The 72,089-nt window shown below is 46.6% G+C and overlaps 2 protein-coding genes across 3 annotated transcripts; one reads left to right on the forward strand and one right to left on the reverse strand.

The window, feature by feature from the left end:
* The first annotated feature begins 20,148 nt into the window (after positions 1-20,148).
* On the forward strand, positions 20,149-22,522 carry LOC109780329 (L-type lectin-domain containing receptor kinase IX.1). Its single transcript, XM_020338925.4, has one exon. The coding sequence runs from the start codon at positions 20,253-20,255 to the stop codon at positions 22,284-22,286; it is 2,034 nt and encodes a 677-aa protein (XP_020194514.1). The 5' UTR covers positions 20,149-20,252; the 3' UTR covers positions 22,287-22,522.
* A 185-nt stretch (positions 22,523-22,707) lies between these two features.
* Positions 22,708-32,941, reverse strand: LOC109780328 (helicase-like transcription factor CHR28). 2 transcript variants are annotated; one of them, XM_020338924.4, is made up of 14 exons: positions 32,540-32,941; positions 30,985-31,054; positions 30,800-30,892; positions 30,567-30,704; positions 30,272-30,481; positions 29,249-30,189; positions 28,415-28,486; positions 28,245-28,322; positions 27,290-28,169; positions 26,493-26,623; positions 25,659-25,874; positions 24,715-25,269; positions 24,422-24,631; positions 22,708-23,104 (listed from the first exon to the last, which is right to left on the reverse strand). In XM_020338924.4, the coding sequence occupies exons 1-14, from the start codon at positions 32,684-32,686 to the stop codon at positions 23,000-23,002; spliced, it is 3,846 nt and encodes a 1,281-aa protein (XP_020194513.1). In that variant the 5' UTR covers positions 32,687-32,941; the 3' UTR covers positions 22,708-22,999. The 2 variants fall into 2 exon arrangements, with proteins under 2 accessions (XP_020194513.1, XP_040260219.1); XM_040404285.3 differs by having other exon boundaries at positions 30,567-30,642; positions 32,540-32,841.
* Between the last annotated feature and the right edge of the window lie 39,148 nt (positions 32,942-72,089).

A 72,089-nucleotide genomic window follows, 5' to 3' on the forward strand; every position in this document is an offset into this window, starting at 1 on the left:
TACCGGAGTCCTTCAAAGATGTATCTCCGAGGAGGAGGGGCGACAGCTCCTGGCTGAGATTCACGCCGGTCTTGGCGGGCACCACGCTGCAGCTCGGGCCCTTGTTAGGAAGGCCTTCCGTACAGGGTTTTATTGGCCGACGGCCCGAGCAGATGCCCAGGACCTTGTCCAACGTTGCGTCGGATGCCAACTCTTCGCCAACCAAAGCCATATGCCCCCCACTGCCCTACAAACAATCCCCATCACTTGGCCTTTTGCGGTCTGGGGACTGGATATGGTTGGACCCCTTAAAGGAGGAAGCCATAAGAAAAAATATTTGTTGGTCATGGTGGATAAATTCGCTAAGTGGATAGAGGCCAAACCAGTTAAAACGGCTGAATCTAGGCCGGTGATAGAATTCATATCCGGCGTTGTACACCGTTATGGTGTTCCGCACAGTATCATCACCGATAACGGCTCCAACTTCACAGCCGACGAAGTAAAAACCTGGTGCGCCAATCTGGGCATCAAGCTCGATTACGCCTCTGTCTATCACCCACAGACAAATGGTCAAGTCGAAAGAGCCAATGGTCTCATTATGAGCGGCATTAAGCCTAGACTAGTGCGGTCTTTGAAGGAACCAGACAAGCACTGGGTTGAGGAGCTCGACTCCGTACTCTGGGGGCTGCGGACCACTCCCAATCGCACTACCGGATACACACCTTTTTTCATGGTGTACGGCGCAGAGGCGGTACTACCCTGTGACATTATTCATGACTCACCTCGAGTGTGCATGTACGAAGAGAGAGAGGCCGAGCTCGATCGGCAGGACAGCTTACATGCCCTGGAGGAGGAGCGCGATGTCACAAAAGCCCATTCCGCATTTTATCAACAGCAGGCTCACAGGTATCAAAGCAGAGAAGTGCGGGCCAAAACTTACAACGTCGGCAAACTCGTTCTACGCCTGACGGAGAAGAAAAAGGACAAACTCAAGCCCAAGTGGGAAGGTCCCTTCATCATCGACAAAGTTCTCACCGGAGGGGCGTACCGCTTGCGTGATGTGTCAGACAATCGACTAGAGCCGAACCCCTGGAATGCGGCCAGACTCCGAAGATTCTATGCCTAGCGTTGAACTCTTTGTTCGTCTCCTTCCTCTTATTGTTTTCATCATTTTTTCTCTCTTTTCGTTTTTTCTCTTTAGCCTTAAAAAGCTTCCGTGCGGTTAGACCTTGCACCCCCAACGCATACATCTTCAAGTATGTACGTCTATTATACCTGGGGGCTTCTTGGACAGAAGCTTGCTATTACTATTTTCCGAGCATCAAGCTCATCACATATGCGTTTTCTCCCATATGTACCTTTTCTTTGCCATTATATGCATCGATATGACTTAAGTTTTGGCCAAGCTGGGTTGCCTGGCTCCTGTGCTTATGCCCTACGTTCACGTTAGTTCGGCTAGGGCATAAAGGGAGCACCTCTGCGATTGTTACTGCCGGGTCATCCGGATGTGTACCTCAGACTGGGTGAAGCCGAAAGCTAGCATTCTTAAGGGAATATTCGGTCGGTGAACTAAAGATGTTTTTGCACTCGTTCCGTTGTGAACCCCCAGAAGCTATACACACTATGATTTTTTTCATCACAGTCCGGACATGCACATAGATGCATGCACACCCAGGGAAAGGAACCCTTAACGGAGCTATTCTCCCTGGAAGATGTTTCTTACAATTTTAATGTAATATAACATAACTAGCCGGATACAACTTGTCTGTTCAAGCAACTATGCCCCCTACGCCTGGTTTCCACGCATACCCCGGTTTATTTTGCCGCTCAGGTATTCGGAAACACTCCGCACCTTCGGGTCGAGAGGTCGAAGCAAAAAGGTCGGCCATGACAATCGTTTTACAATCGAGCTAGAAGGAAAGTACATAGTCACTTAGGACTTAAAAACTTCCTCCTCTATACCGTCCAACAGGCAGTCTAATTTACAATCATGTTGGGAATACCTAGCAGCCACCTCTACTTGGTCATATACTAAACTAACGGGAATTTCTTCCCCATTTGACCCTAGCGGTCTGACCCGGGCCATGTGATTCAGATCCAGCTTGGTATACCGCGTTTTTACCATGGCCCAGGCCTCTCGTGCACCCTCTCGGCAGGCCGATATCTTCCATAGTCGGATACGCCGCCGCGCTCCCTTGAACAGCTCTACAAGCTTCTCCATACTCCCTGGAGGGGAGGCGGAAGGCCATAAGGCCTTGGCTACACTCCGCATTGCCTGCCGAGCTTGCTTGTGCAACTGCGACAGCCCTTGCAGAAGATCACTTGATGATCCGGACACCTCCTCTTCGGGACGGCCCGTCAACATACCTGCAATCACAGCTATATCAGCTACTTTTATCTCCAAACTGTTATAAGGTAAATTCGGCCACATACTGAATATGCCGCCTCGCAGCTTTTTGTTCTCCTTCACGGAGTCGGCTAGCTGGGCCCGCACATCCTTCAGCTCTTCACCTAGCTGGGTGTTTGCATCTTGGAGTTTGTTTTTCTCCTGTCTGACACGGGTCAAAACCCGCTCGCCTGCGGCATGCAGTCTTTTCGACTCTTTTTCCTCCAGTTGATCCGATGATCCTATTATGAGATAAAGCCGCAGTGTTAACACGGTCGCTACACAATAACTGTTTCTCGATGGAGGGAAATATTACCGGAAGACGCCGCCTTGGATTTTTTCTAGTTCGGCGGTCACTGCGTTTAACTGCGTCCGGCACTTTTCTAGCTCTTGGGCTAGCACGTCGTTCTTCTCAGACAGAACCTGATTGTGCAGCGATCCTCAAATCAGTTGCTCCAACAACTTTAAGTCTCGGGGGCTACTGGCATACGGTTATCATACTGAGACACAGTAAACTGACCTGCACATATTTTAAATGCTGGTTTGTGGCTCTGCCAAGCCCATCTCGAGCAGCTCGGATGTATGCATCAGCCGAGCTGAAGGCATTAAACGCCTCTTCCGAAAAGCGGGGGTCTCGTAAAATGGCCCTCCGGCGCCGATAATTCATGGCGCTTTCCACTTCCGAGTTGGTGGCGGACATATTTTTCGAGCCCTCGGCCGAAGGACAGTCCGGCGTCACTCCCATATCGGCCCCCGTCCCCTCGGCTGGGGATGGATCCCAGCTGTTGGGGGTATTGTTGACCGGACCCCCGGACACAGTCCGGCGGACTCTTTTCCTGATACGGGACGAACATGAAAGTCACAGTTGGATGCGACTATTAAAAAACATATTTACAAACCCATACCTCTTTGACGAGGGCCCGACCGTGTCTTCGTTTGCCTTCCTCTTCGAAGGCTTGCCCAGTGCGGGAGCCGCTCTCTTCGGAGTCGCTCCTGAAGTAGCACGGTATGTCAAACGCCTCCCCTTCGAAGCACGAGACAGTGCGGTGGGTGAGGCGGAACGAGGGAACCCTTTCGGGGGAGATGTCTCATGACTACTTACGTGCGAAGCGGGGAGAAGACCAGGTTAATCGGTGATGATGGCCACTTCGGTGTCGTCGTAGCTCGCCTGGTAAAACACGCCATTCTCGAGCACCACGAATATATCCGGATCCTCTTCGAATCCGGGGTCAAGGTCCCGATCGTGGCCCTCGGGCTGCGGGGCGGGGCTGTGAAGCCCCTCGGAAATCTTTCGCCAGTGCTGTTACAAATGGACGGGTTAATATTCATTGAACGAAGCTCAGGGAGTGGAATGAGTAGAGCAGAAGAGTTGGGGGCTTACCCAGCTAGGAGGACTGTACATGCAATATCCTTCTTGTGCGTGATGCGCAGGAACTCCTCTTCCTCACCCTTGAACAGTTCGGCCAATATTTTGGCTAGGGCGGCAGGGGTGTCCGGACCTTTCCTGCCGCAGCGGGAGGCGTCATCTTCCTCATTGTAGTTCCACATGGGAAGTCCTCTGTATTGAAGTGGCTGGACCCCCGCACTATGGAGGTCGCCATCACTTCGACTATCGTATATCTGGACTGGGCAAGCGTCCTGATCTTGCTCAGGAGTTGGCGTACTTCCGCGCTGTCTTCCTCCTCGAGGCTCCAAGGACGCCAGCTGCGGTGTTTCTTTAGAGGAACACTTGCAAACTTGGGGAGACCCCTCCAGACTGGATCTGGAAGTACGACGTCCTTGATGTAAAACCACTCAGTGGTCCACTCTTCGGAAGCTTTCTTCGGTGTGCCGGATAGGTATCCGGTCTCAGCAATACGCCATATTTCGGCTCCGCCCACTTCAAAAATTGATCCCTCGTGGTTACGCAGGACAAGACAAAATAACCTTCTCCACAGATCAAAATGGGCCTCACAACCCAGGCATAGTTCGCATAAAGCGACATAGCCTGCGATATGCAGGACGGAGGCTGGGGTAAAGTTGTGCAGCTGGAGGCCATAATATTCCAGAAGCCCTCGGAGGAATGGGTGAATTGGAAATCCCACGCCTCTTAGCAAATAGGGGACGAAGCACACTCGTTCCCCCGCAGATGGATTGGGGAAATCCTCCGCCTGGGTTTTGCCGTTGAAGGAAGCCAACCCTGCTCGAACTGGGACCAGATCTGCAGGAGGGAGAAACCCCTACGTTTGCAACTTCTCTAGCTGACCATGGGATACGGAGCACCTCTCCCACTCGCCTTTCTCTGGGTCGGAATGAGAGGAGGAGCGGGGAATGCTAGCCATGGTGGAATGATCTTTCCTAGCAATCTCTGAGCATTTTCTCCGCGTGGTGCCGAATGGGCCTGAGATCCAATCTCTTTAAATAGACGATCTTTCTTGCGTGGCCGGGGTGTTATTCGCAAAAAATACCCTGACCATCCGCATTCGCTCGACACATGGAAGCTGAAGTCACCGATGCATAGAAGCCGAGGGGTGCGACATTGAATTAAAAGCCGAATACATTACTTGGAAGTCGTCGGAGGAGGAACCTACCTTGCAATGCCAAAGACAATCTATGCGCCGAACACCTCGTCATTGAAGACTGGTTCAGGGGCTACTGAGGGAGTCCTGGACTAAGGGGTCCTCGGGCGTCCGGCCTGTTAGCCATGGCCGGACTGATGGGCTGTGAAGATACAAAGACCGAAGACCGCACCCGTGTCCGCATGGGACTCTCCTTGGCGTGGAAGGCAAGCTTGGCGACCAAATATGTAGATTCCTTTCCTTTGTAACCGACCTTGTGTAACCCTAGATCCTCCTGGTGTCTATAAACCGGAGGACTTAGTCCGGAGGGGGGATATACTCATTACCATAGTCATACAGGCTAGACTTCTAGAGTTAACCATTACGATCTCGTGGTAGATCAACTCTTGTAATACTCATATTCATCAAGATCAATCAAGCAGGAAGTAGGGTATTACCTCCATAGAGAGGGCCCGAACCTGGGTAAACATCATGTTCCCTGTCTCCTGTTACCATTGACCTTAGACGCACAGTTCGGGACCCCCTACCCGAGATCCGCCGGTTTTGACACCGACACTAACCACTCTGCGCTCCAAAGTGGACAGAGACGATGTAATCCTCGACAAGAGGCCCAAATCCATATCTTTCAAACCAGCAGATGAAATAGTCAAATTTCAAGTGCACCTGACAGATCCAAACAAAACAGCATCCATTGGAGCACAGCTGGATCCGACGATCGACGCTAGCTACGAGCATTCCTCCGTGAAAATTGGGACATTTTTTCCTGGCATCCTTCGGACATGCCCAGAATCCCACGACGACTGGCCGAACACAGCCTCAACATAATAAAAGGGTTCAAACCAGTCAAGCACACACTACGGTGCTTTTCCCAGCCCAAACGACAAGCTATGGGCGAGGAGCTAGCCAAGCTACTTGAAGCCGGGTTCATTAGATAAATCAAGCACCCGGACTAGCCAGCCAACCTAGTCATGGTACCGAAGAAGGATAAATCCTGGCGCCTCTGTATCAATTTCAAAGACCTCAATAAGGCTTGCCCTAAGGACCCCTTCCTGCTGCCCCGCATTGACCAAATCATTGACGCAACCGCAGGACATGACTCATTGTGTTTCCTCGATGCATACTCCGGATACCATCAAATTAAGATGAAGGAGTCCGATCAGGCCGCAATGGCATTCATTACCCCTTATGGGCCTTTCTGCTTCAACACTATGCCTTTCGGGCTCAAAAACGTGGGCGCCACTTACCAACGCATGATTCAAACATGCCTGGAAAAACAAATTGGCAAGATAGTGGAGGCATACATGGATGATGTAGTCATCAAGGCTAAACATGTCAAATCATTGGTGGACGATCTACGCCTCACATTCGACAACCTCCGAACATATGACATACGGCTCAATCCGGAAAAATGTGTCTTCGGCGTTCCAGCCGGAAAACTATTCGGGTTCATTGTTTCCAATAGAGGAATCGAAGCGAACCCAGCCAAAATTTGAGCCCTGTCACAATTGGCAATGCCAACAGACCTAAAGCAGGTCCAAAAACTAGTTGGTTGTGTGGCGGCCTTAAGCCGCTTCATCTCCAGATTAGGAGAAAAGGCGCTACCACTTTATCGACTACTCCGGCGCCTCGACCACTTTGAATGGATGGATGCGGCTACAGCCGGACTGGAAGAAATAAAAGCCTTGTTAGCAGGCAACCCAACCCTAGCCGCACCAGGTGTCGGCAAGCCTATGTTGCTCTACATATCTGCGACTCACCAGGTAATAAGCTCCGTACTCGTTGTTGAACGAGAGGAAGAGGGACACAAATTCCCCATACAGAAACCGGTGTACTATGTATCGGCGGTCCTTACACCATGCAAATCTCGATACCCGCACTATTAGAATATAGTGTATGCGATCTTCATGGCATCTCGGAAGCTACGACACTACTTTCAAGAGTGCTCGATCACAGTGGCATCCGAAGTACCACTCAATGACATCATAAATAATTGGGACGCCATCGACCGCATAGCCAAATGGGCCATCGAGCTCTTACCATTTGAAATAACATACAAGCCGTGCCGAGCTATTAAATCTCAGGTGTTGGCCGACTTTGTCGCCGAGTGGACGGAAGCCAAACTCCCTAAAGAGTACAACACATACTCCAACTGGGTAATGTACTTCGACGGCTCTAAAGTGTTAGCCGGATTAGGGGCTGGTGGCATCTTGACATCCCCTACAGGGGACACAGTCTGCTACGTGTTACAAATCATGTATACGGACTCCAACAATGCGGCCGAATACGAGGCACTACTACATAGTCTCTGAATGGTTGTCTCTATGGGCATACAGCGCCTAGAGGTGCGTGGGGACTCGAACCTCGCAATATCCCAAATAAATGGAGAATTCGATGCGAAGGATCCAAAGATGGCGGCATATCGAAATGTCGTACTCAAAATATCAGCTCGGTTTGAGGGGCTCGTGTTCCATCACATTGCTCGAGACAGTAATCAGGCAGCGGGCATCCTTGCTCGAATGGCGGCTAAATGCAATCCCATCCCACCTAACACCTTTATGGAAAGGCTCTTCAAGCCATTCGTGGTATGGCAGGACGAGAGCGGAAACACTAGTCCGGAGCCAATCATACCCCCAGATGCCGAACACAATTCTGATATCATCAGGGGATCGGGCACCGAAATGACACCTTCTGCCCATGTAATCATGGCTGTCATGGCTCCATGGACCGAACCCTTCCTGGCCTACCTTAATAGGAAGGAGCTCCCTGATGACCAGAATGAGGCCCGTCGCATAGTCTGACGCTCTAAAGCCTACAAAGTTCACGAAGGTGAACTCTACAAGAAAAGTACTACTGGAGTTCTTCAAAGATGCATCTCCGAAGAGGAGGGACGGCAACTCTTGGCCGAAATACATGCTGGTCTTGGTGGCCATCACGCTGCAGCTCGGGACCTCGTAAGCATGGCCTTCCGTACAGGTTTCTTTTGGCCAACGGCCCAAGCATATGCACAGGCCCTTGTACAGCGTTGCGTAGGATGTCAGATTTTCGCCAATCAAAGTCATATGCCGCCCACTGCCTTAAGAATAGTCCCCATTACTTGGCCTTTTGCGGTCTAGGGGCTAGACATGGTCGGACCCCTTAAAGGGGGAAGCCACAAGAAGAAATATTTGCTGGTTATGGTGGATAAATTCACTAAGTGGATAGAGGCCAAACCAGTAAAAACGGCTGAAGTCGGTCCGGTGATCGACTTTATATCCAGCATGGTCCACCGTTATGGTGTCCCGCACAGCATCATTACTGACAATGGCTCTAATTTCACAGCCGATGAGGTAAAAAATTGGTGTGCTAATTTGGGCATTAAGCTCGATTACACCTCCGTATATCACCCTCAAACAAATGGTCAGGTCGAACGGGCTAATGGCCTGATAATGAGTGGTATCAAACCCAGGCTAGTGTGATCCCTACGGGAGTCATATAAACAATGGGTGAAGGAACTCGATTCCGTACTCTGGGGACTGCGGACTACGCCCAATCGTACAACCGGATACACTCCCTTTTTACGGTGTACGGCGCAGAGGCTGTCTTACCCTGCGACATTATTCATGACTCACCTCGAGTGCGCATGTATGAAGAGAGAGAGAGGCCAAGCTCGATCAGCAGGACGACCTAGATGGCCTGGAGGAGGAGCGTGACATTGCAAAGGCTCGTTCTGCATTCTATCAACAACAGGCTCGGCGATACCAAAGCAGAGAAGTGCGGGCCAAGACTTATAATGTCGACGAACTCGTTCTACGCCTCCCAGAGAAGAAGAAGGATAAGCTCAAACCAAAATGGGAGGGCCCCTTTATTATAGATGAAGTTCTCACATGAGGGGCCTATCGCCTTCGTAATGCATCGGGTAATCACCTAGAGCCGAATCCATGGAACGCTGCTTGGCTCCGAAGATTCTACCCATAAGTGTGGCCACGTTTCTTTTTCGTTTTTTCTCCTCTTCATTTCTTTTTATTTCCTCGTTTTTGTACGATTTCCAGGATATGTTCGGATAGGCCAAACACTTGAGGGGTACACATCCTAAAATGTATATACCCCAAAATGACTGGGGGCTTCTTTTACCGAAGCTTAATATCATTCAGAGCCTGGAGCTCACAATATATACGCCGTTTGCTCATATACACCTTTTTTGCCATTATATGCACCTCTATGACTTAAGTTTTGGCCAAGCTGGGTTGCCTCGCTCCTGTGTTTATGCCCTACGTTCCCGATTGTTCGGCTAGGGCGTAAAGAGAGCACCTCTGTGATTTTTACAACCGGGTAATCCGGACCTGTACCTCAGACGGGTGAAGCCGAAAGCTAGCATTCTTAAGACAATAAGTGGTCGATAATCAAACGATAGATTGTTACGTTCTTGTAACTTCTTAAATGCGGGACAGTTCTTCTGTGCTGCGGATCAAAGCCCAGGCACGCACATTTAAAGCATGCCAACCCAAGGAAAGGAACCCTTAACGGAACTATTCTCCTTGGAATATGTTTCTTACATATGTAATATAACATACACCCTGAACTCAAATTTTTTGTCTGTTAGAGCACAATGACTAGGTTGCCTGGTTTCCGGACATAGTGAATGCTTCTTTTCATTCCAAAATAGTATCCGGAAACACTCCACCATTTTGGTTTGGAGGTTAAAGCCGAAAGCCTGCGATGACAAACTTTCCACATGTTCGCATAAAGGCACAGGTTGATCATAAAGTACATTAATGCATCGAATCAAATGCCTATTCCTTATCTATTCCATCTATAAGACTGTCCAACCTACAGTCTTCCTGTGAATACTTCGCAGCCATTACTTGGTCATACACCAAATTCAATGGAATTTCTTTCCCGTCTGGTCCCTGCGGTCCCACTCAGGCCATATGATTAGGATCCAGCTTGGTGAAGCGTGTTTTCACCATCGCCCAGGCTTCTCGTGCGCCTTCACGGCAGGCAGATATCTTCCATAGCTCATAGCAGCGCCGGGCACCTCTGGACAGGTTTGCCAAGCCCTCCATACTTTCTGGAGGGGTATCGGGTGGCCATAAAGCCTTGACCATACTCCTCATGGCTTTCTGGGCCCGAGCATGTACCGCGGACAGTTCCTTCAGCACGTCGCCTTGAAATCCGGATACTTCTTCTTCCGGCCGACCAGTTAGCAGACCTGCAGCAACAGAGTCATGACATTCCGAATTATGGACTAAACATGAGCCCCTATGGTGGTTTAAAAAAAGAGGGAAGACATACCAAACATGTCGCCCTTCAACCTTTCATTTTCCTTCCGAACGGCCGATAGTTGAGCCTTCAAGCTCTCTATCTCTTCGGATTGTTTGTCTTTTTCATCCTCGTGTTTGTTCTTCTCGGACGTGCTCATTGCGGCCTTTTTCATTTCCGCCAGATCGGCAGTGACAACATTCAACTGCGTCTGGTTTGTTTTCAGCTCCTGGGATAGTGTAGTATTCTTTTTCCTTAAGAACCTGCAGGATAAATCGATTCTTAAACCGGTTATTCTCGCCGCTTCAAGTGTCGGGGGCTACTGGCATATGACTATCAAAATTGCACAAACTTTTACCTGTATGTCCTTTGAGAACAGCTGAGTGACTCCGGCAAGTCCGTATCGAGCGGCCCGGATATATGCGTCCACCGAACTAAGTGCGGTAAATTCCTGCTCGGAAAAAGCTGGAGCGCGCATGGCTTCTTTCAGTCGACGGTGATTCATTATGCTCTCCACCTCGGAATTTGTGACGGATATGTCATCCGAATCTTCATGAGGTGGGGGAATCAGCATTGCATCGGCCCTCGTCCTAGCTGAGGAGTCCGGCGCCAGATTGGCTGACATTCGGCGAATAGGGCGTTTTCCCACAGTTGCTGCGTGCTCCTCCTGAATCATGAATAAAAAGGGACTTTAGCAATCCGAACTCGTGCTCAGGCATGTATCAAGCGGACATACCTCTTGGAAGACTATGAGGCCTCTACGGTGCCCCTGGTCTCTTTTTGTTTTAAGCGATTACCCTGCACCGGGGCTGCTCTCGAAGGGGTGCGGCCCGCCGCGCGCCGATCCTATAAAAGTACGGTTGGTATAAGGGATAAAGGCGCAAGTGGGGATTTCTTTCTGAAAGATCTTAAATACTTACGATGGAGAAAGGATAGGGGCGGGGATAGTCTGCTATGGAGAGGTTGGATGCATCTTTTTATAGTAATGGCCATAACCTCAATTATCGAGAGCCCAGTATGGGCTAATAATCTGACCTTGCTGACCAGCCTTTTTATTTCTGCACTGTCCTCCTCCTTGGGACTTCGGGGACGCCAGTTGAGGCGCTTCTTTAGGGGAGCGCTGGAAAATTCGGGAAGGCCGCGCCGAACTGGGTCCGGTAGTGGGACGTCATCCATGTAAAACCACTCCGAAGACCATTGTGGATATGTCTCTTTGGGAGTTCCCACGGGGTATCCGGGTCCGGCTATACGCCATACTTCGGCACCGCCCACTTCAAATATGGAACCTCCTCGATGGCGGGGGACAAGACAAAAGAACTTTTTCCATAGTTCGAAATGGGCCTCAATGCCCAAGAACAGCTCGCAGAGGGCAACGAAACCTAAGATGTGCAGAATTGAACCTGGGGTGAGGTTGTGCAGCTGAATGTCATAAAATTCCAATAGGCCCCTGAGAAAGGGATGGATTGGAAAGCCTAAGCCCCGTAACAGAAATGGGACGAAGCACACCCTCTCCTCCTTATTGGGGTTGGGGAAATTTTCAACCATTACGTCATTGCCGATGGAGGCCAATCCCGCTCGAACGGAGACTAGATCTGCGAGGGGAAGATAGCCATGCGTCTGGAGTCGACTCAGTTGAAGATGAGGCACTGAGCAGCTTTGCCAATCGCCCTCTTGAGGGCCATGGGGACGCGAGGAAGAGCCTGGGGCGCTGGCCATGTTTGGAGGCTTTTTGTGGCTGATCTTGGTGTTTCCTCTGCTCGATGTGGATGGCACTTTGGATTTGGTCTCTTTATATAGACGCCATCCCTGCGTGGCTGGGTGTTTTATTTTTAATAAAAAAATGGTGGACCGTTCGCATTCGCTCGACATGTGGAAATCTAGGCGGCAACAGGAAGGAATCATAAAGGCAGAACACAGAGGTCAAAACCGGACTGTCGTCCATCCGAAGTATAATGAAGAACCCGCCTTGCAAAGCCGAAGATATAAGCTGGATACTACATCATCATTGAAGGCAAGTTCGGGGGCTACTGAGGGAGACCTGGATTCGGGGGTCCTCAGGTGTCTGGCCCACTCGATATGGGCCGGGCTGGTGGGCCGTGAAGATAAACTGGAAGATCATTCCCCGTGTTCGGGTAGGACTCTTGGATGCGTGGACGGAAAGATTGGAGTCCGGATGTATTGTTTCCTTCCCTTGTAAACCGATTATGTACCCCTCCGGTGTATATATAAACTGGAGGGTTAGGTCCGTAGGGATCATCAGAATTCATATAGGCTAGACATCTAGGGTTTAGCCATTACGATCCCGAGGTAGATCGACTCTTGTACCCCATATACTCATCAAATACAATCAAGCAGGATGTAGGGTTTTACCTCCATTAAGAGGGCCCGAACCTGGGTAAACATCGTGTTCCCATGTCCCTTGTTATCTTCGATCCTCAGACGCACAGTTCGGGACCCCCTACCCGAGATCGGCCGGTTTGGACACCGACGGTACTGTTGTGAACTCATTATTTATTTATATTGGTGTAATATCTACTGTATTCCAAATTTTCCATGGTTCATACCCCCCCCCCCGATACTAGCCATAGATGCATCAAAATAAGCAAACAACACGCGAAAACAGAATCTATCAAAAACAGAACAGTCTGTAGCAATCTGGATATTTCAAATACTTATGCAACTCTAAAAATCCTAAGAAAATAGGAGGTCCTAGATAATGTGTCTATTAATCTTCTGCAAAAAGAATCAACTAAAAAGCACTCTCCAGCTAAAAATAAGAATTGTTTTCGTGAGGCGCAAAAGTTTCTGTTTTTCAGCAAGATCAAATCAACTATCACCGTAGGTTATCCCATAGGTCTTACTTGGCACAAACACTAATTAAAACACAAAACCACATCTAACCAGGGGCTAGATGAAATATTTATTGCAAAACAGGACCTAAAAAGTAAGAACAAAAATAAAATTGGGTTGCCTCCCAACAAGCTCTATTGTTTAACGCCCCTAGCTAGGCATAAAAAACACGAATAGATCTAAGTGTTATCATCTTTGGCATGCAATCCATAAGTGGCTCTCATAATAGATTCATAAGGCAATTTAATTTTCTTTCCAGGGAAGTGTTACATGCCTTTCCTTAACGGAAATTGAAATCTAATGTTTCCTTCTTTCATATCAATAATTGTACCAATCGTTCTAAGGAAAGGTCTACCAAGAATAATAGGACATGTAGGATTGCAATCTATATCAAGAACAATGAAATCTACGGGCACATAATTCCTATTAGCAACAATAAGAACATCATTAATCCTTCCCATAGGTTTCTTAATAGTGGAATCCGCAAGATGCAAATTTAAAGAACAATCATCAAATTCACGGAAACCTAACACATCACATAAAGTTTTGGGAATCGTGGAAACACTAGCACCCAAATCACACAAAGCATAGCATTCATAATCTTGAATCTTAATCTTGGTAGTAGGTTCCCACTCATCATAAAGTTTTCTAGGGATAGAAACTTCCAATTCAAGCTTTTCTTCAAAAGATTGCATCATAGCATCAACGATATGTTTAGTAAAAGCTTTGTTTTGATTATAAGCATTAGGAGAATTCAACATGGATTGAAACAAGGAAATACAATCAATTAAAGAGCAATTATCATAATTAAATTCCCTGAAATCCAAAAGAGTGGGTTCATTGCTACTTAAAGTTTTGACCTCTCGAATCCCACTTTTATCAATTTTTGCATCAAGATCTAAAAACTCCGAATCATTGGGACGCCTTCTAACTAAAGTTGACTCATCTCCAGTCCCATCTTTATCAAGATTTACATTGGAAAACAAAGATTCAATAGGAGTCACATCAATTACTGTAAGATCTTCATCATTATTTTCACGGAAACTAGAAGAACACACTTTTATAAGCCAATATTTCTTAGCACGCATCTTAGCGTTCTTTCTTTGCACTCATCAATGGAAATTCTCATGGCTTTGAGAGACTCATTGATATCATGCTTGAGTGGAATAGATCTAAGTTTCAAAGAATCAACATCAAAAGAAATTCCACGTTCCTAGCCAAATCATCAATCTTAAGCAGTTTTTCTTCAATCAAAGCGTTGAAATTCTTTTGCGAACTAATAAATTATTTAACACTATTCTTAAATTCAGAGGGGATCTTATTATAATTTCCTTAAGAATTGTTGTAGGAATTACCATAATTATTAGAGGAATTACTAGGAAACGGCCTAGGATTAAAATTACCTCTATACGCGTTATTACCAAAATTGTTCCTACCAACAAAATTCACATCCATAGATTCATTATTGTTTTCAATCAAAGTAGACAAAGGCATATCATTAAGATCAATAGGAGCACTCTTATTAGCAAACAATTTCATAAGATCATCCATCTTTCCACTCAAAACATTTATTTCTTCAATCGCATGCACTTTTTTACTAGTGGAAGATCTTTCGGTATACCATTGAGAATAATTAACCATAATATTATCTAGGAGTTTAGTAGCTTCTCCTAAAGTAATTTCCATAAAAGTGCCTCCCGCGGCCGAATCTAAAATATTTCTAGAAGCAAAATTTAATCCGGCATAAAAAAATTGTATAATCATCCACAAATTCAAACCATGAATAGGGCAATTTCTAATCATCAATTTCATCCTCTCCCAAGATTGTGCAACATGTTCATGATCAAGTTGCTTAAAATTCATAATATCGTTCCTAAGGGAGATGATCTTAGCGGGAGGAAAATACTTGGAAATAAAAGCATCTTTACACTTGTTCCATGAATCAATACTATTTTTACGCAAAGATGAAAACCAAGTTTTAGCGCGATCCCTAAGCGAGAGCGGAAATAGCTTCAACTTAACAATATCATTATCCACGGTTTTTTGCATATCACACAAATCAACGAAATTATTTAGATGGGATGCGGCATCCTCATTGGTAAGGCCGGAAAATTGATCTTTCATAACAAGATTCAGCAAAGCAGTATTAATTTCACAAGATTCCGCATTAGCATCGGGAGCAATCGGAGTACTAATAAAATCATTGTTGGTGGTGTTGGAAAAGTCATACAATTTGGTATTATCTTGAGCCATCGTGACAAAGCAAGCAATCCAACACACGAGCACACAAAAAGCAAACGAAGAAGACGAACGGAAGAGGGGCAAAGAAAAAGGCGAATCTTTTCGAAAATTGTTTTAGAAGTGGGGGAGAGGAAAACGAGAGGCTAATGGTGAATAATGTAATGCGAGGGATGAGAGTTTATGATGGGTACTTGGTATGTCTTGGCTTGGCGTAGATCTCCCCGGCAACGGCGCCAGAAATCCTTCTTGCTACCTCTTGAGCTTGCGTTGGTTTTTTCCTTGAAGAGGAAAGGGTGATGCAGCAAAGTAGCGTAAGTATTTTCCTCAGTTTTGAGAACCAAGGTATCAATCCAGTAGGAGACTACGCGCAAGCCACCGAATACCTGCACAAACAAATACCAACCTTGCACCCAACGCGATAAAGGGGTTGTCAATCCCTTCACGGTTAATTGCAACGTGAGATCTGATGAAGATGGATAAACAGTAAAGTAATATTTTTGGTATTTTTAGTTTATGGAACGAAGAGTAAAAGATTACAAAGAAAGTAAATAGGAAACTAGAATTGTAGATTAGAAACTTATATGATGGAAAATAGACCCGGGGGGCATAGGTTTCACTAGAGGCTTCTCTCAAGATAGAAAATATTACGGTGGGTGAACAAATTACTGCCGAGCAATTGATAGAAAAGCACAAAGTTATGAAGATATCTAGGGCAATGATAATGAATATAGGCATCACGTCCGTGTCAAGTAGACCGAAACGATTCTGCATCTACTACTATTACTCCACACATCGACCGCTATCCAGCATGCATCTAGAGTATTAAGTTCATAAAAAACGGAGTAACGCCTTAAGAAAGATGACATGATGTAGAGGAATTAACTCAAACAATATGATGAAAACCCCATCTTTTTATCCTCGATGGCAACAATACAATATGTGTCGGTTCCCCTGTCACTAGGATCGAGCACCGCAATATTGAACCCAAAGCTAAGCACTTCTCTCATTGCAAGAAAAACGAATCTAGTTGGCCAAACCAAATCAATAGTTCGAAGAGACTTGCAGAGATATCAAATCATGCATATAAGAATTCAGAGGAGATTCAAATAATATTCATAGATAAGCTGATCATAAATCCACAATTCATAGGATCTCGGCAAACACACCGCAAAAGAGTATTACATCGAATAGATCTCCAAGAATATCGAGGAGAACTTTGTATTGAGAATCAAAGAGAGAGAGAGAAGAAGCCATCTAGCTACTAGCTATGCACCCGTAGGTCTGAGGTAAACTACTCACGCTTCATCGGAGAGGCAGTGGTGGTGATGCAGGATGCCGGAAAAGGCCCCAAGATGGGATCTCGCAGGTACAGAAGGTTGCGGCGGTGGAAAAGTGGTTTCGTGGCTCCCCTGGAAGTTTTTGGGGTATAAGAGTATATATATAGGAGGAAGACCTAGGTCAGGAGGCCACCGAGGGGCCCACAAGGTTGGGGGCGCACCCTCCACCCTTGTGGCCGCCTCGTGGCTCTTCTGACTTGCACTCCAAGTCTCCTGGGTGTTTTCTGGTCCAAGAAAAATCATCGCGAAAGTTTTATTCCGTTTCTGCGAAACTCTAAAACAAGGAAAAAACTGAAACTGGCACTGGGCTCTAGGTTAATAGGTTAGTCCCAGAAATCATATAAAATAGCATATTAATGCATATAAAACATCCAAAATAGATAATATAATAGCATGGAACAATCAAAAATTATAGATACGTTCGAGACATATCAGGGGGCGCCCCTAGCACACCCCAGACAATTGTCTAGCCGTGTGCGGCGCCCCCCTCCACCGTTTACACCCTCACTCATATTTTCATAGTGCTTAGGCCAAGCCCTGCGAGGATCACTTCACCATCACCGTCACCATGCCGTCGTGCTGACGGAACTCATCTACTACCTCAACGTCTTGTTGGATCAATAAGGCGAGGGACGTCATCGAGCTGAACGTGTGCAGAACGCGGAGGTGTCGTGCGTTTGGTACTTGATCGGTTGAAGCGCGAAGAAGTTCGACTACATCAACCGCGTTGAGATACGCTTCCGCTTACGGTCTACGAGGGTATGTAGACACACTCTCCCCCTCGTTGCTATGCATCTCCATGGATAGAACATTGCGTGTGCGTAGAAAAATTTTGGTTTTCCATGCAACAATTCCCAGCAGCTATAAAATGGTCATCTCCATAATTAAGGTCGTGAGACCGGAACAATGCATTAGGTCCTGTGGATCATCATTATCTTATATTGTCTTCGCTCCTCGTAGATATCTCCACCTGTCACCTAAAGGTCATGAATTCACTAAACAATATGTGTTACCTATGTAGGTCTTCAGGTTGCATGGGCACTTAAATTAGACAACACGCATTACTCTCACCACGGATAAAAAAACTTAGTAAATAATTATAAACTATAACGATGAATGATGATGTATAGAATAGGCATAAATGAATCTTACCAATCACCGACATCTCCCGCGCCTATGGGGAATTACTCTTGCATGGGAGAAAAATAATCAAACATCACAGAGATTAAAACAAGGGCAATCATCAATAACATCACGAAGATCTACAATAAGATGAATGACTAAACAAATCTCAATCTCAAGATGAGTACAAATAGAGTTATCAACCTTAGTCTTACAAACTGGAACTCCTCTCCCTATGGTGATGTTGCGACGACAGGAAATGAAGATGGGTGAACGAGAAGGAATGGACCTCTGGTAGTTCTTCTTCTCCGGATCTCTTCTCCCTCTGTTCTGGATGGTGTGGCGGCGGCTGTGTCTCTCTGATGCAGTCTCTCCCTTCACGAAAGTTGGTCGTGTAGATGAGGTAGAGTTGGCGGCAACTGGTAATCAGTGCGCTCGTACCAAAGGTTGTTTGCGCTCTAGACACCGGTGAAGTTTCGCCCACAAGAAAAGTTGCTCTATTTGGTTTTATATGATAAAATATTGATTGGTTTTCTTACAAAAATATATATTTGTGCACATCATGAAGGAAAGCCAATTTTCTTCTTTCTCAAAGGATTAGTGTTAGAAAGACCCGAAAGTATTAAAAACTCTGTGAGAACCACATCAAACCCCACTTATAAAAGTGACAAAATATGGAGCCATCAACTCCCCCAAGCTTAAGTCCTGCTCGTCCCATGCATTAAAATATCTAGTTTTACGCGCCCGGTCTCCCCACCCATTTCCAATGCTGGAGACGCGTGAACGGACGAGACTAAATGGCTCTGACCCGCATTCAAACCGGCTCACGTCCGTATGTCGGCATTAAACAGGCGTGACGAACGAGAAACCTACTCCGGTGCCCGCATTGACACAGTCCACCGCTTGTTCTGGTCGGCACCTGCTATTTTAGCGGTGCCTCCTTGGCCAGCACGACTAGCACCGGACCACCTCCGTCGTGAGCATTTGAGAGATGTGGGAGAGGCTCGCAACGGAATGGAAGCAGGAGTTGGTCGGCATTGCGGCCGCCTGGTAGGCCTGTCGTGCTAACCGGATAGAGGTTCTCTTGTCGGCGAGCTCGCCGGAGGGCAGCGACGGGGCAAAGACGACAGACTAGGTGTACGACGATGAGCTGGTGCCACTGCCCTCGTTGGTCCATGCCAGCATCGCCTTGGAGGAGGCAAGGGCGCACTTCAACATCGCAATGGTGGAAGAGCTGCATGCGTCGCCGGTGTTGGTGTTCTCGCAGGAGGACCAAAGTACAACCTGCGGCTCCTCGACGAGCACCGGCTCATGAAGGGGCAAATCATCGATGAGCAGGCGAACGACCATGTCGTCACGGCAATGGTTACAGAGGATCAAGACTTTCTGGATGAGCAGCGGGTGATGTATCAGTCTCTGCGCACCGCCCGCGAGATCCGCCACGAGCTATAGCGATCGCGCATCCTGCGGAAGGAGAGGGACGTCTGTCCGCAAAGACCGCACAGAGGTGGCCGAAGTGGAGGTGCAGGCGATCGCAGGCAGCACCGGTCGCGCCGCCATCGCGGTTCGTGCCACACCGCCGTGACCACGAGGCCGGCGTCCACGTCTGGCATGGTCGACAGGGCGCACTCCGGCGAGGAAGAGCAGCACACGGGACGCCCGCCACGGCTATTCTTCCCCTCCCGTTGATGCACCGTCGGCGAGCTTGCCACACATAGAGAAGACGAGATGTGTGACACGGACTCCGCCACGATTGGCGATTATTTAGATTAGGTTAAAAGACTATCCCCTGCTTTTGTTTATTTGACATGTATGAAAAACGTAATGAGTTTGATCTGTTTAAATGAAATCATCTAATTAAACCCATTAAGCTATGCATGAAGGGCGGCCAACCAGCTATGCCACGTGGCGCAAGCTGGTTGGCCGCGGTGAAAAAGCTTTTAGAATATTATTTTTAGATGAAGGTGAGGAATTTTTTAAAATGTTTTTTTTACATGGAGGTGATGATCCCATATATTTTTTTAAATAGACGGCTACGCAAAGTGGTGCTTGCTGGTAGGCCGTGTTTGTGATTTTTTTTTTCTTTTTTACCTCTTTTTCTAGATGGAGATGAGGATTTTTTTAAATATTTTTTTAGATGAAGGTGATGACTACATGTATTTTTTAAATGAAAACGTGTACACAACTTCCTCTCAAGCGGCGCCACCAGGTGGCGCCCCAAATGCATGAAATTTGGTCATTTTATTCAAATTCCTTTGAAATGTATGGACACGGTTGGATAAGCCGGTTTTCGCATCAGCGTCCGTGAACTGGTCTGGACCAATATGCAGATAAATACATGGCCGCGTTGGAGAGACGGTGACTCTTATCTTCCATTTCGCCAATGAACCATACGTATAATACAAGCCACTAATCCCAGCTCGTATTTTTTACTGGTCTCAAGTAGGATTTTATGTAATCCAGCTCATGCCTTGTTCATTCTAGTCAACCTCGGCCCCACCCTGTCCTCCACCAAGGGCCAAGGCTCACCCAACCCACTCCATGGGGATCTCCGTCGCCGTCCCCTCCCTCCTCCTCCTCCTCTCCGTCGCCCTCCTCCTGCCGCCGGCCGCCGCGCGATTCTCCTTCACCTACAACTTCACCGCCACCTCGGACTCGGCCCCATCGGGCATCTCCTTCCAGGGCGACGCCTTCTTCAACAAGTTCATCCGCCTCACCCGCGACGAGCGCGTCGGGCCCCTCACCAGCAGCGCCGGCCGGGCCTTCTTCTCCCGCCCCATCCCACTCTTCGACCCCGTCTCCCGCCGCCCCGCCTCCTTCGCCTCCGCCTTCTCCTTCTCCATCTCCGCCCCCGAACCCTCGGCCGCCTCCGGCGACGGCCTCGCCTTCTTCCTCTCCCCGTTCCCCTCCGTCATCCCCAACAGATCCGCTGGCGGCCTTCTCGGGCTCTTCAACTCCTCCGCCCGCAACGGGGGCCGCTCCCTCGTCGCCGTCGAATTTGACACCTACAGGAACGATTGGGACCCCAGCGACGACCACGTCGGCATCGACCTCGGGGGCATCGCCTCCGTGGCCACCGCCGACTGGCCAACCAGCATGAAGGACGGCCGCACGGCGCACGCGCGCGTCGCGTACGACGCGGAGGCCAAGAACCTCACCGTGGCCCTCTCCTACGGCGACTTTGTCCCCACGGACGTCCTTCTGTGGTACGCCGTCGATTTGAGGGAGCACCTGCCCGACGCCGTGGCCGTTGGCTTCTCCGCCGCCACCGGCGAGGCCGCCGAGCTGCACAAGGTCCTGTACTGGGATTTCACCTCCAGCGTCGACAGCAAGGAGCAGACGGTGGTGCTGTGGGTGGTACTGGGATTGTGTGGATTCCTTGTTGTGCTGGTCGGTGCAGGGATTGTTTGGTTCGTGAAGGAATGGAGGAAGACAGGAGAGTGTGTCCCCTACGTCGATATCGACGACGCAATGGGGTACGACGAGCTAACTGACGAGTTCATCGTGCAGAGCGGGCCAAGACGGTTCCGTTATGCTGAATTGGTGGCGGCAACCAATAATTTCTCCGAGCAGAGGAAGCTCGGGCAGGGCGGGTTCGGTGCTGTTTACCGGGGATTCTTGAAGGAGCTTGGTCAGGAGGTGGCCATCAAGAGGGTCTCCAAGGGGTCGACCCAGGGCCGCAAGGAGTATGCAGCCGAGGTACGCATCATCAGCCAGCTGCGCCACCGGCATTTGGTCCGGCTTGTCGGGTGGTGCCATGAACACCGTGGTGACTTCTTGCTCGTCTATGAGCTCATGCCCAATGGCAGCGTCGACCAGCACCTCTACGGCAAGGGCGTGCACCTCACCTGGCCGACACGGTATGACATTGCACTGGGCCTCGCGTCGGCATTGCTCTACCTCCACGAGGAGTGCCTTCAGTGCATCGTGCACCGCGACATCAAGCCGAGCAATGTGATGCTGGATGCCACCTTCAGTGCCAAGCTCGGCGACTTTGGCCTTGCCAAGCTCGTTGAGCATGGCAGCCAGCCCTACACCACCGTCCTGGCTGGCACGCTGGGCTACTTGGCGCCAGAGTGCCTGACGACAGGCAAGTCAAGCCGAGAGTCGGACGTGTACAGCTTCGGCGTCGTGGCACTGGAAATTGCTTGTGGACGACAGCCATCGGAGCCCACGGCGGAGCCGAGCAAGGCGAGGCTGGTGCCGTGGGTCTGGGAGCTTTATGGGAAGAAAGCCCTTCTCGAAGCGGCGGACTGGAGGTTGAAGGTGGAGTTCGATGAGAAGCAGATGGAGCATCTGATGGTGGTTGGACTATGGTGCGCTCATCCTGACTACACGCATAGGCCAAGCATCAGGCAGGCCCTGAATGCCCTGAAATTTGAGGCGGCATTGCCTGTGCTGGCGCCGAAGATGCCGGTGCCGACGTTCTTCCCTTTGCCTGACTTGGCTGCTCTGGTATCATCAGTTGGAGGTGCGTCCGACACGCAGAACCCAGGCGGCGTTACTGAGTGTGAGTCATCAGGGGCTAATGCTGGCAAAGGATCTTCGGTGAGGGATAGACTTCTGGAGCCGTGAAAGTGGTGGGTTTTGTGAAGCTGCTTTCACGATGATTTTGTTTGTTTCGTCTTGTGCTGCAACATGGAGGTGTGATTGATTGTACAATTATATTTGTATGAGTTGAGTTTGGTTTGTATAGCAGGGAAATGTGTTGGATTATATCGGTCAAAAGGACCGAACAAGAAGAAATATCCCAAGGCAGTTTGGGGTATTAGGGTGAGTCAGGTGTTAAAGCTGATAGATTGCTTATAACTTGAATGTCACTCGTGTGAGATGATAGCCGATACGAGCAAACCAGATGTCAGAAGGCCAGACGCAATGGCAAACCAACGGGACTAGAACACCGCTCAAACCTTTTATCATATACAACCACACTGAACAGATGCATGTAAGCCGCAAGTAGATTAGAATGTGCTGAGAAAACTTGTACAAATATAAGTTAGCTAACGATACTTTGCTTTGTTATATCTTCATAATAGTCAAACGACACCATTGCAGCCAATTGAAAGTTAACCTGAGGGTCCCTCCCTACTTGCAGTGCCAAAAGAATTGGATGGTCTAACAACCACAATGACACCTTCCAACTACAAAATCTCAACACCTGTACAAACTAAAAGCACTAGGCCCCTATAGAAATGCTATTTGATACCTCCCCTGAGAAATATTTATCTATCACTGCCCCTATTACACCATTCCATGAGCAAAATTGTGTTCCATCTCAGGAGGTGATGCTAAACCATAAACAAATAATTCAAGTCGTCCACTGTCAGTCGAGTCTGACCGCCACCAGATTTATCTTCCCCAAAAGCTGAAGCAACCATCTCCCGCTTTTTCTCCTGAGACAAATTATACATCTCATCTTAGTACTGCATGAAACTGTGCATCTAAAAATTCATTGCCAAACAGAATACATCGATAAATAGTACCCTCTCGTCGAGGACCAATGGGAAGGATTGACATCACATAGGATTTAACCGAGTGAGCAGTAGGAACTCAAAGCAAGAAATTAATTATTTTGTACTCCCTCCGTCCGGAAATACTTGTCGAAGAAATGGATGCAAATGGATGTATCTAAAACTAAAATACATCTAGATTCATCCATTCCTTGGACAAGTATTTCCGGACGGAGGGAGTACTAAGATAGCCCTTGTGCAGTTTCTCTTGTACTCCCTCCATTTTTATTAAGTTTGACCAAGTTTATAGAAAGAAATATAAATATTTATATTAACAATCCATATGATGTGAAAGTACATTCAATAATGAATCTAATGGTATTGATTTGTTATTGTATATGTTAATATTTTTGTTAATAAACATTGTCAAAATTTACAAAGCTCGACTTCGACCAAAGCTAATACGCGTACTAAATAAAAACGGAGGGAGTAATTTTTCTCTCTTCTAACAAAATTTTACTGGCAGGGCCTTCCCTACAGTTTCGGTTCAAAAAGATAGCACTGTTTTGTATGGTATTCAAGTTGTATCCTATTCGGTCCAGGTGAATTCTGGTGCCTGCCTATTGTTTCGGTTGGTCTCAAGTGATCCCAGCAAAATGAAACTATATATTTACAACATCACAAGGATGTGAATAATGTTAGGGATATACTTACAACTACAAAAATAGACTTTCCAACTTCTTTAGTATCTCACTGCTCAAAAGGAGGGGCAGGAGCAGGCAAGCATCCTACCCGTCTATACTTTTAAAAACTGGACCGGTGATAAAAAAAGGTGAAGACGCCCTACTTGATGGTTCATAGTCCAGGGTGTTGATTTGACCCACCCATTTCTCATTCGACTGAGAACAGTCTCTGAGAGAAACCGGGACATTGGTTCCTACAGCCAGTTTGAGCACAGAGCAAGTATCGATATCCTGGCCAGTTTAAGCATCCTACGCGTATATACTTTTTAAAAGCTGGACCGGTGATAAAAACGGTGAAGACACCCTACTCGAGGATTCATAGTCCAGGGTGTTGGTGGTTCACCGGTTGACCCACCAATTCTCTCATTCGACTGAGACCAGTCTCTTGAGAGAGACATTGATCCCTACAGCCAGTATGAGCACATAGGTAGTAGCCTAGTATCGATATCCTGGCCAGTCTAAAAGGTGGGTAGGCATACTAAATGAAGTGATCTTATGCTGATGGTTTTAAATTTACCTGGAGTGCCAGAATACGATCTTCAACAGTATCTTTGACAGTTAACCTAGATACTGTGACTGGTCGTGTTTGGCCAATACGGTGTGCTCTATCAACAGCTTGGTCCTCAGTGGTAGGATTCCACCAAAGATCGAGCATAAGCACATGGCAGGCAGCCACCATATTTAGACCAAGACTCGCAGCTTTGAGAGACATGATCATTACAGAAACCTGCCAACAGCAGAAGTCAAGAGAGAACAAATTGTGATACACTTGAGAAAGTTGCATGTAAAAAATAATCATTGAACACAAACCTCTGGAACTGTTTTGAAGTCATTCACGGCTTTTTCCCGAGCAGCAACAGACATTGTTCCATCAAGCCTCCGGTAGGTCACATGAGAAGCTTTCAAATGAACCTCTAGCAAATCCAGCATTCTAGTCCATTGAGAGAAAACAATGGCCTTCTCTGTCGTCTTGGTGTCAGCATATTCTGAACTCATCCCATTGGTATTTTCAGAGGCAAGCCCAATTGTTTTTTTGCTATCACTACTTTGGGTGGGGTCAATTTTAGGTAATGAGAGAATGATATCTAGGGCAGCCCTCACTTTAGAAGATGCATAAGATGAATCAATCCCAGTTTGATTTTCAGTGTGTACTATCTCTGTACACGAATCATTAGACTGGGATTCACTTGTTGATTTGCACAAGGAGAATTCAAGGGTGCCTCGAGAGAATAATGAAGTTGCATTAAGTCGGACTCTGCAACTAGAGACTGGACATATGCTGTCATCGCCAGTAAGTTGCTCCAATATGCACTGGTTGCAAAAAACATGCCCGCATGTAGTAACGACAGCGTCTTCTGGTGCATCCTGCACAATTTAAGTCGCTAAGATTTAGGTATGAACTGAGGAAGAATATTAGGCATGACAAAGCTGGTGTCAAGAAACTGGAATGAAGCCAAGGGTTTCCTCTCCAGTTTTTGTTTCTTTTATCTAGTTCTGATTTATGCTGACACGATCTTAGGAAACTACACTACCTTTCAATGTTTCCCTTCTGTGTGTCCACGAAAGCAAACTCTTTCGAGTATTTAACATTACTAGCCACAATTATTCAAATAAATTACAAAAGACCACACCCCGCAACATGACAATAGCAAAATGAAATATTGTAGAACATGGTGTAGATACAAATAGTAAACATAGATATTAGGGAGATATTATAACTATAGGTGAGAAAGAGAAGATGCAAATACACTTACGTTGCAGAGAGCACATATAGCTGAACAAGATTGCAAACAAACCAGCAATTCTTGTTTTCGTTCCATTGGAAGTTTATTCGCACTCTCCAATGAAGAGGTCCAGCTAGACTCATGACCTTTAACTAGGTGAGGGTGATCACATGCCTGTCTGAGCCGTAAAAGCATCAGCAGGATATTCACGTAATTTTGCCTAACAGTACCAGCAGCTGCATAGACCTGCAGATAAATTGTCAGATTAGACCAGGTGAGCAATTGACCATATAGGTAGGCTCTTTAAGTTTAAGAATGGAACACATAAATAAGGAGACATAATCAACTTGGCGTGAAGTAAACATGAAATGAGTGGTCAAACATGCCATCATCTCATAAATGTTCATATGAACTGTTTAGTATCAAGACTGTACAAGTTCTTTTTGTGTGTGTTATCCAGACTGTACTAATCCAATCCCATAAGTAAAGCAACATGTTTGCTGTCCAGGTATGTGGAGTAATGTAATCTATATATTCCAAAAGCATAGATGGAAATTAACCAAATATATACTCCCTCCGTCCCAAAATTCTTGTCTTAGATTTGTCTAAATACGGATGTATCAAGTCACATTTTAGTATTAGATACATCCGTATCTAGACAAATCTAAGACAAGAATTTTGAGACGGAGAGAGTATGAGCTATGTTTCTCACAATACAAAGGAATAACATTCATAATTAAGAATATAATCCTGACTGATTTATTGTGAAGAAATAGCAAGACAATATAAAAAATCAAAAAAAAAGAAAGAATAAATAAAAGAATGCAACAGAAAGTGGATGGATAATTAACACTGCGAACACACCTTAAATTGTGCTCGCGATTCAGCTTCTAGGGTGTTATAAAATGCACGCTCCTCACTCGTGAAGTTCACAGCCTTGAGAGATATAGTCTTCGGCGGTAGGGAAATGATTGGTTTACCATCCAACATTGTCGCTACATTACCAAATAAATATAACTTTCAGCACCAATTACAAAGTTAAAAATTATGGGGACCACAAATCAACTACTTTGGAACAGAAAGAATATTACACAGGAATAGCAGGGTGCCAGATCATAAGCATGCAAATGAAATTAAAAGGCACAGTAGTAGCGATACGAACATAAAACGACAGAAATTTCAAATGTGGGAATGTTCTAAACAATAGGAACATGTATTTGATCTGTCAATAATATAATACATGTTCCTTGTATAAGACCTAGAATACCCATTTTTAGAGTACTAGCCGTGGAAATAGCCAACAGAAGTTTCAAATGGTACAAATTATGCTTAACATGCTAATTGATGATTTGATGGCATCCTCTAATGTATCATCCACTAAGATATTTTCATCAATGGTCTGAAGACACTAGCAACTCCAACTCTTCAACATGTTATTTGGTGAAAGATTAATAAAAAAAATTATCATGATTAACTAGCAACACTAGCTTCACTATCATAATTTTCATAAATTCTAAGCCAAAATTGTCTCTGATTAAAATGTCAAATGTAAAATGTGGTTTAAGTACAATCAGCAAGCCATCTTGTTGGGAGACAACATACTTCTTAGATATGCACAGGCTAAGAGATGGAAAACACAAATAATAAGTTTAGTAACTGACCTTTAGTCCGACGTAGCATTACTGTCTTCAAAACAACTTGCAGCTTCTTGTAACCATTAACTGGGTTCCTGCTGATTGGCATTTTTATCATGGTGCAAAAATGCTTGTATTCACAATACGGTTCGTATCGGAGAAATTTAAAATAGCTAAAGAGATCTTCAACAGCATTCTGTATTGGTGTCCCTGACAAGCACCACCTTCTTTTGGCTCGCAAATTCCAGCAAGACCCGGCAACATTGGTTCGGTAATTTTTAATACTTTGTGCTTCATCAAGAATAACCCTGAACCATGCTACTCTCGCAAGAGGTTTCTCTGGTAAGTTACTCTTCTCTGTTGTGGCATTTTTAGTTTTCTTAGAAGAGGAAGCCTTCCTCTTTTTGCTGCCTGAAACAGGAGCACCATATCTGTCTGCCTTCCCTTTCTCTTCATCGTCACTATCAGGACTTGATTGCTTTGGTACCTCCATACTTACTATAGAATACGTAGTTAGCACAACATCATATTTAGTGAGCTCGTTAGGATCTTTCGTACGGTTGCTACCATGATATATTAGAAAGGACAAATTAGCTTTACTGGTAACTTTGTTCCTCAGTTCTTCTGCCCACTGTCGTAGAACACTTGTCGGGCAAACAACCAGAGTGCCAGCAGCTGGCCTGGCCTTAATCTCTACAATATGATTCTCTGTCTTAACTGTAGTGCTTGTTGTCACTTCAGAGCTACATGTCTGTGACCTCCTTTTCAAACAAAGATCAATGGGGTCGTCTTCGTCATCGTCAAGAGATACAGCTTCACACAGCTCTGGCTTAATGGCAGTTGACCTTGGTACTGGTGATCTTTCTGTCAATATCAGTGAAATAGTTGATATAGTTTTACCCAAGCCCTGAAAAGCATCAGATGACATCTAAGACACATTCGCACACTTTGCTGAACAGAAGGGAGAAATTAACTAGTATACCTGATCATCTGCGAGAATTCCACCAGAGCAATGTGAACCATTTTTCTCCTTTTGCACCATCCATGACAGAGCAATTTTCTGTAAAAATAAGATGAAATATAATACTAAATACACAGAAGCTGGTGACACTATTTTTCAGGGAATCACATGACATTGACTGCAAGGTGTACCTGATGCCTCAATAAAGGAACTGATAAAAGCCCATCAGGTGGATTAGCCTCGGACTTTGGCTGGGATATATCCTGGCAAACTTCAAATATGTTAAGCATACTGAAGCAGCACATGAAAACTAGGTGCCAGAAAAATAATACTAAATGATGTTATTTTCTCCGTCATCAGATAAATTTAGTGCTCAATCACTAAGTTTTCACGGCAATAAAGGCAAACCAAGTGTTCTATAGAGTATGGTTATAGAATATCATAGGAAGATGGGAGACATAATCACCAGCAGTTACCAGAACAGAAGGTAGCTTAGTAAGCTCAAGAACCAGCATATGGGAACTTGCCCAAAAAATTAATAATTACCAACAAGAAAGATCAAGTGAATAAACATTATCAGAGAATTTCCAAATGTTGATACTCAACAAACAAAAAGTGTGTATTAAGTATCCCAAGTGTTGCTTACGAAAAACTGCAATTGGGGATTTTGAGTAACCATTCACAATAAGGTCTTGTTTAGTTTGGAGGATTTTCATACAAAAAACCTAGGAACAAGGATTCCAGAGGAAAAAATCCATAGGAATACTACTCATTTCTTTTGTTTTTGGAGGAAACTACATATCCACTCAAAGCTCATTTTGTGCATAGGACCGAGGCAAGACAATTCCTTAGGATGTCATCCTATCAAATTCCTATAGTACTCGTAAGTCCTACGTTTTAGTTTCCTCCAAACCAAATGAGCCCTAATCATTATTCGGCCAATGATTTTGTGATTCGTGATAGCAGGTATAACCAAGTTAATAAGTGTGAAAAGGAGGATCCAACAGTACAGAGGGATATATAACCTGCAATGCAAGTCGTAGAGTCGCCCTTTCATCATGTGACTTATATGCCATCCCGCCAAATCGAGGAACAAAAGGATTTGCAGACAAAGATTGTTGAAAGTTATTTAGTTTTCCTTGGATTCCCTGGGGTGGCAATATATGACCAGGAGCACGATGGCTACTAAGGTTAAGTAAATCAGAACCACCATTGACAATTGCACCGAAGCAACTTCTTGATAAATTCCCCCGAGCAAAGGAGTTACCACTTCTGTGAATATCATATTGTTCATGAAAAGCTGGAGGCATTTGATCTGTCAGGCTCCTATACGGGTGTTGGTGGCCGATAGGAACTAAACTAGAGTTCAGCAACTGTTTTGTTGAGCCTCCTAAGTATTTATCAGCATCCTCTGTAGTAGAGTTTCTGCTTGAGGGTATTGGAGAAGAGTCAGTGCTAGACTCACTCTTGAAACCAATATATTCAGACTGGATCTGCTCACAGGATAATGACTCTGGGGACGACATGTAGTAACCTGATAAAGATGTATCATCACAATATTGATCCGGGGAGCCTGTCTGCATCGAACTGCTTTCACATATATTCTGTGGGATCTGTTCCATCTCATATGACTGATTGTTATGCGGCAAATCATGCATTGACATTTCACCAGCCATATCAAGAGAACCATACTCTGGTTTGGGACATTCTACAAACTCACCCTGCAGATAATCTCCCTGTACAGTTAGGCAACTGCTATTGCCATTGTTCATGCTTCCAGTCGCCTCACCAATGTTCAGCTCAGTGTAAGAAATATCAGGGATGGCAGCATTATGGTCAAAAGAGAATGTGTTCATTGGTATGAATTGATTACCCTCCTGGCCAGTGTTATCAAATATTGCTCCTGTATCCTCGCTTTTAACTTCACTCAACCCAGATTGCTCTGGGAACTGATTATGTGGCAAATCTGCAGTAGATATGAAAGGAATATGATTTCTTTAAACTCAGATGATGCAAGCTATATATTGCCAAGGAGAAATTTGACATACAAGTATTCGTTGGTGGCCCCATGCCCTCTAAGTGGTTCTCTGCTTTGACCTGTGCTTTGCCAAAGTACATTTGCTCACCAACATATGAACAATTTGACAGAACTTTGTATGGAGATGCATTTGCTTCTTCAGCAGCATTTATATGGTTTAATGTGTCCCTTGGTAAAGGTTGGTTGTTATGATTGGTAGTTCTACAATTTCCAGATAAATCTGCGAAGAAATGATCAAATAAATAGTGCATCATACGGAGTGCGAACATAAAGTGTCAGTTTAAAGCCATTTTTCTGTTTCTCACCACTGCCAAGCAAACCATAAGGCTTAGCATCGGAGTCATCAAAGGTTCCATCTCCTTGTTCCACCATTGCTTCCATCTGGTATTGCGAAGGGTCTATGTGTGAGTAGTTTGACCAAAAACCTTCATCCTCCAAAATTTCTGCCAATTGATTAAACAATAGCATAACAATGATTTTATTTTGTTGAAGGAAAGCTCTCGTAAAAACATATGATAAACTGAGAAGCTAAGTCTACCTTCATGGTTTTCGAATCCATTTGCATAACCTGTCGTGTCCACTGGCACCTCTAAGGAACCTTGATTGGCCTGCATTTCATCCTCCAAAAATTCTGCTCATTGATAGAACAGTAGCTTAACAATGATTTTGTTTAACGAAAGCTCTCGTAAAAACATATGATAAACTGAGAAAAGCTCAGTCTACCTTCATGGCTTTCAAATCCATTTGCAAAACCTGTCGTGTCCACTGGCGCCTCTAAGGAACCTTGATTGGCCTGCATTTGAATAACATGATGTTTAATGACGGGGTATGACATAGGGGACACATTCCAAAAAATATTAATGATACAGCATGCCTGGATATAGACACACAATCTTGCGACTGCTGACCACAGACATCCATATGATGCTAGAAATACTAGACGGAACATTTTTACTTGATTTTATGTTCTGGCTTGTTAGGAAAAAGAAACATGCGCTACGATTATTCAACAACAAATTATCGCAATACCAATGGATGAAATCTGAAACCCTAGCATTCAACAGCTTAGTGTCACATTTTCAAACAATCAAGTAGTTCAAGTAACAAGCTGAGCTCTCAAAAGTCACATGTTGATCCAAATCAAATCATATACTGGAGAAACACCTTTCACCACAACAACCAATGAATAATTGGAAGTTCAATGTATTACACCGCACTGAGTCACCCACAGTAAGAATCCAAGATTCCCGCCATCGCCCCGCAGAAAATCAAATCAAACTGATTCATCTAATTTTTATAATAAAATTACAGCCAGCTTATAGAATATCTAAGTGTAACTCCTTCGCTCCTTAAGCACACCCAAGAAGGTATGACAACAAATAGCTGAATGCCGACAAAAAGAACTTAACCGTTCTCACACTCTGGAGATCATGAGCAACTAGAAAGTAGAGGTAGATGCATACATGCATACATATCTACCCTACACCACGAAACAACATGCACAAGAATTGGGAGCCGATATACCATACCAGAAAAGGGGGGAAAACAATGCAACTCCACCTAACCCTTATAATCCTCACTTAGCCACATGCCGCGATCATCAACGCCCTAACTAGTCAGTACTACTCCACATATCTCGTCATAGACTCGTTGCTACCAACCACCCCAATCGACTCAGCTGCCATACTACCACAGGCGAGGGCAGTGATCCAACACTGCCATTTTTTGGACCCAATGCATCAGGGCCGGAACCTCTTCAAGTCAGCTGCCTCCAGTGAACAAAGGCAGCACCATATGATCACTGCTCATGTGTTTGGGCTCAAATTTCAATAGATGGATAACATTTCCCAACAACATTTAACAAGCACCTATATAGACGGCATAACTTAATTGCATCCCATGCTATAACTGAGCTTTTAGCACCAACAAGCATGTGTGTGCCACTTAGTAGGGAGAAACAAAAAAAAATAACTCTCCGAAACTGATAAGTCGCACCGAATCCCTTGCCAAGGCTTGATCACGCTTGGCTCACACACATCTCACTCGAAAAGGCGCAGCGTCTAAGAGATAAGACCGCAGGCATCGGGAATTGCGGATATGCAGGGGGGGGGGGGGGGGGGGGGGGGGGGGCATGGCACCCCAAACAGTCGTACGCGTCCGCTCCGACGCAATCCAAAACCCTAGCCCCGGCGGGGCCAACCCTGCCTACCGAATTGGATCCGGCCGGTCCGAGCGAGATGCGAATTAGGGCAAGGCCGGAGCGGCAAAAGGCACGCACCTCGGGCTGCGGCGGGTCCTCCCCGTCGTCGCCGGGCTCGCTCTCGAGGAAGGCCATGAAGTCGCCGAGGGGCATGGAGAGGTTGTCCTCGGCGCCGCCGCCGAAGCCCCCGTCGTCGAAATCCATCGCCGGTTCCTCCGCCATCATCCGCCGCGGCGCGATTCGATCATGCAATTCGCCGCGGGAGAGGGGGCCTTGCTTTTTCTCCGCCGGACGAGCCCGAGGCCCCTTTCTCTCTCGCCCTCGTTTTTAATCGTGGCGGGGGTGGGGGGGGGCGGCTGCGCTGCGCGGTGCGGTGGGCTGAGGAGATGCCGTCCGCGTCGAAGTGGTGGAAAAGAGGAGCAGGAGGCGAAGGGGAAAAATTCGTTCCGGGTTGGGGGATTTTTAAAAGCGAGCGAGCCCGAGGAAAGGGTCGGCGTCGAGGGTGGGGGTTTGGGAATGCCCGAGCACGGGCCGGACTCGGGTTCGTGGGGGGTGGAGTTATTTCGCGGCATGTGCACCACGCGGTGGGCGGACGGAGCCGCGGACCGGACCCCGGTTGGCTGGCTGGCTGGCTCTGGAGCCAGGGACTCTGGCTCGGATTTTCGAGCCGAGGACCGTCCAGCTTTCGGGGTCGTCGTCGTGGGTCGGGTCGGGTCCCGGGGCCGTGTGCCACACGGAACCGTGCGGCGGGCGTGGCTTTTTGCAGGACAGCCCCGGGAGTACGTGCATATTCGACTCGTGGATGAACTGAAATGAAATGATGGAACGGATTAGGCGTCCATCCGTTGTTGCGAAATGGGAGACAGTGGTAGCACGTTGTTGTTTAAGAAACAAGTGATGATCATAGTTGGATAAAGTCTGCCCTAGAACTCAATCTCATGATAGTTTAAGTTTGTACTATAAGTTAAGAGCATCTGCAGCCGGACTCGGCAAATCCGACCCCCCAAACGCCCGCGTACGCGGCCGGGCGCGTCCGCGGACAGTGACCGGTCACGCCTTAAAAAATGCATTCCACATCCGGATACCACAAATTAGAAACCTCAAATCTATATTATTACATGCAACGCAACGATCTTTGAGCGGAGCTTCGTCCGGTTCCGCTCCCTGCCCGACCGGCTCCGCCGTGGCCATGTCCGGCAGATGGCTACGCCCTTTGGAGAGTTGGTTCGGTCGCCGGCAAGGTAGAGTAGGGCATGGGACACGGGCCGGCTCACGAGACTGAAGGCGCTGCCGTCTCCCATGCCCTACTCTTCCTCGTCGGAGCCCGGAACCTGCTGGGTGCCGGTGGACGTCAGATCGATGACGGATCCGTCCTGGGACGAGCCGCCAACGTCCACCATGATGTCGTTACGCCGCCCAGACTGACGCGCCATACAGGGCGCCGGAGAATGTGACCCCGCCTCATCGACGTCCATCGCCGCAAGGGCTGCAGCCGTCTCCCGCGCCCGGTGCCTTGCACAGCGGGCACGCCGTGTCATGTTCTCGTCGGGCGAAGCCCATGGTGCGTCCTGATGCTCGATGCGCCAACGGAGGGGTTGCACGTCCGCCAGCTCGTCCGGACGCCAGACAGGCCGCATGGCCTCCGGCGAGGCAGCTACGGCTGGCCTAGCGTCAGATCCATGCGCCATTTGGGTGGACGCAATGGATTCCCGACGGAAAGAGTCTGAGCACTGACGTGCACGGGCCTCCTCCCGGGCGCAGCGGAGCGCAAGCTAGACGGCCATCTCCTCCTCGGGGCCGCGTGGGATGAGCTCGGGGTCGACGGATCTAGAGGTGAAGGACTCGGATTCGTTGTCCGCCATGCCGGAGACGAACTTGGGTGACGGAGGGGAGTGGAGGAGAGTGGAGTGAAGTGGCTCCGGCGGGCGGATGGGGAGGAATATATGTGGGGTTGGGTGGTCTAGCGTGGGTCGGGTCCGACGTGGCATTTGAGGGGGCCGTCTGGGTCAAAAAATTGTGCCCGGACAGTGACCGGGCGGCCCCCGGGGCGTATGAGGCGGTATTGAGGCGCCCGGCTGTAGATGCTCTAAGGGCATGTCCAGACTTTTTACCCTATCGGTCCGCGGAGTGGTTCAAACGTCCATTTTCCCTTAAATTGGAATCAAACTGAGGGCTTGCAGGAGGCCGCAACGCCGCCATGTAGGACTCTGACACCCTTGGCCCACTCAAATCCCTTTCCCGGTCCCATTGCCTTCCAATCCACCCGTGGTCCCCCTTATTTTGCATTCACGCCATCCTGCTTCGATGTCGCCGTTGTACCTCTCTGGTGTCCACCCGGGCATTGCTAGACGTCTGCAACCACCGCCCAAACTGTTGGGGAACATAGTAATTTCAAAAAAATTCCTACGCACACGCAAGATCATGGTGATGCATAGCAACGAGAGGGGAGAGTGTTGTCCACGTACCCTCGTAGACAGAAAGCGGAAGCGTTAACACAACGCGGTTGATGTAGTCGTACGTCTTCACGATCCGACCGATCAAGTACCGAACGTACGGCACCTCCGAGTTCAGCACACGTTCAGCTCGATGACGTCCTCGAACTCCGATCCAGCCGAGTGTTGAGGGAGAGTTTCGTCAGCACGACGGCGTGGTGACGATAATGATGTTCTACCGACGCAGGGCTTCGCCTAAGCACCGCTACGATATTATCGAGGTGTAATATGGTGGAGGGGGGCACGGCACACGGCTAAGAGATCAATGATCAATTGTTGTGTCTATGGGGTGCCCCCTGCCCCCGTATATAAAGGATCAAAGGGGGGAGGTGCGGCCAGCCTTGGGGCGCGCCAGGAGGAGTCCTACTCCCACCGGGAGTAGGACTCCCCCCCTTTTTCTAGTTGGATTAGGACTTGGGAGGGGGGAAAGAGGAGAGGGAGAAGAAGGAAGGGGGGCGCCGCCCCCCTTCTCCTTGTCCTATTCGGACTAGGGGGAGGGGGCGCGGCCCATCCCTAGCCGCCTCTCTTCTCTTCCACCTGGGCCCACTAAGGCCCATTATGTTGCCGGGGGGTTCCGGTAACCTCCCGGTACTCCGGTAAAATCCCGATTTCACCCGGAACACTTCCGATATCCAAACATAGGCTTCCAATATATCAATCTTCATGTCTCGACCATTTCGAGACTCCTCGTCATGCCCGTGATCACATCCGGGACTCCGAACAACCTTCGGTACATCAAAACATATAAACTCATAATATAACTGTCATCGAAACGTTAAGCGTGCGGACCCTACGGGTTCGAGAACTATGTAGACCTTGGAATTAACCTTGGAATGCAGTTTTGACATCCATCTGCCAAATTTCATAATCATAAAATGCGGCAATTGCTAACATGATTCGGACAGACTTAAGCATCGCTACGGGTGAGAAGGTCTCATCGTAGTCAATCCCTTGAACTTGTCGAAAACCTTTCGCAACAAGTCGAGCTTTATAGACAGTAACATTACCGTCAGCGTCAGTCTTCTTCTTGAAGATCCATTTATTTTCAATGGCTTGCCGATCGTCGGGCAAGTCAACCAAAGTCCATACTTTGTTCTCATACATGGATCCCATCTCTGATTTCATGGCCTCAAGCCATTTTGCGGAATCTGGGCTCACTATTGCTTCTTCATAGTTCGTAGGTTCGTCATGGTCTAGTAACATAACCTCCAGAACAGGATTACCGTACCACTCTGGTGCGGATCTTACTCTGGTTGACCTATGAGGTTCAGTATAACTTGATCTGAAGTTTCATGATCATCATCATTAACTTCCTCACTAATTGGTGTAGGTGTCGCAGAAATCGATTTCTGTGATGAACTACTTTCCAATAAGGGAGCAGGTACAGTTACCTCATCAAGTTCTACTTTCCTCCCACTCACTTCTTTCGAGAGAAACTCCTTCTCCAGAAAAATTCTGAATTTAGCAACAAAAGTTTTGCCTTCGGATATGTGATAGAAAGTGTACCCAATAGTCTCCTTTGGGTATCCTATGAAGACACATTTCTCCGATTTGGGTTCGAGCTTATCAGGTTGAAGTTTTTTCACATAAGCATCGCAGCCCCAAACTTTAAGAAACGACAACTTTGGTTTCTTGCCAAACCACAGTTCATAAGGTGTCGTCTCAACGGATTTTGATGGTGCCCTATTTAACGTGAATGCAGCCGTCTCTAAAGAATAACCCCAAAACGATAGCGGTAAATCAGTAAGAGACATCATAGATTGCACCATATCTAGTAAAGTACAATTACGACGTTCGGACACACCATTACGCTGTGGTGTTCCGGGTGGCGTGAGTTGCGAAACTATTCCGCATTATTTCAAATATAGACAAACTCGTAACTCAAATATTCTCCTCCACGATCAGATCGTAGAAATTTTATTTTCTTGTTACGATGATTTTCAACTTCACTCTGAAATTCTTTAAACTTTTCAAATGTTTCAGACTTATGTTTCATTAAGTAGATATACCCATATCTGCTCAAATCATCTGTGAAGGTGAGAAAATAGCGATATCCGCCACGAGCCTCAATATTCATCGGACCACATACATCTGTATGTATGATTTCCAACAAATCTGTTGCTCTCTCCATAGTTCCGGAGAACGGCGTTTTAGTCTTCTTGCCCATGAGGCACGGTTCGCAAGTACCAAGTGATTCATAATCAAGTGATTCCAAAAGTCCATCAGTATGGAGTTTCTTCATGCGCTTTACACCGATATGACCTAAACGGCAGTGCCACAAATAAGTTGCACTATCATTATCAACTCTGCATCTTTTGGCTTCGACATTATGAATATGTGTATCACTACTATCGAGATTCAACAAAAATAGACCACTCTTCAAGGGTGCATGACTATAAAAGATATTACTCATGTAAATAGAACAACCATTATTCTCTGGTTTAAATGAATAACCGTCTCGCATCAAACAAGATCCAGATATAATGTTCATGCTTAACGCTGGACCAAATAACAATTATTTAGGTCTAAAACTAATCCCGAAGGTAGATGTAGAGGTAGCGTGCCGACCGCGATCACATCGACTTTGGAACCATTTCCCACGCGCATCGTAACCTCGTCCTTAGCCAATCTTCGCTTAATCCGTAGCCCCTGTTTCGAGTTGCAAATATTAGCAACAGAACCAGTATCAAATACCCAGGTGCTACTGCGAGCATTAGTAAGGTACACATCAATAACATGTATATCACATATACCTTTGTTCACCTTGCCATCCTTCTTATCCGCCAAATACTTGGGGCAGTTCCGCTTCCAGTGACCAGTCTGCTTGTAGTAGAAGCACTCAGTCTCAGACTTAGGTCCAGACTTGGGTTTCTTCTCCTGAACAGCAACTTGCTTGTTGTTCTTCTTGAAGTTCCCCTTATTCTTCCCTTTGCCCTTTTTCTTGAAACTAGTGGTCTTATTGACCATCAACACTTGATGCTCCTTTTTGATTTCTACCTCCGCAGCCTTTAGCATTGCGAAGAGCTCGGGAATCGTCTTATCCATCCCTTGCATGTTATAGTTCATCCCGAAGCTCTTGTAGCTTGGTGGCAGTGATTGAAGAATTCTGTCAATGACGCTATCATCCGGAAGATTAACTCCCAGTTGAATCAAGTGATTGTTATACCCAGACATTTTGAGTATATGCTCACTGACAGAACTATTCTCTTCCATCTTGCAGCTGTAGAACTTATTGGAGACTTCATATCTCTCAATCCGGGCATTTGCTTGAAATATTAACTTCAACTCCTGGAACATCTCATATGCTCCATGACGTTCAAAACGTCGTTGAAGACCCGGTTCTAGGCCGTAAAGCATGGCACACTGAACTATCGAGTAGTCATCAGCTTTGCTCTGCCAGACGTTCATAACATCTGGTGTTGCTCCTGCAGCAGGCCTGGCACCCAGCGGTGCTTCTAGGACGTAATTCTTCTGTGCAGCAATGAGGATAATCCTCAAGTTATGGACCCAGTCCGTGTAATTGCTACCATCATCTTACAACTTTGCTTTCTCAAGGAACGCATTATAATTCAAGGGAACAACAGCACGGGCCATCTATCTACAATCAACATAGACAAGCAAGATACTATCAGGTACTAAGTTCATGATAAATTCAAGTTCAATTAATCATATTACTTAAGAACTCCCACTTAGATAGACATCCCTCTAATCCTCTAAGTGATCACGTGATCCATATAAACTAAACCATGTCCGATCATCACGTGAGATGGAGTAGTTTCAACGGTGAACATCACTATGTTGATCATATCTACTATATGATTCACGCTCGACCTTTCGGTCTCCGTGTTCCGAGGCCATATCTGTTATATGCTAGGCTCGTCAAGTTTAACCTAAGTATTCCGCGTGTGCAACTGTTTTGCACCCGTTGTATTTGAACGTAGAGCCTATCACACCCGATCATCACGTGGTGTCTCAGCACGAAGAACTTTCGCAACGGTGCATACTCAGGGAGAACACTTATACTTTGATAATTTAGTGAGGGATCATCTTATAATGCTACCGTCAATCAAAGCAAGATAAGATGCATAAAAAGATAAACATCACATGCAATCAATATAAGTGATATGATATGGCCATCATCATCTTGTGCTTGTGATCTCCATCTCCGAAGCACCGTCATGATCATCATCGTCGCCGGCGCGACACCTTGATCTCCATCGTAGCATCGTTGTCGTCTCGCCAATCTTATGCTTCTACGACTATCGCTACCGCTTAGTGATAAAGTAAAGCATTACAGGGCGATTGCATTGCATACAATAAAGCGACAACCATATGGCTCCTGCCAGTTGCCGATAACTCGGTTACAAAACATGATCATCTCATACAATGAAATTTAGCATCATGTCTTGACCATATCACATCACAACATGCCCTGCAAAAACAAGTTAGACGTCCTCTACTTTGTTGTTGCAAGTTTTACGTGGCTGCTACGGACTTAGCAAGAACCGTTCTTACCTACGCATCAAAACCATAACGATAGTTTGTCAAGTTGGTGTTGTTTTAACCTTCGCAAGGACCAGGCGTAGCCACACTCGGTTCAACTAAAGTTGGAGAAACTGACACCCGCCAGCCACCTCTGTGCAAAGCACGTCGGAAGAACCAGTCTCGCGTAGCGTACGCGCAATGTCGGTCCGGGCCGCTTCATCCAACAATACCGCCGAACCAAAGTATGACATGCTGGTAAGCAGTATGACTTATATCGCCCACAACTCACTTGTGTTCTACTCGTGCATATGACATCTACGCATAAAACCAGGTGAAAGTGCAAGTATCACTTAGATTATATTTTGGTGTGATGACAATGTGATTAGTGGAACTAATGTTGGTTGCTAAAGTTTATCTCAGGACGTTGGTTCCAAGGTGTCCATTGATGGAGGTGTGCGACCCCCCAGTCCAAAAAGATCAAAGGCGTGGTTACCGGCGACTCGAAGGTTTTTCGTTTTGGTTCGATTTGAGTCGTAGGTAAAACCGCACTATCAAGAGGGGTCTTCGTGGAATTAGTGTCGTGTGGGAATGCCTCCAAGACAGATACACCAGCCCTCCTACACCTCCTTAGATATTCCACTTGTTGTGTGCTTTGCCGTGGTGTCCTGTGATGTTTCATCAGAAATCTTCTGGACACCCCGTGTGCACGGGGTCTCTGACCCCCATGCGCACGGGGTAGTCAGAATATTTCTGAACACCCCGTGCGCACGGGGCTGACTTGGCCCGTGCGCACGGGGTACCTCGAAACTCACTGGACACCCCGTGCGCACGGGGCTGACTTGGCCCGTGCGCACGGGGTACCTCGCATCTCACTGGACACCCCGTGCGCACGGGGCTGACTTGGCCCATGCGCACGGGGTCCAACGGGCAGAAATCCCCTCCCGGCCAAGAACACTATAAAAGCCCCCTTCTTCCTCCTCCATCTCCTAACCCTAATGTCTTGTTGAGCTCCTCCATTGCTACACCCCATTTTGCTCACTACTCTCAATCCCTCCACCCAATCTTGTTGAAACTTTGGGGATTGGGAGAGCAAGGCCCGATCTACACTTTGACCAAACCAAATCGCATTCCCCGCAACATTCATCCACCATGGCTTGTTACTCTTGGAGCTTGGGCTCCTAGGCGGTTAGAGGTTCCTCCGGAAGCTTCCTTGCTTGTGGTGTGCTCCGGAGAAGTTTGTAAAGGTGTGGTGGTCGCCTTCAAGACCAACCCCGAGTGATTCGAGGCTCATCCGTTGGGGGTGACTCGAAGGAGATTACGGTGAGTCTTCGGTGGCGTTCCGCAAGCTTTGGCTCCGGCACCGCTCCAAACAGAGAGTAGCTCTTCCCCAAGGAAGAGTGAACTTCGGGATAAAATCCGCGTCCTCGTCTCACTTGTGGTTAATCCTTTCCCGCACTTTACTTAGCCGTGTATGCTTGTTGGCTTGCTAATTAGTTTGTTGCCTAGCATACTTAGCTTAGAGCTTGCTTGTCATATAGGTTGTGTTCACCTAGTTGCATATCTAGTGAACCCTTTTTATCCGCTAAGCCTTAAAATTGACGAGAAAGAGTAAAATTTGTAGTCTCCTATTCACCCCCCCTCTAGTCGACCGTATCGATCCTTTCAATTGGTATCAGAGCCTCGTGCTCTAATATAAGGTTTTACAACCTTAGAGGATATGCTCGATCTAGGGAATGAGGGAGGTGTCGCACCACTTGCGGAGGATGGTCAAAACCTACCCCCCGCCGCGGCCGACGCACTTGTTGCTCCGGCCGTTGCTCCCGTCGCCCCCATTAACCCGGGTGCCCCGTTGACCGCGGCCGATATTCTTTCAATGTTTGCGGACCTCAAAACTTCTATGTTGAAAGAAGTTCGCTCCTCGGTCAAGGAGGAAATTGATGCTCGCTTAAAGCCCTCGACATCCGCCTCAAACTCATTTGATCCAAATGCGGTTCATGATGCGGATGATTCGAGAGAACCTCTTGCATCCCCGGCTCGCACTCAAGTTCCCAAGTACAATGCCGTGGAACCCTTTTACTCACCACAACCCTTGCAGCACCCTCGCATTAATCCTGTGGGGCCTCCGCCCCCTTTGAAAGCTAACGCGTTTGCTAAGTGGAAGCTAGATATGGAGTCTCATATTCGCAGTGCATCTACACAACTATGGTGGATTATGGTCAACGGTTTCAACCCCAAGGATCCCATGAATCTCACTCCAAGAGAAGCAGTTGATGATCAACTCAATGCTACCGCCCACCACATGTTGCGCACCGCGGTGACCGATGACTATAGTGACTCCATTGCTCTCCTCAAGACCGCCAAGGAAATTTGGGATTGCCTTGAGGAGGCCCTCGAAGGTGATGAAGCAATTCGAAGATCTCGGTTGGCTTTGCTCAAGCAAGAAGTCAACCTATTTGTGAGAAATGAGGGTGAGTCCGCGGAAGAGGTATATCGAAGGTTGAAGTCTCTTGTGCTCAATTTGAGAACCTTTGGGTGCACTTGGGCAAATGATGATTTCATTAAGGACAAGTTCATTGATGCTATGGTTCTCACAGAACATAACATGGTGATGATGATACATCAATGCCCGGACTATCAAAAGTTGACCGCGGCACAAGTTGTATCCACTTTCTCAACTCATGTTCTTTTGGAGACCAAGTCCAAGAAGACCTTTGCCATAGCTCAAGCCACCAAGAACTCAAATCTTGCATTGAAGGCCAAGAAAGTAGTTGCCCAACCCTCGAGGGATGAAGAAGTTGTCGAAGAGACTTGTGAGGAAGATGTTGACACCTCATGCCCGGCAAATGACTTTGCGGAAGACTTGGCTCTCTTGGTCAAGAAATATTCCGGGACCATGGCAAACAAAGGGAAGAATCTACAAGGAAGATCGTTTGGACGAAGAAAATGCTACAATTGTGATAGCCCAAGACATTTTGTGCACGATTGTCCTTATGAGAGACGTGAAGACAAGTCCGAGAAGCTTGTGCTCAAGAAGAAGAAGTTCACCAAGTTTTCCAAGAGGAAAGATGACAAGGCTCTTGTTCATGAGGAGTACATGTCCGGAGATGAAGATGACGGTGATGATGATTATGTGGGCACGGCCGCCATTGCCATGCATGCCACTACCTCCTCCTCCACCACCGGCCTCTTCGACTCTCCCAACGAGGACAAGCCGTTCACTCATCATTGCCTCATGGCCAAAGAGGTAAAAACAAAGTCCAACTCTCAAAAACCCTTCATCCACACTCCCAATGTTTCATGTGAGATAGTGGAGGATGAGTGTGATGATGGTGTGGATAATGATGAGGAATCCTTGATGGCTTTCATGAACACTCTTCATGGTGAAGCTCGTGCTCGTTTTGGTGATCTCCTTAAATCACTCGCCGAACGCGATGATTTTATTGAGAACGTTGAAAACCTCCTCATAGAGGAAAAAGAGAGAGTCGAACTCCTTGAGCACGAGCTATATGAAGAGAGTGTCATGAGAGCATCACTTGAGGAAGCCTTGTATTCTCATAAAATTGACTTCGTTAAAACCGATGATGCGTTGCAACTTGCTCCTGAGAACAACGATGCCCTTAAAGTAAGGGTTGAAAAGCTTCTAGTTGATCACACGAGACTTGTTGAGGAACATGAGCTCCTTGTGACTAGTTCCAAGGTTGTCAAAGGTGACCTCATTGCCCTCACCGAGTCTTATGCTCAACTTAAAGCTACAACCATTAAGGCTCTTACTTCCATCCCTCATATTGATTTAAATGATGAATCTTGTACGGCTAACTTTGCTCATGATTGAACCTCTCTCCAAGAGGAGAATAAGAAGTTAAAATCCCAAATTGAGAAAGGGCTTGTGTCGTGCATTCAAGGGGAGAAAAACCTCAATGACCTCTTGAGCAACCAAAAGGAGTGTGTTGCCAAGGAGGGAATTGGGTTTGACCCCTCTTCTAAGAAGAAGAAGACCAAGAAGAAGAGCCACAAGAAGAAGATCGGGCCTACTTCTCCTCCCCAACAAAAGATAGCATTTGTTCATGAAGGACACAAGGAGAAGGAGAAGGAAAAAGGGAATGTCGGGGATGGCAAGGTCACTAGGGACAAGGCCATTCCCAAAGAGTTTGCCGGCAAGAACATCCCATCTTATGTCCTCATGAGAGGAAATGATGGTCATACCTTTGCTAAATTTGTTGGCACTAACTATGATGATTATGCTTGGACTATTTGGGTTCCTAAGACCCTTGTTGCTAACTCTCTAGGACCCATTGAAAAATGGGAACCTAAAATCAAAGGTTGATTCTTGTAGGACTATACCTCCGGTGGAACACAATGGGTGATCGATAGTGGTTGGACCAATCATATGACCGGAGAGAGGGAGATGCTTGTGGAGTTCATTGATTCGCTCAAGGCCACTTCAAACATCTCTTTTGGTGACAATAGCAAGGGCAAGGTATTGGGTTTGGGCAAGGTGGTAATCTCTAGTGATGCATCACTTAAGAATGTCATGCTTGTTCAATCCCTTCACTACAATTTACTTTCTACGATTCAATTGGCTCGTGCCGGTTATGATTCTCATTTCGGTGAATTTCATGTGACCGTCTTTAAGAGAAGCAATCTCAAAGTGGTCTTTGTTGGGCATGTTGAAGACAACCTTTACGTGGTTGATTTCTCAAATGAGAAAACTTATCTTGCAACATGTCTAATGGCCAAGGCCGACGTGGGGTGGCTTTGGCATCGCCGGCTAGCACACGTTGGCATGAGAAATTTACAAGCTCTCTTAAAGGGGGAGCACATCCTTGGACTAACCAATGTGTCTTTTGCCAAAGATCCTCCTTGTAGTGCTTGCATTGCCGGAAAACTTCATGAAAAAGCTCATAAGGTGTCGACTATCATTACCACTTTGAGGCCTCTCGAGCTCATTCACTTGGATCTCTTTGGGCCTCCATCTTATGATAGTTTGGGAGGGAGGAGGTATTGCATTGTCATTGTCGATGACTATACAAGATATACATGGGTGTTCTTCCTCAAGACTAAAGATGAAACTCAAGACACCTTCATCAACTTTGCCAAAGAAGCTCAACGTCAACATAATTGTGAGATCAAGGCAATTCGAAGTGACAACGGCACCGAGTTCAAAAATTACACTATGAACGAGTTCTTGAGCGATGAGGGGATCAAGCATCAATATGCCGCGCCATACACTCCCGAACAAAATGGTGTTGCGGAAAGGAAGAACCGGACTCTCATTGAGATGGCAAGGACCATGCTTGACGAGTACAAGTCTCCATACAAGCTTTGGGCCGAAGCCATCAACACCGCGTGCCATGCTACAAACCGGCTTTATCTTCGTAAGCTCAAGAACAAGACTCCCTACGAACTCCTAATCGGGAGAAAGCCTAACGTCAAATACTTTCGAGTATTCGGTTGTAAGTGTTTCATTCTAAATAAGAAATCCCGTTTAGCTAAGTTTGCGCCTAAAACTTATGAGGGCATATTTGTTGGATATGCATCAAACTCGCATGCTTACCGTGTTCTCAACAAATCCACCGGATGTATTGAGGAAACGGTAAATGTGGAGTTTGATGAAGATAATGGTTCCCGTGCGGAGCAAATTGTTCCTAGTGTTGTAGGTGATGAGGCTCCTTCACAAGCTATAAGGACTATGGGGATAGGCCACATTCGTCCACAAGAAACACCCCAAGTTCAAGTAGAAGAAGAAGGAGTAAGAGCCCCTCTTGTGGATTCTCCACAAGGGAAGTCATCACCGCCACCACAAGGTCAAGATGCTATGGAAAATCATGAACCTATCCAAGAACAAGATCAAGTCCCTCATGTTCCTGAGCAAGATCAAGGGCAAGCCCAACCAAATGGCGAAGAACCAATCCGTGAGGCCCAAGGTCAAGCTCTTGATCAAGATCAAGATCAATCCCAACCTCAAGTGTCTTCCACATCATCACATCCAAGTGATCAAGAACTAGAGGTTGTGAAGAGAAGGGTGTCTCCAAGGCTAAAACATTCTCAAGGCCAAGCTTCTGCCACAAGTTCAAAACCAAGTGAAGAAGAGCTTACCCTCAAAGTGCAAAAAGCGGCCGCCAAGTTAAAGCATCTTCAACATCTCACCGACAACATTTATGGAAGCATCAACAAAGGGGTAACTACTCGTAGACGTTTGGCAAACTTTTGTGAACATCACTCGTTTGTCTCTTGTGTTGAGCCCCTTAAGGTTGAAGATGCACTTGACGACCCGGATTGGGTAAATGCCATGCATGAAGTACTCAACAACTTCACCTGCAACAAAGTATGGACTCTTGTGAAGAGACCCAAAGAACATCATAATGTCATTGGAACAAAGTGGATCTTTAAGAACAAACAAGATGAGCATGGACAAGTCACTGGAAACAAGGCAAGGTTAGTGGCACAAGGGTTCACCCAAGTTGAAGGTTTGGACTTCGGTGAAACCTTTGCCCCCGTTGCCCGTCTTGAGTCCATTCGTATCTTGCTTGCATATGCTTCACATCATGATTTCAAATTGTATCAAATGGATGTGAAGAGTGCATTTCTTAATGGTCCTCTTAAGGAGTTGGTGTATGTCAAACAACCTCCCGGTTTCGAAGACCCCGATCACCCCTCTCACGTTTATGAACTCCATAAGGCGCTCTATGGACTTAAACAAGCACCTCGTGCTTGGTATGATCACCTTACGGCGTTCTTAAGCGAGAAGGGTTTCCAGATCGGGTTAATAGATTCCACTCTCTTCACGAAGAGGGTAAAAGGAGAATTGTTTGTGTGCCAAATATATGTTGATGATATTATTTTTGGTTCCACTAACCATGCTATTAACGTTGAGTTTGAGAATCTTATGACCAAGGAATTTGCTATGAGCATGATGGGAGAGTTGAAGTTTTTCCTCGGATTTCAAGTGAAGCAATTGAGAGGAGGAACCTTCATCAACCAAGCACTTTATATTCAAGACATGCTCAAGAGGTTCAAAATGCAAGATGTCAAGCCCATGAAGACGCCCATGCCCACAAATGGCCAACTTAATCTTGATCCCAATGGTAAAGATGTGGATCAAAAGGTATATCGCTCTATGATCGGTTCTTTGCTTTACCTTTGTGCATCTAGGCCGGATATTATGTTGAGTGTGTGTATGTGTGCAAGATTTCAATCCGCTCCCAAGGAGAGCCATTTTTCGGCAGTGAAAAGAATCCTTCGATATTTGGTTCATACCCCGAACTTGGGCCTTTGGTACCCCAAAGGAGCAACTTTCAAGTTATTAGGATATTCGGATTCGGATTGGGCCGGAGACAAGGTAGACCGCAAGTCCACTTCCGGGTCATGTCAATTCCTAGGGAGGTCATTGGTAAGTTGGTCTTCAAAGAAGCAGAATTGTGTGTCCCTTTCAACCGTCGAGGCCGAGTACATTGCTGCAGGAAGTTGTTGTGCACAATTATTATGGATGAGGCAAACTTTGATGGATTATGGTGTCAAATGTGACAAAGTGCCTCTATTTTGTGACAATGAAAGTGCAATCAAGATCGCCGACAATCCAGTGCAACATAGCCGAACCAAACATATCGAGATTCGTCATCACTTCATTCGAGATCATGTGGCCAAGGGAGACATTGATTTATTCCATGTCAACACCGAGAAGCAACTTGCCGACATTTTCACCAAGCCACTTGATGAAGCAAGATTCCGCGAGTTAAGGCATGAGCTGAATATCGTGGATATAAGTAACTTGGATTGAGGTTCTTGCATACACACACATACTCTACTAGTATCTTGTTTTAGATGTAGGCACCTAAGTAGGGGGAGCTAGCTCAACTAATGAGCTATCTTATCCTACTAGTGCATAAATTGATCAAAATCTTTCACATTAGCCATTTGAAGATGGCATTTGTGCTTCAAAGATGAGTATTGGTCTTGGGCCCAAGGTTCATATCTTCGCGGTGCCATAACAAACAAACTCAAACATGGTGGCTTCGGCCACCGCCCTCCGTTGGAGGTTGGATCATTTTTGTCTTTTGTTTGTGTGGTTCTTCTTGTCCTTGTGTTCGTGTTTCCGTGTGTGTGTGTTTCTCGATTCTCTTCCAGTGCAAGTGCTACACATACTCCTTTCTAGTAGTGTTGGATTTCTTCTGCGACGTGTTCAGAAGTGAGGCGGGAATGCTCTTTGGGGTCTTGGTAAGAATTTGCATTCAGCCATAACCCAACAAGCTTCTACCTGTCAAAATCCTCTGGATACCCCGTGCCCACGGCCCTTGTACCGTGCGCACGGGGACCCCGTGCCCACGGCCCTTGTACCATGCGCACGAGCCTCCGTGCGCACGGGGCCTTTAGCCCGTGCGCACGGGGTCTGCGGTTTCTGGCCCTGAAGAGGTGGGACGTTGGGGGTTTGGGTTCTTTCCCACCCAGTCGCCCCCTCCACGCCCCAGATCACCTCCAGGCCGCCGCCGCCGCCTCCTTGTCGCCGGTGCTCCTCCGTGCGCCGTGGGACTTCGCTGCTCCGTGGAGATCTCCCGGGATGGGGTCCTCCTCTGGTATCCCCCTCCCCTTGTTCTTCTTTTTTCCTCCTTTGGATCCTTTTTAGTCTAGGGTTTCCTCCTCTACTAGTCTAGGCCAGTCGTTCCCTTGTGGTAGACTAGAGACGGATGGGCATTACTGTGGCGGTTCTCCCTGCCGCACTCACTCCCGGATCTCGATCTAGAAGTGGTTGCCGCTGGGCGAACCCCGTGTCCACGGGCCTTGTACCGTGCGCACGGGCCCCCCGTGTCCACGGGCCTTGTACCGTGCGCACGGGACCCCCGTTTCCACGGTGGTCAAACCCCCGTGTGCACGGGGTACACAGTGGTGCCAGTCCTGTTTCTTCTCTGTCTTCCATTCCTCGCCAGCTTCTCGAGCACTTGTACTTATTTGTGTCTCTCATGTTTGTTGTGTTTTGTTGCTGTTGTGTTTCAGACTCTGCTGACAAGAGGTCCGAGCTCCGTCGCAAGCGCACCAAGGCAGGTTCCAGGGAATTCTCTTTGGCTCCTCGTCAGCCGTCCGAAGGAAGTGGTCAGGGCTCTGAGATGGGCCGTGTTCGCCGTGCCGCCTCCAAGCAGCCAGTGATTGAAGCCTCCGAGGATTCAGAAGAGGAGTATGATTCGCAGGAAGATTCTCACTATGAGAACCCCGCAGATGCAGAGATAGAAGATGAGGATGATTCTGCTGATGATGTTGATGAGGAGGAAGGAGAGGAACATGTGCTCCCAGGAGGTCGGAATGTCAAGAATCTACCTCTCTCTAAGTGGACCAAGCCAGAGCTTTGGGCTTGCAGGCAGGATTTCCCCTATGTGCCAAACACTGATGCAGGGGTTGACCCAAGATTCAAGAATGATTTTCAACACCGGGTGTTCTCTGAGCTGATCATGACCAAGAAAAACAAGTTTGCCCCCCACAAGCAAATCAATGTGGAGGCTCTTCGGGACAATGATCATACCTATCCCGGTGTGTATAGTGCTCTTGGGAGGCTTGGCTTGATCCCGTTCGTCGCCTTCCACCATCCGTTCAGTGAAGATCTTGTGATGCAGTTCTTTGCCACCGTATACTTCCACAGTGATGAGGCTCGCACTATGACTTGGATGTCTGGCACATATGAGTGTGAGGCCTCCATGGCCAAGTTCTCTGACATCATTCCGTATCGGTTCTTTGCTGAGGAGCATCCTGAGTATGGCCGTGTTCGTGAGACAGGTAGAGACAAGGATGAGATTGCTTTTGCTTACAAGCCAGACAAGGCCTTCACCACCGGTTCTATCAAACATTTGAAGCCAACCTATGATACTATGCGTCACATTCTTAGGTACACGCTTAATCCTAAGACCGGGGACTCTCACAATCTGAGGAGCTCCATGTTGGACATCTTTGTCTACCTTCATAACAAGAAGAAAGTGGATGTTCTGGACTTCATGTTCTTTGAGATCAGGCAGTGTGTTCAGGAGAACAAGTCATGCATCTATGCTCCGTTCATCCAAGCTTTGATTGAGTTTGTCTGTCCCGCCAGGTACATTGCCAAGTACCGCACCTCTTTTCCGAAGCGTGATTCCAACTGGCTTCCGGCTCCTCCTCCACCATATGTGCCTCCCAAGAAGGGGCGCAACCCCAGGCCTGAGGATCGTGCTACCTACACTGAGGGATGTTCATCCTATGTGCGGATTCCGCGTAGCAAAGGGAAGCAGGTTGCTACTGATGCCAGTTTCACCAGAGAGGAGAAGAAGTCTCTTCTGAAGACCATGAGCAACATGTTCAAAATGTGTCAGTCCATTCAGCGCCGTCAGGTCAAGGAGATCAACAAGGGCAAGCTGGTGAGGCGTCAGAAGAAGGCTGAGCGTGCTGCAGCTGGTGAGGAGGTTGGTCCAGGGTCCGAGGACATCGACAGTGTGGCCACAGCTCGTTCTTTTCCCTTGGGGGGATGGCACTTTGATGATGATGATGATGATGATGCTTCAAGCGCACCTCCTCTTGTCTAGAGTCTCGTTAGCATCGCCTTTTCCCTTTTTGTTGTCTTGATGACAAAGGGGGAGAAGTGTTCTATTAGGGGCGTTTGCAGTTGGTTTCAGTTGGGTGAGATCTCAAGGCCTCGTTTCTCGTTTGTTTTGGTTGTGTTTATTTGGCCTGAGATACTCTTGTTTACTTGCTTTCGCGGTGTGGTCGTGAGCTACCTAGTCTATGTGAGAGACTATCTACTTTATGGAATTTATCTATGCTTATGTTGATATATCTTGTGGAGTATGATCAAGCTTCTATATGTTAGTCTCACATTTTCTGCTCACCACACTTGCATGTGATCTAGGCACCGTGTTGGGTTTTATTATGTTGATCACATGCCTTGACAATGTGGATCTAGGGGGAGCCTCATATGTGTGTGCTTGATGCATAATCAAGCATTTTTTTCCTTGCACATATATAGGGGGAGCTCCTTTGATCAACTATTGTCGCATGGCTATTCACTTAAGTTGTATCCTATATGCCATGTCCTAACCATGTTGTCATCAATGCACCAAAAAGGGGGAGATTGAAAGTGCAAGTATCACTTAGATTATATTTTGGTGTGATGACAATGTGGTTAGTGGAACTAATGTTGGTTGCTAAAGTTTATCTCAGGACGTTGGTTCCAAGATGTCCATTGATGGAGGTGTGCGACCCCCCAGTCCAAAAAGATCAAAGGCGTGGTTACCGGCGACTCGAAGGTTTTTCGTTTTGGTTCGATTTGAGTCGTAGGTAAAACCGCACTATCAAGAGGGGTCTTCGTGGAATTAGTGTCGTGTGGGAATGCCTCCAAGACAGATACACCAGCCTCCTACACCTCCTTAGATATTCCACTTGTTGTGTGATTTGCCGTGGTGTCCTGTGATGTTTCATCAGAAATCTTCTGGACACCCCGTGTGCACGGGGTCTCTGACCCCCGTGCGCACGGGGTAGTCAGAATATTTCTGGACACCCCGTGCGCACGGGGCTGACTTGGCCCGTGCGCACGGGGTACCTCGAAACTCACTGGACACCCCGTGCGCACGGGGCTGACTTGGCCCGTGCGCACGGGGTCCAACGGGCAGAAATCCCCTCCCGGCCAAGAACACTATAAAAGCCCCCTTCTTCCTCCTCCATCTCCTAACCCTAATGTCTTGTTGAGCTCCTCCATTGCTACACCCCATTTTGCTCACTACTCTCAATCCCTCCACCCAATCTTGTTGAAACTTTGGGGATTGGGAGAGCAAGACCCGATCTACACTTTGACCAAACCAAATCGCATTCCCCGCAACATTCATCCACCATGACTTGTTACTCTTGGAGCTTGGGCTCCTAGGCGGTTAGAGGTTCCTCCGGAAGCTTCCTTGCTTGTGGTGTGCTCCGGAGAAGTTTGTAAAGGTGTGGTGGTCGCCTTCAAGACCAACCCCGAGTGATTCGAGGCTCATCCGTTGGGGGTGACTCGAAGGAGATTACGGTGAGCCTTCGGTGGCGTTCCGCAAGCTTTGGCTCTGGCACCGCTCCAAACGGAGAGTAGCTCTTCCCCAAGGAAGAGTGAACTTCGGGATAAAATCCGCGTCCTCGTCTCACTTGTGGTTAATCCTTTCCCGCACTTTACTTAGCCGTGTATGCTTGTTGGCTTGCTAATTAGTTTGTCGCCTAGCATTCTTAGCTTAGAGCTTGCTTGTCATATAGGTTGTGTTCACCTAGTTGCATATCTAGTGAACCCTTTTTATCCGCTAAGCCTTAAAATTGACGAGAAAGAGTAAAATTTGTAGTCTCCTATTCACCCCCCCTCTAGTCGACCATATTGATCCTTTCACCAGGCTCAGATGCCACTATTGGGGAACGTAGTAATTTCAAAAAAATTCCTACGCACACGCAAGATCACGGTGATGCATAGCAACAAGAGGGGAGAGTGTTGTCCACGTACCCTCGTAGACCGAAAGCGGAAGTGTTAACACAACGCGGTTGATGTAGTCGTACGTCTTCACGATCCGACCGATCAAGTACCGAACGTACGACACCTCCGAGTTCAGCGCACGTTCAGCTCGATGACGTCCCTCGAACTCCGATCCAGCCGAGTGTTGAGGGAGAGTTTCGTCAGCACGACGGCGTGGTGACGAATAATGATGTTCTACCGACGCAGGGCTTCGCCTAAGCACCGCTACGATATTATCGAGGTGTAATATGGTGGAGGGGGGCACCGCACACGGCTAAGAGATCAATGATCAATTGTTGTGTCTATGTGGTGCCCCCTGCCCCCGTATATAAAGGATCAAAGGGGGGAGGTGCGGCCAGCCTTGGGGCGCGCCAGGAGGAGTCCTACTCCCACCGGGTGTAGGACTCCCCCTTTTTCTAGTTGGATTAGGACTTGGGAGGGGGGAAAGAGGAGAGGGAGAAGAAGGAAGGGGGGCGCCGCCCCCTTCTCCTTGTCCTATTCGGACTAGGGGGGAGGGGCGCGCGACCCAGCCCTAGCCGCCTCTCCTCTCTTACACCTAGGCCCACTAAGGCCCATTATGTTGCCGGGGGGTTCCGGTAACCTCCCGGTACTCCGGTAAAATCCCGATTTCACCCGGAACACTTCCGATATCCAAACATAGGCTTCCAATATATCAATCTTCATGTCTCGACCATTTCGAGACCCCTCGTCATGTCCGTGATCACATCCGGGACTCCGAACAACCTTCGGTACATCAAAACATATAAACTCATAATATAACTGTCATCGAAACGTTAAGCGTGCGGACCCTACGGGTTCGAGAACTATGTAGACATGACCGAGACATGTCTCCGGTCAATAACCAATAGCGGAACCTGGATGCTCATATTGGCTCCCACATATTCTACGAAGATCTTTATCGGTCAGACCGCATAACAACATACGTTGTTCCCTTTGTCATCGGTATGTTACTTGCCCGAGATTTGATCGTCGGTATCTCAATACCTAGTTCAATCTCGTTACCGGCAAGTCTCTTTACTCGTTCTGTAATACATCATTTCGCAACAAACTCATTAGTTGCAATGCTTGCAAGGCTTAAGTGATGTGTATTACCGAGAGGGCCCAGAGATACCTCTCCGACAGTCGGAGTGACAAATCCTAATCTCGAAATACGCCAACCCAACAAGTACCTTCGGAGACACCTGTAGAGCACCTTTATAATCACCCAGTTACGTTGTGACGTTTGATAGCACACAAAGTGTTCCTCCGGTAAACGGGAGTTGCATAATCTCATAGTCATAGGAACATGTATAAGTCATGAAAAAGCAATAGCAACATACTAAACGATCGAGTGCTAAGCTAACGGAATGGGTCAAGTCAATCACATCATTCTCCTAATGATGTGATCCCGTTAATCAAATGACAACTCATGTCAATGGCTAGGAAACATAACCATCTTTGATCAACGAGCTAGTCAAGTAGAGGCATACTAGTGACGCTTTGTTTGTCTATGTATTCACACAAGTATTATGTTTCCGGTTAATACAATTCTAGCATGAATAATAAACATTTATCATGATATAAGGAAATAAATAATAACTTTATTATTGCCTCTAGGGCATATTTCCTTCACAAACGCGTGCTCGTCTTGCACTATGGCGTCGTCCACCCAAGATCCGTCCGCGGCTAGGTACCCTTCGTCCTCCTGCCGACACCGCAACATATGGTTTTCGAACTTCATGTCATTTTTTAGAGTAAGAAGGATGTCGGGTACTCGACCATGGAGAGTGAGTTGTTTGTGCGACGCGTGGTTGGTCGTACCTACGGACTTCCTAGGATGGAGCGCAAGGGGACGGGGTCTTTTGAGAGTGTGTGCATGGTTCGCTTCATGGCTAGACTTGAGTATCAACAATATAATTGTCCAATCGCCAGGCTTCAGTATCGACAATATTACTCCTTCCGTTCCATAATCACCAGGCTTGAGTATCAACAATATTACTCCTTCCGTTCCATAATATAGTGCGTGTAGAATTTTTGAAAAATCAAACTTTACAAACTTTGTTTAAGTTTATAGAGAAATTTGTTTATATGTACATACCAAATATATAAAATATAAAACTACATCTTATAAAGAATTTAATGATATATGTTTGACATTTTAGATGTAAGTATTTTTGTCTACAAACTTGATTAAAATGTATCAGGTTTAGTTTTAGAAAAAATCTATACGCACTACATTACAAAACAGATGGACTACAAAATATTTATTGAAGTGCGTTGAATATCTCGGGAGTCGATAATCAATGTGACGATGGATATCGTGGTCGGATGCTTTACCAATTATAGGCTGCAATGCGTTACTAATCGTACCAGAACAAAGTGTACGGGTCATTCGCATTTACCCTGGTTCCTGAAGTTACATTCTTAGTAGTTGTGAGTAATTGCTTAGTTGTTGCCTTTATTGCTCAGTTGGGAGTATCCGACAAACAAAGAATCGATATTCATCATATATATTTAAGACAAAACGTCCTAGTTATGTGCAGTAAATACGATTAGACCGCTCACAGTAGGAGTAATTTAGCTAGTAACGTAATGCATACCAATGTAAATTTGCCTATGTGGTGATGAGTTAACAAGGAGAGGAATGTTTGTGAAACATAGCATTTTCAAAATGAGCCTACGAGCTAATAAATGAAGTCATGCGTAACATTACTACTATGACACCTTACTCTATGAAGGTAGCACTTCCAAAATGAGTCTACAAGCTAATAAATAAAACCATATATGACACTATTATTATGATACTTTACACTATGAAGGTATTCCTCACTTGTATAACTTACTCCTCTCGGTATAACATAGCATCTCCGAATTGGATGCGGTGTTCGATTTGGATGCCGCGCTTGCGCGATGAAGAGCGGGAGGGGCCACAGGGTCCGGCTTGACATGGAGGAGTGTCTCCGTTGGCGCCGTCGGGCTGTTGACGTGGAGGACGGAGCAATAGAGCATGACCTCCATCCGCTGCTCGTACTCATCGTCATAGCGTACACCGCGTCTTGCGTCGCCAGCTGTTGCTGCAGCGGCCGGTCCTCCTCGTCGTCAAAGGAGATGACGATCTCCTCCTTCACTGAGGCGTCAGTCGCGGTGAGGACGAAGGCCCTGGAGTGTCAGGGCGGCATCGCCACGCCCCTCCGGAGCCCATTGGCCCATGACTTGCCCGTCGATGGAGTTGTAGATGAAGAGGGGAGGTGCTGAGCGATGCGGTGAGTGTGACGTGGATGGCGCCGAAGCATGGCTTATACAGCCTCGGCCAAGCCATGCGAACAGACAGTAAGCCACTTCAATTCGCCACAGCGTCTCAAGTTGGTTCCTCGAGAATCCGCCTCCGCATTGAAGCGGCGGCTCCCGAGAGGTCGCGTCTGTCGGCGCGGCGGCCGGAGTTGGTTCCTCAAGAAGTTGTGTCGGCATTAAAGCGGCGGCTCCCGAGAGGTTCCATCGGCTGGCGTAGCGGTTGGAGTTGGTTCCTCCAGAAGCTGCATCCGCATTGAAGCGTCGCCCTCTTGTTTGGTCACATTAGTGACATCAATGTCGGCCGCTGCATGCTTTGAGCTAGCATTTATGCGGAGCAGGAGGCAACGCGTGCATCGAACGAAAAGCGCGAGAGAGGCGGGTGGAATTTTCTGGTGGGTCAGGTTAGACAGACTCGGATGTGATAGAAGTATAGACGCCCGCAAAGCCCCTCCCCTTTGCCTCCGGTTTTGCGAGAGAGAAAATCCGTCCGGACCGCTTATCGAACTGACGCAAGACCGTTTTGAATGGCAAAACACGTTCGAACCGCTCGTTCCGACAATTGCAGGCGGCTTGCAGGTCCACGTTGAAGACGTCCTTATACTTTAACTCAATTGGCATGGGGGTGTGTGGAAGAAGGGGAAGAATCCCCACTCTCAATCCTGCCCGACGGCTCGCAGTGCGGTTTGACACTGCCAAATCTAATTAGCGGCAGTTGGGAGGAGCTACTGATTCGGTGGGGGTTGTTGGTTTTTGATTCACTCTCGCATTCAAGTACCACGGCGTATCATTCGAACCAGACCCCGGCGGAAGCAAACAAAGTCTCCAAGATTCCAGAGACAAAGGCATGCCATGTTCACACTTCACCACACCCTTCACACTGTCAGGTACTAGTATTACCCATGTACTTCCTTCGTTTTTAAATATAAGTTTTTTTAAACATTTTAAATGGACTATAACATACGGATATAGACATATTTTAAAATCTTGATTCACTCATTTTGTTTCGTATGTAGTTATTTGATGAAATCTCTAAAAATACTTATATTTGGGAATGGAGGGAGTACTTGCTACGGAGTCAACGCACTGATATTACGCGGTGAAACAGTGGCATTCGCGGGGGGAATTGCCCCGTAAAAACAAGCTGCACATACTTACTCACTACCCACTATTTCAGGTAGTAGGATGCACCGTAAAATGTCTCTTTCTTTGCGCAGCGTATTTTCTGCTTGCTCCTTCGCGGTGGCCGGGCAGGGAACATCATTCAGCTCTGCAACCAGTCATTTTCACTGAACGCGTTCTTCTTCAGATTTCATCACCTTCCCTCAGAAAGTCTAGAGCGCAGTGACAAGCACTCGTATAAATGATTTCTCATCGGCTGTTGTCTTTCCTGGAACTCCGTTTACGTCCTACCCGAATGCCCTGAAAGCAACAGGTTTCTGCTAAATCCTGCCTGTTAATGGTGTCCGGGCTGTACTATAACGTTTCCTCCAGGCAAAATCCTTTTCCCTTGGGTTCTGTCATCTATGTTTAGCCTATCACAGTATATCCTTTTCTCCCGGGGAGGAGGGACGACGGCTACACCGACACAGATGCTTGCTTTGGGACCGCCAGACCAGCGGTGTGAAGAACAGGTAACGTCGCCGTCGTCGTCGATGGAACCGCCGAAACTGCTGCCCGATTTCCCGGTCGGTTTGAGGCATCGAAGTCTTGTATCGCAAGACGGGCAAAGTCGCGTCGACCGCAAGCACGCACCGACACATCCACGCCGGGGAAACAACACGGGAGCGTTTATAATCTGCAGTGCTAGCTACTGCGTTGTACTCCTAGTACCCCAGCAGTACGGCGGTAGGCAAAGAATCTCCCATCCACGCGCTCGGTGTGGACTGTGGAGTGTGGAGTGTGGAGTCATCGGACACTCGGTAGGTGCCAAGCATCTTCACTTTTCTTTCTTTCTTTATCTGTGCTGCGCTCGTCTCTCTGCCGGCTAGTAGGCTGCAGCGGATGTTGCTTGTGCGAAGACCGGGAAGATCGTGTGTCGGTTTTCCCGGAAACTTCGTCCCCGTTTCGCAGCCTTGTGCAGGCAAAAGCAGAACGTAGTAGAGTAGGATATGGTAGCGCTAATGGTATCTTCTGCGTGCAGTTTTAGTTGCATCGATGAAATTTCCAACGAATTTCATGGTTCTCGGGGAAAACTAATCTGCACTTCTTGATTATCTGTGGCTGTTTTCAGAGGCCGTTCGGTGACTGTGTATGTTGCGCGCCATAGGAGCAAGTCATGTTTTTCTTCTTCTTTAGACTGGAGCCAAGTCATCATGGTGCCCATATGTATTCCAGTTTGGTGACTTACAGCCCACTACAGTCCACTTGAAAGGTCCCTTGTACAGCCTAGCTTTATAAGCCTGGGCTAACAACAAGGCGACTACTATGCGCCGGCGCACCGGCCCAAATTTCGGCCGGTCGCCGCGCAACCCTCCGATCTACCCAACATTAACCGTTGGATCCTGTTTTGCATCGTCTTCCTACCCCTGGATCTCAGACACACAAGTAGCGGCCGCTTCTCCCCCACGCACGCACTTGCAGGGGCACCACAGACCTGTGTTTTGATTTTCGGTTTGAGATTTTTTTCGCCCTAGGTCGAGATGGCTGAATTTCGGCCATTTTCAAAAATTTCGGCCAAAATTTGACCAGGATTTGACTGAAATTTGACTCAATTTTGACCAAAATTTGTCAAATTTGACCAATTTCGGTCAAGGATAGATTTCGCCCCAGGCCGAGATGGCCGAAATCCATTTTTCTCGGCCGAAATTCAAAACACAGCCACAGACCGCCCAAATCAAGAGCTCGGGTTGCCTCCTACCGCCGCCAGGTTGCAGCATCTGCTTCGCTGCTCGCCAGCTCGCCGTCGCCTTGGTGCGGACTTGCCATCATCGCCAACGGGCTGCTGCAGCCGCAGCACCGCAAAGCTCCCCTCCCGCGGCTCTGGCCCTCCATGGCCATGGCGCCATCGCTCGGGCTTGCCGCACAGATGGTCGACGCTCGCAGTGGTCCCTCAGGTCGTCGCCATCACGGGCGTCGGAAGTGCACTTCTGGTTCGACCTCTGTAGCACCGGCAAAAAAGTCGCCGCGTCCGGTTCCAGCAAAACCGGACGCCGGTTGCATCATATGTCATCATGGTGCCAACTTTTTCTATAGCCGGTTGCAGCTTGCCGCCGTGTGCAGTCAAGAACTCGTCGTGGTCACCATCGTCCATGGTGGAAGCTTTCGTAGACGCCGATTGCAACTTCACCATAGCCAGTTGCAGCTTTCTCCGTTAGGCCGTAGCGCATGTCACCTTCAATTGAAGCTTTTTTTATCACCAGTTGTAGCTTTTCCCGACAACGGTTGTAGCTTCTCGGGCGCCGGTTGCAGCTTCCATGGGTACCCGCCCTAGCTTTCGTGTATCTCGGTTGAAGTTTTCTTCTCACTGGTGGTAGCTTTCTCAGGTGCCGGTTGCAACATCTGTTGTCGTCGTCTCCAGCTCCGGCTAGTTCTGGTTGCAGCACCGTCGTTGGGTGGCACCGTTGTAGCTTCCAGGGCTGTAGGAAGGAGAGAAAAGGCACCATGAAAAGAGCTTAGAAATCCTCTAGGGATCCATAGTGGTTTGCTGTGGGGTGTGGGTTCTGGCACGCTCACCGGCGGGGATTGGAGAAACAGGGGAGTGGATGCTGGACCGGCTGAGTTTTTGGTGTGGATAAGGCAGAGATCGGGCGAGGAAGAAACGAGTGGAGGAGCGCTTCGTTCGGTGGGTGGACCCATGTGCAGAAGTGCGAGTCAAGGCGAGCGAGGGGCGTGACCGGTCGAAGCTTCAGCCGGCCCGCCGATTGTAAACGTTTCCCTAAGAACAATAGGACGCTGGATGGGCGCGCCTATCTCTTCAACCGAGAAAGTAGGACGTCTTGATGGAGGCAGCCCCCCCCTATTGGGCTAGCCCAGCGTGGACACAGGCCTTCAACACTTTTTTCTTCCGTTTTTCCCCACATTTTTCGCATTGGTTTTTGTTTTATTTTTTGTACTTTTGCTTGTTTTCCCAAATACAAGTTTTCTATTTTATAAAAATGCTATCATGCATTTACAAAATATTAGATGTGTATAAATATGTTTTTGATGTATACGCAAAATGTATATAAAAAAAACAATGTATATGGGAAAAATAGACATAAAAATAAGTTTAAGAAAATGTTAATCATGTATTTGGACAATGTTAAACATGTATATAAAAATGTTCCTGATGTATACCAAAAATATAGAATGTGTATGAAAGAAGTAGACCTGAATAAATATATGATAAAAAATGTTTAAAAATATATTAATGTGTATACTAAAATGTTCCTGGTGTATTAAAAAAATGTACATTGTGTACAGAAAAAGCAAATATCAAAAGATACAAGTTGTCAAAAATATTAATCACATATTTGGAAAATGGTAACGTGTATATAAAAAACATTCCCATTGTGCATGAAAAATATACAAATGCATCTAGAAAAAGTATAAATAAAAACATATGTTGGAAAAATATAATCATGCATTTTGGACATGTTTATGCAGTTTAAAACAAATAGTTACTACAATAAAAAATATTCAGCGTGTATTAAAAAATATATTGACAGTGTATTTAAAAAGTGTTCATAACATGTTTCTTAAGAAAATGTACATCATGTATTTGAGAAATCTAAACGTGTATCAATAAGAAATTTTACATGTAACCACATTGTGCTCTGAAAAATTTAGATATGTGTTGAAGAAAAGAGGAAAATGATGAAAAGCGACAAATAAACATAAAGAAAGCAAAGAGAAATGAGAGGAATCCAAAATATAACAAAGGAAAAAATGGTGAAAGAAACAAAAGAAAACCAGAATCCAGAGAAAAACCAAAAAGGAAAATGAAGCAAAGGTAACAGAGAAAACCAAGGAAAGAAACAAAAAAACTGAAGCAAGAAGGAAAAGAAAGGAAAAACCTAAAATAAACAAAGGAAAACAAAGAAAAAAGTGTGAAAACCAACAGAAATGAAGAAAACTAGAGAGAAAAAATAGAAAACTAAAGAAAACCATTGATGAAAATGAGACAACCGAAAAAGGAAAAAAAACGAAGCAAATGTAACATGAGAGCGAACAAACGGCCCGGCCCAGTACTGTAGTGTTCGGGGAAAAGCTTCAGTGAGAAGGTAGATACTCTCGCATAGGAGAGCTCCTATATGGCGCGCCACGCGCTGAGACGCAGCGGGCGCACACCCCCCTCCCCGGACATCGATGAACAAATTTTTTTCGAACATATTTTGAACATCGATGAACAAATTTGGCATTTGATGAACATTTTTTAATTTGAAGAAGAAAATTTGTGTTAGAGCAAATTTTTGGAAAAAATTATGAACAAAATTTGCATTCGATGAACATCATTTTGAAAAAATGATGATATTTTTTTAATTTAGTGAACAAAATTTTGAATGTGGTGAACACTTTTTCAATCTGATGAACAAATAATTCAGTGAAAAAAAAGAAACCGATGAACATTTTTTTACTTTGACGAACAACTTTTGAATTTTGATGAACATTTTTAAAATCTGATGAACAAAAAGTTGAATTAGGTGAACATTTTTTGGATTGTTGAACATATTTTTTTGCATCGCCGAACATTTTTTGAATTCGATGAACAAAAAAAGTTGATAAGAACAGAAAAACAGAAAAAAAACCCAGTATAGAAAACCTAAAAAATAAAAAAACGGTTCTAGGAAGGTTCTAGAGCCTTCTCAAAACCGGCAGAACCAGAGAAAGGGAAGCGAAGTGGACCGGCCGGAAAGACGCAGGGGGTACGTGCTACAGTGTTACCCGGCGGCCCACGCGCCATATAGGAACCCCGCTCGCATAGTCTCGCGTCACTAGATAGTTGCCTACCGCGTACCGCCCTACATGTTGTTGCGCGAAGATGGTCCTGCCCAATAAGGCCTCCAGTGACTTCTCTTTCCAATTTTGGGAAGGTTCTAAAACCTTTTTAGAATGATTTTCTTTCTTTTCTGGTGTTTCCTTCTAGTTTTTGCTTCCTTTTTTTTCAATTCATAATGATTTTTGAATTGACAAATTTTTTTCGCTGTCATGAACAATTTTTGGATCCATGATGTATTTTTCTATTTTGAGAATATTTTTTGATTTCGTGAATCTTGTTCGAATGCGCCAACATTTTTAACAATTCATGAACTCTAATTGAATTCCTGATTTTTTACAAATTTATGAAAAATTTCAAATTCATATTCTTCATCTTCTTTTAAAATCACAAACATTTTTTCCAATTTCACGAATATGTTTTGTATTTACGAATTATTTTTTGAATTCCTAAACATTTTATGAATTCGTGAATATTTCTGAAAAATCACAAGTATTTTTTGAGTTCACGCATATTTTCAAATTCATGACAAAATTTCAAAATCGTGACCTTTTTTCAAATTCATGCACATATATGTAGTAGAAAGCTGATACGTCTCAAACATATGTATAATTTTTAATTGTTTCATGCTATTATAATATCATTTTTGAATAATCTTTATAACATTTTTTATTTTTCTGGACTAATCTATTAATTCGGTGTCCATGTTCAGTTGCTGTTTTTGCATGTTTTTTACTTTTTTAGAAAATTAATATCTAAGGAGCTTAAAATAACTTGGGGATTTACACCGGCTTTTTTCGGGAAACAAAGATTCCAGAAAGCACCGAAAGAGGGGGGGGGGGGGGAGGGAGCCCTCGCGCAGTGAGGGGCGCCCGCGTGAGGCCCTTGGCCACCGCTTTACATCCATTCTTTCGCCATCAAATCCCGAAAATCCTGGAACCCTCCGTACCATTTTTCGTGATTTTTGTCGACGCCGCAAGTTCCTGTTTCGGGGAGATTCAATCTGAGCCATGTTCCGACAATCTACCGGAGGGGGGATGCATCACCGGAGCCATCTTCATCGACTTGCTGCCACCATGACCATGGGTGAGTAGTTTCCTTATGACCTTAGGGTCCAGAGTAGTAGCTAGATGGCATCCTCTATTCATTGTGATTCAATAAAAAAATCTATGAGCTGCTTCACATGATCGGGTTCCATATTATGTAATCGGTGGTTTTGATTGTTGGTGAAAGGATCGATATGGTTGACTAGAGGGGGGGGGGTGGTGTGAATAGGCAACTAACAATTTTTAGCTTTTCTTGACCAAATTAAACTTAGCATCAAAATAGGTTGTCTAGATGTGCAACTAGGTGAGCAACCTATATGATGCAACAACAACAAGCACACAAGCAAACAAGGGATACAACAAAATAAAAGCTTGCACAAGTAAAGGTAAGAGATAACCAAGAGTGGAGCCGGTGGAGACGAGGATGTGTTACCGAAGTTCTTTCCCTTTGAGAGGAAGTACGTCTCCGTTGGAGCGGTGTGGAGGCACAATGCTCCCCAAGAAGCCACTAGGGTCACCGTATTCTCCTCATGCCCTCACACAATGCGAGATGCCGTGATTCCACTATTGGTGCCATTGAAGGCGGCGACCGAAACTTTACAAACAAGGTTGGGGCTATCTCCACAACTTAATTAGAGGCTCCCATCGATACCAAGAAGCTTCACCACAATGGAATATGGCTTCGCGGTGACCTCAACCGTCTAGGGTGCTCATACACCCAAGAGTAACAAGATCCGCAAGGGATTAGTGGGGGAAATCAAATTTCTCTTGGTGGAAGTGTAGATCGGGGCCTTCTCAACCAATCCCTAGAAAATCAACAAGTTTGATTGGCTAAGGAGAGAGATCGAGCGAAAATGCAGGTTTGAGCAACAATGGAGCTTGGGGAGGGAAGAGGTGGTCTTTTTGGGGAAGAAGACCCCCTTTATATAGTGGAGGGAAAGATCCAACTATTATCCCCTCACTCAGCCCGCGCCGCGCGGTACTACTGCACACAGCCGCGGTACTACCGCAAAGGGTTGCGGTACTACCGCTGCAGGGTGCGGTACTACCGCTTGCGCAATAGTGACCAGACGAGGGCCTGTTGCACAGGGCAACGAGCAGTACTACCGCGCGCCCCTACGGTACTACCGTAAGGCAGGGCTCAACTGGCGCTGGAAATGCACGGAAGTAATAAATTACCTCCGTAACTACTTCCGCTGAGTTTGGAGCTGTGCAAAAATCCGGCACGGTACTACCGCGCACAGGGAGCGGTAATACCTCGTAAGGGTGAAAGTAAAAAATTACATCCGCGCATACTACCGCGTGTGTCAGCGTCAGGGCTGGAGGCAGCGGTACTACCGCTCACCAGGAGCGGTACTAGCGCTGGGACCTGCGGTACTACCGCTCCCTTGAGCAGTACTACCGCACGCCACAGACGCTTTAGCATTTGGCAGCCTTCATATCGCAGAGACATGGATAAACGGACGGTGCTCTACCGAAGCGAAGGAAAGGTGGTGCAAAGGAACAGATGTGTACGTGTTAATTCCACCATAACCTTTCCGAAGCGGACCCCTCTTAATAGTACGGCTTTCCTACGACTCAAATCCACCAAAAAGAAACGTAGAGAACAACCGTCTTCGATAGGCTCCGAGGGGCACCGAATCGTCTTGAGCCTAGACATGAGATATGTGAAATGCTCAATGCACATAATTAGTCCGCAAATGCATTGTCATCAATCACCAAAACCACTTAGGGAGAAATATGCCCTTACAATCTCCCCCTTTTTGGTGGATTGATGACAATACGGGATTTGCACATAGAGAAATATAATGAGCATAAGCAAACCCAGAATCTATAAAATATAGACGGGCTCCCCCTAGATGTGTGCATTCTATATATATGCTTTGGACTGCAAAACACACACACTAGGATCAACACTCCCCCTATATTTCAGAGACAGGGCAATCCTTGCAACAAGATAAGTGACACTAAGCATGGAAGCAAGGTATAGCAAGTGAGCAAGAAGACAAGGGCACAAGACAAACTAAACTCACAAGCTACTAATCATACTAGACAATAAAAGGATAATAGTGAAAGCATATGTCTCACACCATATGATAGAATAGGTCTCCTGGTCTCACACGCAAATAACACAAACCAAAGCAACGACGAAGGTTCAACGAAAGCAAAGGAGACAAAAACTCGCAAATCCTACACTCTCCCCCTTTGGCATCGAGACACCAAAAAGGCAGAGAGGACACCTAAGACACAGGTGGTAGATCCCACTGAAGTGATCACCCAACAATCGCCTCCTCTGAAGTAGCAGGAATGGACTCCTCATCAGACTCAGCCCACTGATAGCCCTTCTTCTTCATCCAAGCAGCCTCAGGTGTGATGTTCTTCTCAGATCCACTCGAGAAGTGCTCGCTAAGCTTCCTCAAAATCCGCTTGTCGTGCTGGCGACTCTCCTTCTCAGCGGCGTGAGTCTAACACCGCCCCTTGGCCTGCATGCAGAATAGAGTCTTCACCTTGTCCTTGAGCTTTGAAACCCAAGATGGCTCAGCAGAGGAAGGTGCATACTCCTTAGAACTGTCCTCCGCCTCCTCCTTCTCCTCAATCTCATCTTCATCAACATCCATGCGGGCAGCCTCTGCCTCTGCCTCAGCCCGGGTAGTGGTGTTAGCCCACTTGTTCTTCTAGCGCAGCCTAATGGGCTCATGGCGAATCCAGTTGGGAGCATGAAACTCTTCACCCAGAAAGAGCTTCTCCCAAGTCTTCGAAATCAAGAGGTGCAAATAAGGTCCATAGATGGGAACCTTACGATGGAACAAAGCAGACTAAAGCTCACACCACGTGATGTGAGGGACATCAAGTGGTCCAGGTTGTTGAAGATGCGCTTCCTCACAAATGAGCATCATGTCCACAAGATAGGAATGCACCTTGTCCTTGTCACCCATGCGAGGAAAAAGAGAGTTGTGGAAGATCCGGTGCAAATAGAAATGAGATTGGGTGTGACAAAACAAAGCAATTTTAAGTCAAGCCGTAGTACTGTAACGGGATGTGGAAGTAAAAATTTACTTATGCTCCGACCGCAGTAGTACCGCAGAGGACAGCGGTAGTACCGCACTCAGGGCGGAAGTAAAATTTTACATCCGCGCACCGGGCGGTAGTACCGATGAGGCCGAGCGGTAGTACCGCACAGGGCGGATCTCGCATGAACGGATCTGAGAACATCCGTAAAGTTAAATCGGTACTACCGTTGATCAAAACTACGTTGTTGTATCATACCAAATAGCATATCTACTGCACTAGCACTCTCCAACAATCTCCTCTTGCGAAGATTTAGCCAAAAATCAAAAGACCTACACATACATCCTCCAAAACCTACATGCAAAATAAAGAGGCAAAGAGAGAAGAACTAGGGGAGGTACCGGGGTCCATGGCAAGAGGACGAGGTGGGGAACGATCCCACCGGTTGGAATGAGTGGAGAGTGGCCGGAGATGGAGATCCGGCGCCGTTCTTGGGTAGGAGAGAGAGAGACATGGGGGGAAGAGATGAATGGGTATGGGGGAGTTGGAACTCCCCCCTTCCCGCACTTGACCCCCACGCGGTCTCGACGGCGCGGTAGTACCGCCGATCATTGTGGTAGTACATCCCAGGCGGTAGTACCGCATGCTGGGCGGTAGTACCGTTCTTCCAGCGGCAGTAAAAATTTACTGCCGCGCTGGAAGCGGTAGTACCGTGCCGAGGTCGCAGCTGCGCAAGCACAGGAGCCACCCACCTCCAGCGGTAGTACCGTGTCATGCCACGGTAGTACCGCATGCCCAAGAAAGTGCAGGTTTCGACAAGAGAAAAATAAAAGGCCTTTGCAACACAAACTTCAAGCAAACGGACACACAAAAGAGAACACGAAAGAAGCAACTTAACCACGAACAAGGTCCAAAAGAAAAGCACGGAGAAAGAGAGGACCAAACACCGAACCAAACCTCTCATGAAGAGAGGGCGGTGGCCGAAGCCACCTATGTTTGAGTCAATTGGTATGGTACCGCGAAGAATTATCCTTGGGCCCATGACCAAAACTCATATTTGAAGCACAAGTGCCATCAAAAATGGCGAATGTGAAAGAGTTGGTCAATTTATGCATAATGGGGGGAGGGAGAGTTCATGGAGAGAACAACACTCCCCCTATGTCCATGCTTACACCTAAACAAGACAACAAGATGAGTATGGTGGAGTGTGCAAAGGTTCAAGCCACATTGCTCAAATCGATGATATTTAGCTCATGCCTTAACTCGCAAAATCTTGCTTCATCCAAAGGCTTCGTGAAAATATCAGCAAGGTTATCACGAGTGTTGACATAGTTAAGCTCAATCTCCCCTCGCCTAATGTGATCCCGGATGAAGTGATACCGAATCTCAATGTGCTTCATCTTGAAGTGTTGCACCGGGTTGAGAGAAATCTTGATGGCACTTTCATTGTCACACCAAAGAGGCACTTTGTCACAAATGACGCCGTAATCCTTTAAAGTTTGCCTCATCCATAGAAGCTGAGCACAACAACTACCGGCGGCCACATACTCGGCTTCGGTGGAGGAGAGAGACACATAACTTTGCTTCTTAGAAGACCAACTCACCAAAGAGCAACCAAGAAATTGGCACCCTCCGGAAGTTGACTTCACAAAAAAAGAAGACACATCCGTGACATTTTGGGCCGAACAATTTTTTTCTGTCATGCTTATGACACTTCTATGACGATAATTGTGACAAAACCCGGTATTATCATAGATGTGGTGGGCTCTACTTCTATGACAAAAAATCATGACATAAAATGGACTTTTCGTCATGGGCGGGCTGGAGACGCAGCTGCATGACATTCTTTGGGCCGTCCATGACAAAAAAACCCGTGGTAGAAGCGAGGGCGAGGAAAATATCGGGGAGTTCCCGGTTACGGTGGATGGTCGGGGCCGAGCGATGCACAGAGGTTTGCGCGTTTCTCTCGTACACGTACGCGCATGTGTGCGAGGCGTTACGCTCTAACTGAACCCGAGCGAGGCGTTGGGCTCTAACTGAACCCGAGAGATTGCACTAGCTACGTTATTGAACCCTTATAGATCCCTTGCTGTTAACTGAACCCGAGTGATTCCTTCACTACTGCTGCTAACTGAAAATATCGGTTCGGGTGCGTGGCAGCACTGCCGCGGTGCCGCCAACGGGAGACAGGAGCAAGAACAGAGGTTGAAGAAGGAGCACGGCTGTTGGGTAACATCCAACGGTCCAACTGCTAGAATCATTTGTTGATTAAGTTGACAAAGCCCTGCGTACACGTCCGCTTAGTAGGCCCACAAGTCAACCACGAAATGTGATGGGTCCCAGCTGTCAACGGGAGGAATAGTTTTTTTCGCATAACAAGGAGGCACTTCCTTCAGTGCAAAGATACAGCCGGTGGGTCCCAGCTGTCAGGGGGAGGAAGCATTTTTTCAGCTTAATAAGGAGGAACTTTCCTTGCGTGCGACCATGGACCTCGTGGGTCCCAGCCGTCAGGCTCTCCACGTACAGTCCTCTTCCGATGACTCTCGTTTGTTGACTGCGCCACGCCGAGTGCAGCGAGGCGGTGGACGACGGCGATGCCCCGGACGGGAACGACCCGGAGATGGGAAGACGCGGCAGTGGAGTTGCAAATTGAGAGGAGTACAAGGGTTATAACTGGTTCTGGTGCGGCGTGGGGCTGCAGTCGGTGGAGAATAACAGGAGGTGTGGAGGGGTGGAGGGATAGCCTGGCCGGCGGTGGGGTAGCGCTTCGCAGCGATGCGTGCTAAGCAGAGCCGCTAGCCGCCGTAGGCGGGACCAGGCGGTCCCGGCGACGCCGGAGGAAGAAGACGAGAGATTGAAGGTGCATGCCGGCCGTTGGATATAAATCCGATGGCTGTGGATGTCATAATCATTTGTTGACCAAGTTGACAACGCCTTGCATAGGCTTCGACCTATTGGCCCACATGTCAGCCTGCAAAAATGTGGCATATATTTAACCCATGTTTTCTAGAATTTACAGTCCATTTGCTGGGCTGGGTGAACAAATAATTTCGCGTCAATGCGACCCATTTAATATTTTCTAAGAAATCCCAGCCCATTTGCACTTTCTTGAAATACACAAAATAAGTTGAAACCACTGTTAAAAACCTAGGCCTAGCTGATACTTGTTCGCCCTCTGGAAAAAAATGATACCAGCTAGATCCCCGATACCCCTTTCCCGCAACAACAACAAAAAAAAAGATCCCCGATACCCCTGAAAAAAAGCTCCCCAATGACAGTCATCGTTGGAAATTTATTTCGTTTATTGACTAAGGTTGACAAACCCGTGGGCCCCAACGCCAGTATACAATTAGGAGGAAGCTTTTTTTCCAATGGGGCGCTTGCTTGCGTACGGCTTGGACCTGGTGTGTCCCCACTATCAGTCTCTCGGCGTACAGTCCTCTCCGGATTCCTCTCGTTTGTTGAGCATGTTGACAACGGCATACGGCAGCGCCACGGCGAGCGCACACGGACGGGAAAGAACCGGAGCCGAGGAAGACACCTTCATTCTTTCAAACATACCGCACTAGCCCGGTGGCTGCAACCCTCTCACCCAAAAGCTGTACTGCCCAGGTTCGATTCCAACTGGTGCAGTTGAAAAATATCTAACACTTGCCAAAATTTCGTCCCTAGTTTACCCAGTTTTTCGCACACTCAACATTGTCTTGCCATTCCCAGTTTCAAACAAAACATTGTCTTGCCATTTTGAAAATAGCATATCTTTTTGACTTTGCATCATATGAAGATGTGCTATACATGAATGTTGATCAGCATGATGTTAACTTGTTGGTAGTTCCATTTTTTACCATGAATAAAATTTCCAACATTTTGTTATCCATGTTTGAAAAGTGCCTGTTGATTTAAATGCTCTGCCTCTGAAACATGCAGTTTCTTATCTGAAAATCACTTGGACAAGCAGCCATCACTGGTGTTGGATTCGATGCCGCGCTTCTTCAATCCCCCGGCAGGCGCGAGGGGGAAATAAACTTCCGTCCCGTGCTGCCGGTTGGGGAATGGAGCGAACTGGATTAAAGAGGGGGCCGGCGGCGCGATTGAAGAAGCACATCAAACGCGTTTTTTCAGTGGATGGCTGTCGATGGCGTTTTTTTACTTGCCTCTGCACCATACAACTTGTATTTTTAGCCTCCCAGTCCGTGGTGGACTAGCAGCACATTTGCTTGGCGGGCCAACCTACAGAAACCAGCACTTGATTTTTCATCAAGCCCCAAAAACAACACAGTACTATGTTTGTTTTGAGGCCGAAAACATTACGGCAGGGGTTGAGCGGGGGAGGGGGGAAGACAGAGCAAAAATATTAAAAAGGGCTGATGCGCCGTTGCTACCCTAACAAAGCAGGTGCAATTCTTCTCGGGAAGAAGGTGTGCCGTTGACACCCACACGTCACAAATCCCACAGTAGACATACTAACAAGTTCACACACAAGTACAACAGAAAAGGTAAACATTCGTATCAAACTCAGGTTCACAGGACACGTTCATATTCATAGCCAACATTCACAATCAACAACTCAAAAGATTCATATACACACAAGTTCAGCATGTCTATGCATCCAAATGATTGATAGATCAAAAGACAATATTCATAGATAATTCACAAAAGGATTCAGAAATACACATGTTCAGTATGTTTATGCATCCAAATGATTGAGATCACAACCAATATCATCCATGGACGAACTTTAATTATCTAGGGTACAGACTGGTAAATGGTGTTCATTCGGAGGTACTTCTTGCTAAAATTAATGCTTATACGAGTAAACTTTTGAGTACATAAGAGGCAGCACAGACAATCTGAACTTTGCTTGTAGGTTTATCCTCAAATAGTGGCCTCGTGCCGAGGGAGGTTTGAGCAACTTGTCCACTACTTTCATCCAACTAGTTTACTGGCTCATCTTGGTCCTGTAGCTCGCCAAAATTCTACACTACAGACAAGAAAGGAGGCGGTTGAGAAAATGAACCACCCAAATTTTTTGCGCAGTTCAACTGAAATGGAGCATCCCTGGCATGTAGACTGATTAAGTGCAAGATGAATATACGCGTCAACCAACTTGTCTGGAATCTTTAGACTCCATGCCATACAGTTCGCTACCATATGTGCCGATAACCAAAAGGCACAAGTTGGGACCAAAGACTGGACTGCGTTTTTCTGGGCTATGCGCCAAGCAATACTTTTGGCGTTCACTCTCCTAATACTTGGACTTTGACAACTGGTTGATGCCGGTTGATACTCGAATGAATATAGGCACTTCTTCTTGTCAACATCGATGCTTGTCTGAGTGAACTTTGGAGTACATAACAACAGCACAAGTATCTGTCCATCTGATCTTTTTGTGCAGTTCTACTGAAATCACCCAATGTAATGATTTGCATGCGAGTTCAGGCTCCAAGTTACTCCTTTATGAAATCGGCAAACAGTAGCACAATACCAAATTACCAATACATATGACAAGCACAATAATCAGGATAAAGACCAGTACCAACCTGTGTGAGGTAGCATATCAATTACTATTTCCTTTGACTAGAAGCCAAGATAAGAGAATCGACTGACAGCAAAGGAAGGAAGCAAGCCGAGATAAGCGACTGACAGGAAAGGAAGGAAGCAGTCGAGGCAATGAAGCACCCAAAGTTTTTGTGCAGTTCCACCAAAGTTGAGCATCCCTGTTGGCACATATATTGAGAGAGTGAGATTACTATGATAGTGGGACTAGTTGATGAAACATACACTAACAAATAGAAGCACCCTCATTATCTTAATGGGTAAAGTTAGCAACATAGTAGTCTTGCTTAAAGAGAGGTATTAGTTTATTTAATCAATGCCAATTAGCTCAACACTCAAAGCATTGCCATGTATCATAGGTTGCAAAACTTTAACATGCATAGATAAAGGAGTTTCTCATGAAAGTAGCACGATACAAATAGAGATGACAACAAACTGATATGGATGAAGGCCTTAGGCTGGTACCAACCCGAGCAAAAAAGCTTATTCATGTAGTGCCAGAAGAGATGATAAAGCACTCACTGGAATCACTCAATAGTATATATTTTTGTGCACTTCAAATGTATGGTTGAAATCACTCTTGTTTACCAGTGCTGAGATTTATATCGAAAGATTATCAAGAACTTCCAGCAGCGTTAAAGCACTGGCTAGGATACAGTTCATTGTATTGTCTTGTGTAGTTCCACTAAAATGTATGATTGGCATAGCATGATCCCTGTTTGCACAAGTAGGAACAAGGTGAAACCTTCATTGGCTTAGTGAGAAAGGATAGAAAGACATTAGCATATTACTGTAACAGTAGCATCGAATTCATGATGGACAATATGCAAAACATTGCCTCATTGAACCAATGGCAATAAATTGACATGCAAAACAATAGCACTATTATGTCATGACACTACCAAGATTCCCTCCCTGCTCCACCACATGATTCACCTCCACAGACACACATACACACGTACATGATTCAACATAGGGTGCTACCAAAGATTTGTTTAACTCCGACAGGAAAAATAGGCAGCAATAAATTAGTGGTACTTAAGTACTCCTAATTAATTAAGTGACCTTGCAGGAGAGACAGCAGAAGTGGAAGGGCTCCCTGGAGGATCGTCTCACATGTAAGGTAGACATTGCTGGAGCCCTTGAATGGCCTCGACTGAGGCCTCGGGCTTCAGCAAGATCACCTTGGCACTGTTGATTGTGTAGAGCTGGGTCACAGATGCATCCAGAATCCAGTTAATTAGTATGATGTGTTGTCAACCCAAGTACTACTCTGCTGCATTTCTCTATCTATCTCTACTCTACTCTTATCTACTATACTCTTATAAAAAACAGAGTTGGTCATGATGGTGTGCCTGGCATC

This window comes from Aegilops tauschii, chromosome 3, assembly GCF_002575655.3.
Source record: "Aegilops tauschii subsp. strangulata cultivar AL8/78 chromosome 3, Aet v6.0, whole genome shotgun sequence".
NCBI classification, from domain to species: domain Eukaryota; kingdom Viridiplantae; phylum Streptophyta; class Magnoliopsida; order Poales; family Poaceae; genus Aegilops; species Aegilops tauschii.

What these genes read in the sequence shown, in the direction of transcription:
- LOC109780329 (XM_020338925.4), top strand. Translation starts at nt 20,253, where the DNA reads ATGGGGATCTCCGTCGCCGTCCCCTCCCTCCTCCTCCTCCTCTCCGTC.
- LOC109780328 (XM_020338924.4), bottom strand. Translation starts at nt 32,686, where the DNA reads ATGATGGCGGAGGAACCGGCGATGGATTTCGACGACGGGGGCTTCGGC. An exon ending in GAATTCTCGCAGATGATCAG is followed by an intron (nt 28,170 to 28,244) that starts GTATACTAGTTA and finishes GATGCTTTTCAG; the next exon opens with GGCTTGGGTAAAACTATATC. An exon ending in CTATATGTGCTCTCTGCAAC is followed by an intron (nt 25,270 to 25,658) that starts GTAAGTGTATTT and finishes TAAATTGTGCAG; the next exon opens with GATGCACCAGAAGACGCTGT.